This window comes from Triticum aestivum, chromosome 6A (genome assembly GCF_018294505.1).
Source record: "Triticum aestivum cultivar Chinese Spring chromosome 6A, IWGSC CS RefSeq v2.1, whole genome shotgun sequence".
NCBI lineage: Eukaryota > Viridiplantae > Streptophyta > Magnoliopsida > Poales > Poaceae > Triticum > Triticum aestivum.
The window spans coordinates 13,006,590-13,078,678 of NC_057809.1; the positions used below are offsets into that span (position 1 = coordinate 13,006,590).

Genomic DNA, 72,089 nt, shown 5'->3' on the forward strand with positions numbered 1-72,089 from the left:
CTCCAATCTATCCAGCAAAATAACTGGTAATGGTATATAATGCCGACGCGGGAGATGGGGGCCGGCAGCCATGATTGACACTCGTTTTAGGTGTACCGCGGACATCCAATAATTCCCATTTGTTTATGCAGGAGATGTTTACCTAAATTATCTGCGATGATTGCTCACCGATAATACACTATTCTAAACTAGTTAGCTGGCAGGTATGTGTGTGATCTTATTGTGCCCTGTCTCTAGTGCAACTGCAAGCTAGCAGGTAAAGCTAGAAATCATGTGTAAGGAAGCAGCTCGGGACAGAATGAAATTTAATAAATTAGCCACCGCTAAGAAGAAGCCAAAGACGTGGAGGAGCCAGTGTATAAGCAGCTACTGATAGGGTCTACTACTCCCTCCACTTGTCGCAGCTCTTGTACTAAAGCTGCAACAAGTAATATGAATAGGAGAGAGTATCTCTCTCTCTCTCTCTACTACGTGGTTTTTAACTATGTTTTTCAGCGTTTGCTGCATTTCTGGATCGCGCTTAAAACCTTGTGTGGAACCCCTTAAGCTGTTTGCGACTTTCATTTTCTTCTTTGAACTCTACCTTTGTGATGGTTCCAGTTTAAAATTCCTGTTCCAGTTTAAAAGTGAATCCCTAATGATCTTCAACAAAAATAAATATCTCCTAGCTCCAACTCCAACTAGTGGATCTCGATTCTCAATACATCATTGATTGATGCAGAAACATAAAAGACTGTAACTGAACATTGCATGTGGATTAAGAACATAAACTGTTGGCTTTTTATGGTTTTTTAGGGGTCATAAATGGGTGCTAATTTTTTTTGAACACTGTACAAACGCAAGCGCTTATATACACGCGCATACGCTCACCCCTATGAACACACACGCACACCCTACCCCTATGAGTACCTACAGACCTATAGTAGCATGCTTGCTTTCAAGTCGGGTTTTATTTCTATCAAAAATAATAATTTCACATATTCTTTTCATAGAAAGTAAGTTTAAACAATAGGGAAAAAATTCAAAATATAAAAATTATACAAATTCGTATGTATCAATATTCATCGTTTATATTAAAAAAATCACACCGCACTTAACGGAAATTGTCTGCATTTAAGAAAAAACTATATCATGTATTATATTTAAAGTACTCATCACATATTTCAAGGATGTTCATGGCGTATTTGAAAATTGTTCAACCTGTATTAAAAAATGTTCACCTTCTATAAAAATATGATTGCTATTTAAAAATCAAAACATTTCGACCATAAGAAAATCTTCAAATTTTAAAAAATGTTCAAGAATTAAAAAATCAGTAACTTAAAATTGGTGAAAAATTCTAAGAAAGAATTTGAATTATAAAAAAACCATAGTATTCTATAAGTGTTCATGAGTTTTAATAAATTGTGAATGTAATAATATAAACCAAAAATATACAAAGAGATAATCAAATTGAAGAACAAACAACGGAAACTGGTTGAAAAGTCAAATCACTTTGTGTATTTTAAAACCATACCAAAAATAAAAAGAACCGAACCATTTTTTTATGGTTTGGAATTTTGGTTATTCGGTATATACTAAAACTGAATGGTTAACTAAATTAATCGAAGTGAAAAATATATTTATAATCTTGAGCGGACAACTATTCAAGCAGTCGATCACGAGTGCGCATAGCTTGTCTGACTTGCATTGTTCGACATTCACACGCTCAAACACATTCTTATATAGACCTGACATCTAGTCTTCATCGGATCACTAAGCGAGGTGGTACTGAAGTTGTTGCCATCGTTGTTATACACTGACTGGCTGATGTCCTCACTGTATAAGATATTGAAAGGAGCTGCCAACTGATCGCTCAGGCCCATGAAAAAGTTAATGGGCAGACCAAAAGCCCAAAAGAGCTTGTAGCGTAGTCAGGTTTCTTGTACAAGAGTCAGATTTTCAGCTAAGCACATCCATTTTGTCTTGCAACGTAGTGATTTTCCTTCAAAAAGTGGTAAGCAAGTCCATAAAGAAACTAAGGTGCATGCACGACAAGCCATCAAGTGATTAATCCATGCATGTATATATACTTATATAAAGTCATACACATATTGTATAAAAAAGTAACTTTGGTTGTTATTGTATATACTGGAACCATATCGAAATAATTTGATATATACCGAGACTCAAACATATTTTTAACTTCATATCATATTTATTGAAGTATCAATACCATACAAACCAAAAAAATCCTATAAACCAAACCATATGAACCGAATAAATTGAATGTGCAGAGTTAAGAAAAAGCCAAACAAATGAAAAATAAACAAACAAAAGAGACAAAGCCCCTAACAATAAAAGAACCCTCCCCCCCTAGGCGACCTGGCCGAATATATCAACCGGGGGGACGAGCGGGGTCCCTATACAGAGTCAGTGTTATGTACCTCTCTCGAGACCTTTCTCTTTGGCGCCTTGTGCACTAGTTAATGAAATCAGCGCTCACACCCGCCCCTTTGCGGGCCGGCCGGAAGACGATGCAGCATGCTAGATCCAACGAACATGTCACTCGTTCATTTGATAAAAAATGGATGACTAGTTTACTATTAACTGGCTGACCGTTAACCAAATGGCATTAACCATGGTGTCGACCATCAATTTTCTCAGAAAATAAAAATATCACGAACTAGAAAACTTTGCGAAAAAAGTTCACCAATTCTAACAAGTTCATGAATTTGGGAGAAGTTCGCGAATTTGAATAAAAATTCTAAAAAACTGAAAAATCTTCATAAATTTGTTAAAATTTTACAATCTAACAATAACTTTGCGGCTGTTGAAAAAGTTAGTGGATTTAGAGAAACTACATGAATTTGAAAGAAATTCTCAAAATTTGAAACCGCGAATTTGAAAAAGTTCATAAATTCTTCAAAAAAACCAGATTTTGAAAAACATAATGTATTTTTATATAATTTCACAAAATTTCAAAAAAAATCATGAATTTGAAAAAGGTTCGTGTATTTAAAAAAGTTTCATGGATTTTAAAAAGCTCAAGAATTTGAAAATAGTTTTTCAATTACAAACATTTACGCATTCCATAATTCATTGAATTTGATTTTTTTTTTTGCACATTTGAGCAATTCATGAATTTGAAAAAAAAGATTATGAAACGAATAAAAGGAAAATGTAAAAGACAAATACCCAGATGGAAAAGTGAAAGGCCAGGGTGGAAGCTTCGCAAAACTAGCAGTGGATGTTTATGGGGAAAAGTGCTCATTTCACAGCTGATGCATGCCCTGTCGAGAATAAAGAAGTAATATAATGGGCCGAGCCCAAGGTGGAGGGGTATGTGTGTGCTGATTGGCCACAATGCCTATAACTGGCGTTAAAGGGGCAAACAGTATTCGGGATCGCTCTCGATGACTAAAGGAAGGGTGCTCGCCCACAACACCCAAACATGGGTCGGGCTTAGTAGCTTCAATCTCTAAATGTTTAACCGAGAGATCAAAGTAGTTAGCTGGATTCGACATTTCCTCGTTTTTACATTTGTTTTTTGTTTTGTTTTCTTATTTAATTTTCATTTTACTTTTTTGAATGAATAATGCTTTTATGATAAATCAATTCTTTATGTGTGGAAAATTAAAATTGTTTGTGCACATGTAAAAAAATTGATCGGAGTTTTAAAAAATATTTGTCAGATATTTGTAAAACATTCATCATGTATTATAAAATGTTCGTCCTTGTTTGAAAACTCCTCGACATGTATTTAAAAAATATTCATTGTGTCTATATAAAATGTTCAAATGCTTATTAGAAGTAATTTGTGGCTGGTTATTTAAAATTTATTCATCATGTATTTGAAAACACTTCACTGTGTATGTAATTTTTCTATCCCCAATATAAGACATTATTTTTAACATGAAAAGGAAAAAATAAGTGGAAGAAAATTAAAAAAAATATATAAATATGATAAAACATAAACAAATAGGGTAAAATTAAAAGGGAAGTATGATAGACTAAATAATAAGAATACTGAAAAAAAGAAAGGAAAAGGAATAAATGTAAAAAAACAGAAGGAGAAGATTAAGAATGATAAAAGAACAATCGGAAAATGACAAAAATATCGGCCTTCAAAGGTCCTTGTGAACGAAAACTATGCGGAAAAAATATGAACAAAGTTGGCGGTCGGTTGGGCAGGAGGTGAAAAAAAAAAGGCTCCTAATGGGTTTGCCCATTTAGGCTATGTTGTGTGTGATTGGCCCTTAGGGTGCTATGAGCGATATACAGTTTGCATCTGTCAAGTGTGTTACGCATGGAATAGGATTCGGCATACGAACCTAATGATAATGAAAATATGTCCGGTGCAGGTATTGGGCCGTGGACTTACTCGATGAGACATTATTATTTACTAAATAATTAAATTTATTCATAAAATAATGAAAAAGGAAACAAGAAATGTGAAAAAAAGAAAAGCAGAAAGGAATTAAATTTACAGAAAATAACTAGGGCAAACTGAAAAATGAAATATATTTTTAAAATAAAATGAAAGAAAAAAGAAGTCAAAAGTAATAAAGAAAGTACAGACACAGAGAAACAAAACAAGTTGTCGACTAGGCAGGAGAGAGAAAATGCTACTAGTGGGCTGGCCCACTGGAGCGCTACTTTGGGCGATCCGCCCATATGAGCGACACATAGTATTTGTAACTATGAAGTGTGTTACGTGTGGATAGGATCCAGTACGGTGCATGGGCCACTAGGTCGACACCATTCATATTTGGTCGAGGCCTTTCTCAATGAGAGTCGAGTGGGTTGGAGGTGTGAGTTGGTACTCAGCTTAATAATAATAATAATAATAATAATAATAATAATAATAATAATAATTTTCTCTCAAAAAATAAATAAGAATAAGAATACTGGTGGTGAAATAAAAATCTTAAGAGAAGTTTCATGGGCACCTTGACGAATTTCAAGCTGGAACATAAGCCTCCTAAAATGTCAGCTTATTGAGTTTTCTCCTCTTAATGTCAACTTTGAAATTTTACATGGCTAGTCCTCTTTCAATAACTCAGACTCCAAGCATGACACTGCCACTTTTTTCTTGCATTCTTTTTTCTACCTTTTTTCTTTATCACACAATGCCCCAACACAACATGGTAACATTTCTCATGCTATCTATCTGAAGGAGGGTGGATGAGCTTACTACATACATGGACCTCGTATATGTACATCTGGGCAAAGGAAATACAAACCACAAAGCACATTCCAGACGGCCTAACAAGTGACAGTAGCCAGCACATGGTGGAACAATGAGCGTGTATAAAACTGGCATTGGAATAAACACCACCCAAGCTTACTTACAATCGACACATAACAACTGACAACATTCATAATCATACCACACCAAACACCACCACACACACAAACGCACAAATCATCACCATCACCATTCTTGCCAATAATTTCATAATGTAACAAACAGCACACAGAAACAATGAGGCTCATGAGCTCATGCATGTTGAGTAGTTGAATGCCCACTCTATGATTTATTTCTCATTTTCTCGAGAACTCTGGGCAAAGATGATCAAACCAAATCAGATCGAATTGGAGGCTACACCAAGGCGATGCATATGTAGAGAACACCCCAAACCAACCAAGCATGAAGCAGGGCAAGCAGCGGACACACGGTGGGAGAAGCCTTAGTTATGCAAGTCTACATAAGTTGACCGCACACTTTGCTTTATTCCTTAATTGCCCGAGAACTTGAGCAAGGATGATGAAACCCAACCAAATCAAACTAGAAGTCACATCACCAATCAAGGTAATGCAGATGTAGAGAGAACACCAAAAACAAATCAAGCGAGAAACAGGGAGAGTAATGCACACAGTCACACAACAGGAAAGCTTTAGTTATGTAGGAGGTAGCACTGCATACTTGATGATTATCACTACCGGAATCTCCCCCTATGCCGAGGCCAGGGCCGTCGGCTTAGCCCTGAGTCCCGTCGGGATAGGCCTACGCCGACGGCCCCCGTCGGCACAGGGCCGTTGGCAACATATGCGTCGGCACAGCCAGGGAGGCCGTCGGCATATATGCTACGCCGATGGGGGCCGTACATCTATGCCGACGGCCACAGCCGTCGGCAACTATCGCGCCTAACGGCAACCGCCGTCAGGTTTGGCCAACGACAGGCCGCCACGTGGCACACCTATGCCATCGGCCTAGCCGTCGGCTTAGTCAAAACTTACGTCGACGGCCTAGCCGTCGGCATAGGTGTGCCACGTGGCGGCCTGTCGTTGGGCATGGACCAGGGCTATGCCGACGGCTAGGCTGTCGGCCTAGTTTGAAACTATGCCGACGGTCTAGCCGTCGGCATAGCCCTTCATACAGAGTTCCCAGCAGCTGACGCGTGGCACATATGCTGACGACATAGCCGTCGTCATAGCTTTTAAACTATGCTGACGGCTATGCCGTCGGCATAGGTGCCACGTGTCAGCTACTGGGGACTCACGCCAGCCCTATGCTGACGGCATAGCCGTCGGCATAGTTTGCTTTTGAATTTTTTTTCTTTTTCTGTTTGTTTTGAAATCAGTTCAATTCAAATAACAGCACATATATAACAGCACATATCAGCAGCACATATCAACGAACGTAAGCATAAGCATCATCACAACAATAATTGCATAAGCATCATCACACACAAGTCTCTAAATGACCATCATCACAACCAACATAAGCATAAGCATATAGAAAAGCACACAAGTCATCTAAATGATCATCACCACACACAAGTCATCTCAAGCATCATCATCACATCTCAAGTATCATCGAGCACCGCGGAGGTCGTCACCGCCAAGAGCGTCGAAGCCCAGGTCGTCACTGCTAGCGGCAGCGCTACCGCCAAGACCGCCTCCACCTTCGCCTCCGCCTCCGTGGATCGGAGTGGTCGGGCTCCGTGTCTCCGGAGTGCTGCGAAGACTACCGCCAACGGTAGATCCACCTGTTCCCTGGATGTTGAAAAGACATATTAATGGGATATATGACTGTGTTGAAAGTCATGACATGCTTTGGGTGAATAGATTGGGGATGGACTAATCGGCGAGAGGCCAGCGTTCTGTGCCACAAACTCCTCAAAGCTCAGCAGCACTGGTTGTGCTGGAGGGCATTGTGCTGGAGGGAACCGAGGACACCTTCCAGCCGCCATTTCCTGAAAAGCCTGCTGCATCTGGCTATCCCTCTACACTTGGTGTTCATAAAGTCTCTGATGCCACGCCATGGTCTCCTGGCGTGTGTACTCCAGGTAGGCCTACGGTATGACATGATGGAACTCATAAAACTACTAAATGCGGAAAATAAAGTGAGCAATGAAGATAACAGGGAAAATACTTACAGATTGTTGCTCCTAAAAGAGGGACTGTGCACTGGTCACTGGCTGGCTCGTGCGCTGGCTCAGGCTCGGGTCGATCCGACGAAGCTGTGTGTAGGAGATACTAGGAGTGATCACAGCATCGAGAACCGCCTCCCGACCGTGCTCCTTGGGCCGCATGATCACCACCGCCCTCTCGTCCAGAGGCGCCGCAATGGGGTCAGGTGTGTCAGGATGTAACTTCAGATACGCTGCGGAGTAGGCCTTCTTCCTCCCCGCGGTCTTCTTGCCGTAGTACTTGGGCTCGCCAGACTTGGAGTCCTTCCGTGTATGGGCGATCCCCCACGCCTGCATGTCTGAGAGCGGCCTCTTCAGTTTCTCCTCCTGCACCACCAAACAGAGGTTAGTCATACATAAGAAAGTGATGGTAAATAGAAGAAGAAGAATGTTTAATGGGGTTAGTCATACATTAACTGTCTTGTGGAGATAGTGGTTTTGGTTTCCCTGAGCATGTACTCCCTCCGTCCCTCGGTTAGCCTTATTTTTGGTTCTCATAGCCGCCCAAGCTCCAGCCTCATCACACCAAAGATCCACCAATGCCGCCCAGGACTCGTCTTTTCCATAACACCAATTTGGACACACCTACATAATAAAAGCATAATGGCATGTAGGTGTGTCCAAATTGGTGTTATGGAAGCATAAAGCATAAAGCATAGTGTACCACAAGGTAATGAAAGCATAATATATGAAAGCATAATGAAAAATCTTTTATACTTACCGCCAAGAACTCGGGCCTCTCCAAGGTAATGCCCATCCTCCGCGCTTCTTCCTTTGTCATCTTCACACCAAGATAGTTGTGGTAGTATGTCGAGATGGCCACATAGCGCACCTTGTACTGCATCTGGCGGGCCTTCTTCTTGCATTGGCACAACACGATCTGGTCCGCTCTGGCCCTGTGCTCTGGATGAACTCGATAGAATGTCTACAATCATGCATGAAACAAGAATGGAAGAAGCCATGAGTTAAATCATTCATGAAACTAGAATGGACTTGTGCTTCTGAAGAGAACTCACCCAAAAAGTAGTGATCACGGCCTTGGCATGGGTCTCATGGTCCGCGTGGAGGGCCGCTTCCCAGTGGTCCCAGCTCATGGCCAAAACCCGATGGTCCGGCTGCCTGACTGGATCCGGACAGTACAACCCCGGCCAGTATAACTTCAGCAAGACGGTGATGAGGCCGTTGGGAATACGGACTCCTTTAGAATATATCCACTTGCTGCAAAAGAATGAACTATTAGCATGTGACAAGCAAAATAAATAACAACCGGAATAAGCATGTGACAAGCAAAATAATGAACCACTTACTCTTTTCCCGTGGGCTCAATGAGCCACTTCTGCTCCTTAGTAGCAGGAACCTGCTTTGGTAGCTTTGCGTTACCACGCAGCCACCCCTTGTTGTCAACCCCCTTCCCGTCACCACCATCATCCCCGCCACCACCCTCCTTCTCCCCTGCCTCCCCCTCCCCAACCTCCTTCTCCTCCTCCTCCTCGCATGCCTCATCCTCCACCTCCTCCTCGTCCCCCTCCTTCTCCTCCTCATTCTCCTCCTCCTCCCTAGAGTGTACCTCACTAGAGGAGGGTACCTCACTAAAGGAGGGCCTCGAAGACAACACCCGTAAGTCGGTGAGGGTGCGCTCTTTCTGGCCGCGACCCCCTGTAGTGGCTCTCCCCCTAGCACCTCGTCCTCTAGAGGCTCCCCCCGCCCCTCCTCCTCTAGGGGCACCTCTCCCTCGACCTCCCGGTGAGGAGTCATCGTCAAGTAGCCGAGGGGGATGATTACGTGCTCGGCCACTCCGACTAGGAAGGCCGACGACCTTGCGTAGGAAACCCATGCCGTCGGCCTTCCCCTTGCCCATGTTCCACGAACCTGCATTAAAAAGAGAAAAATCAATTAGTAAATTAATGAAATGAAGGAAAAGGCATGATAATAAACACATTAATAAAAATGCATAAAAAGGCATATTCCTAAACTATAGAAAAAAAAGACTTGAAACATACTGCTAGAACCCATATGAATCATCACTGTTGTAACCTCTTTCTCGGTCCGTCTCATCATCACTATCAATCATATCATCTTCATTGTCCGACGGAGGTGGAGGCTCTTTCTCGTCGTCAGCGTCTTCGTTTAACTTTTCTAGCATAAGTATGTCATTTTCATTGACAATGGTCTCACCATCATTCCGTGCATCGTCGATATTTGGGTCCACATCATCATCACCCAATGGTCTAGCGTCATCGTTTCTAACCACATCATCATCATAATCAGGTTGCTCTTGATAGAACACTCCCTCGTATGTCATGGGGTTAATGTTGTAGTAATCGTCTTCATTCGGGTCTGGTAGCTTACCATGTGGCGACACCTTGAACACAACTTCCCAACCCATTAGATACACTTTATGGCATGGGTAAGGCAGATAATATACTTGTGTAGCTTGGGTAGCCGCAATGAAGAGATCGGCTCCGCCATAGACGGTTGATGGTTTAACTTTGACCAAACAAATGGAAGGCGTATGTTTTACCCCCTCCCGCGGATCAAACCATCGGCATTTGAACACAGGCAGACTTAGGGTCTCACACCCCTGGCGGAATTTAACCTCGTATATATTTTGTACCCTTCCATAGTAGTCTACTGAATTTTGACCGGGGGTGTACACTCCAGTATTTATAGTTTTGGGATCGGGCGGCTGTTTTGGTGCTCCTCTGTATGGAAGCGATACCCATTCACATCATACTTTTTACATGTCATGACGGCAGGGTCAAAACCCATGGAAACCCATCTCAAGTCATCATCCATAGATATGTTCGGATCTTTTCCCTACAAGTATAATGGAAATTGTTGCGTGCATTAGTTCAGTTAACTAATAAATGTTGAAGTAGGTATTTAATAGGGGAGTGTGGAAAATTACTTTCTCCATGAACCAAGCAACAAAATTTTTACGTCCAGGGTTTCCATGACGGAGAAGAGTAAGTGCCTCCGCCTTAGTAGGAGGATTCACTCCCGTCCATTCCTCTTGAACAAAATCACTAAAAAAAGATAAGCGATGTTAGACCGGGACTAAGTGAATATGAAACATGATGATGTGGAAGACATAAAGGAATGGTGTAGTGGTATTACCTCATCCACACTTCCTCAACTTCCTTGATGTTGTGCAAGATATAGAACATGAGGTCCTCCCACTCTTGTCGTGGCATGTTATAAGATTTCGAGGCCCCAGCCCTCCCACCTTGCGCGTTGAATAGATCGAGCCTGGGTTGATACTTGGGCTCTTCTATATTGTATCGAGGCACCTTGTTATGCAGATGGGGAACATGGTCTGGATAGTATGATGTCCTGAGGTCTGACACCTCCTCTAGGATAACTGCCTCAGCTATGGAAGCTTCAATCTTAGCTTTGTTTCCACATTTCCGTCGGAGATGCTTGTTCTGCCTCTCAGGGCCGTACTGCCAGCGATTTTGCACAGGGCCCCCCAACAATACCTCGTTCACGAGGTGCAGAATGAGATGTGTCATCGGAGTAAAGAAGCCTGGCGGAAAGATCTTCTCTAGCTTGACTATCAACTCCAGTGCCTTCTTATGCAATTTTTCAATCACCTCTTTACTTACTTCTTTAGCACAGAGCGTGCGAAAGAAAGGCTAAGCTCGGCAAGCACTCGCCAGACATGCTCGGGGACATAGCCTCGAACCATCACCGGCATTATCCGCTCAATCCATACATGGTAGTCATGACTCTTCAGGCCGGTCACTTTGCCCGTTGAAAGATTGACTCCCTTACTTATATTCGATGCATAACCATCGGTGAACTTCAAAATTTGTTTCAGCCAGATAAGTACTTCTTTTTTTCTGGCGGTTTAAGGACAAAGTCAGCATCTGGCTTGAACCAGTTTTTTCGACTACCTGTGGGAGGCTTCATGTTCAGGCGTGGTCTATCACAAATTCTCTATTGATCGGCTCTAGCTTTTACGTTATCCTTCGTCTTATCAGGAATGTTGAGGATCGTGTGGAAAAGGGACTCTGCCACAATCTTTTCGGTGTGCATCACATCAATATTGTAAGGAAGTTTAAGGTCCTTGAAATAGGGAAGCTGCGAGAAGGGGGTAATGTGAGTCCAGTTGTGCGTCTCACCATATCCCTCGAAGCCTTTGGCTTTGGCTTTGGCTTTGCCTTTGACTTTAGGTTTGAGAGATTTTAGCTGAGCAAGAACATCTGCCCCCGAAAATGTTGGAATCTCGGTTACTTCATGAACAACCCGGCCTTTCATGAAGTTCTTCTTGTCTTTCCTGTCTGGATGGTCTGGAGGGAGCAACTGTCGATGCAGGTGAAAGGCTACATACTTGCCACCCTTACTCAACCAAATCATTCGCAGAGCCTGCATGCACACTGGGCATGGCATCTTCCCACTTGTACACCATCCGCAAAATAGAGCATAGCCGGGAAAGTCATGCATGCAATAGTGCAACCAAACTTTCATCAAGAAATTTCTCTGCAGATCCCGGTCGTATGTCAACCTCGGAAAGTACCAAGAATGGTGCAAAGCATCCACAAGCGGCTGCATAAACACACCCAATTGCTTCCCCGGGTATTCAGGCCCCGGAATGATGAGCGACAAGAACATGGTCTTCCGTTGCATTAGGGCACCGGGAGGAAGATTGAGCGGAATTACAAACACAGGCCAGCAACTGTATGGATTGGACGACATACCATATGGATTCAACCCATCACCTGATATGGCTATTCTGACATTCCCAGCCTCGGCTGCTTCCTCGGTGTATTCTTCATCGAATGACTTCCATGCTTCCCCTCCCGATGGATGTACGAATTTTTTTGGATTGTACCTTATACCTTCGTTGTGCCACTTCATCACTTTGGCAGACTCCTTCGTGATGAAAAGGCGCTGCAGTCTTTTTATAAAATCAAGATACCGAAGAACATTAACGGGGATGGTTAGCTGCTTTTTCTCACCATCCTCACCGACCACCTCAATGTACCGAGACGAACCGCACTTCCTACAATACTTGTCATCCGCATACTCGTGCCTAAACAAAAGGCAATTCTTCGGGCAAACATCTATTTTCTCATAATCCATAGAGAGTGCCTTCATGATTTTCTTTGTATCGTACATGCTTTTCGGCAGTTCATGACCCTCAGGGAGGCTGTTAGCCCATACTCCCAGGAATGCTTCAAAGCATTTCTGGCTACAGCCGTACTCAGCCTTGACTGCAATCAGTTGCGAGATGGCATCCAGCTGAGATATTTTCGCACCTGCATAAAGAGGTTTCTTTGACGAGGCCAAGACCTCCAAGAAGGCCTTTGCGGTTGCCTCCGGCTCCTCCGGTTCATTCTCTGAAGGTGTCGCATTTTCCGTTTCTGCAACAATGACATCATCTAGCATGTCCCTGACCCCGTCGTCCTCATATCCATCAATGCGTTGTCGCGTCACCTCCTCTCTACCACGGTCCTGCTCGGCTATGTTTATCGGCGGCATGTCAAAGTTTGGCATATATCCGTGCGTGCGAAGGTGCTCACTCATGTCCGTATGATTTCTACAGTGACGTCTGGCACATCTCGCACAGGGGCATGGTGGGATAATTCTCATTGGACGATAGAATATCTCCTTCAAATACACATCAGTTTTCGCGATCCACTCTGATGTTACTCGATTCCGACGGATAAAACCACTGTACATCCACTGATTATCTGCCATCCTCTGCTTTTTTGCAAGCCACACAACATAATTAAGGATTCACTTAAATTAATCACATCAAATTTTCAGTTTCTACCGCGTTTAATCCACCTACATCTCTAATAGGTAAAGATGGGTCCTAATCCCACCCGAGGATGTGTAGATTGAGTACGTTCTCCATTCTACCCCATTCCGAGACAAAATTTCGGCAGCACCTCCCGCTGTTCTCCAGATACACGTCTCGGCAAATAGCCGAGAGAATGTGCTCCGGAGAACAATGGGGAGGCGCCGCCGAAATCCTGTCTCAGAATGGGGTAGAACATGGAGAACATACCCAATCTACACATCCTCGGGCTGTCCATGGAAAACGCTGGACAATCCGAAAGAGCTGCGGTGATAAATATGCAATTGAATGCATATTTATCGATGCAACCCTTTCGGACGGGAGACGCCTAGGTTACGTCAGTTGACTTGAGAATGAAATCTAGTGATATGAAAAATTGGAGGAGATGGACTTGTAGCTCACCCTCGGCTGTAGAGGAAGTAGTCGAACAGTAGAGGGATGCTCAGGGGGACCAACGCGTCGGACAACGGTCACTCCAATGAAATGCGAAACCACAAAGCCTGCAAATTCCATCGCGACAAAAAATTAGAACATCACAACTCATAGAGCATATTTAAAACATTTAAACATGCATTCATTTATTTTTGCATCATGTAGGCAAAAAAACTAACAACATTACCAATATATTCATCATCATCATTATCACCTATTCGTCTAACCTAATTTTTTTACTACCGACATTCATCATCGTCACCAATTTTTTTTCAAGATATGCAACATATAGCATCTCACCTAACCAATTTTTTTACTACCTATAACTATCTATCTAACTATCTACCTATCTAACTATCTATCTAACTATGTATCTAACTATCTAAATACCTATCTAAATACCTACCTAAATACCTATCTAACTATCTATCTAACTAGCTACAAAATTACTAAAAACACTAAAAAATACAAAAAAAATCACCTTCGAGAGGGCCGCCCGGAGTTGGGGCGGGGAGGCGCGGGGTCGGGGCGAGGCGGCCGGAGTTGGGGCGGGGAGGCGCGGGGTAGGGGCGGGGCGGCCGGCGCGGGGTCGGGGTGGGGCGACCGACACGAGGTCGGGGCTGGGCGGCCGGAGTTGGGGCGGGGAGGCGCGGGGTCGTGGCGGGGCGGCCGGAGTTGGAGCGGGGAGGCGCGGGGTCGGGGCGCCCGGAGTCGGGGCGGGGCGGCGCGGGGTCGGTGCGGGCGACCGGCGCAGAGTCGGGGAGGAGCGGCGCGGGGTCGGGGCGGGGCGGCGCGGGCGGCGGCGGGCTTGGGGCGGGGCGGCGTGGGGTCGGGGTGGGGCGGCGCGGGCGGCGGCGGGCTTGGGGCGGGGCAGCGCGGGGTCGGGGCGGGGAGGCGCGGGCGGCGGCGAGCTCGGGGCGGGGCGGCGCTAGGTTGGTGCGGCGCGGGCGGTGGCATCGGAGGTGGTGGACGGCGGGTTTGGGGTCGGGGTGAGAGACAGAGAGGGAATGGGTGGAGAAGGATGAGCGAGTGGATAAGGTCACCCCTATGCCGACGGCCTGGCCGTCGGCATAGGATGGGTGCACAAGTCAGTGAGCGGGAGGAGTGGATAAGGTGAGCCTATGCCGACGGCCTGGCCGTCGGCATATTTTTATTTTTATTTTTCTTATTTTATATAATTTTTTAATGTTTTCTTATAGTTATATCTAACCTTTTTTATTTCATATAGATTTTTCATTTTTTATAGTTATATTTTTCCTTTTTTATTTTTTATGTATTATAATTACATGTAGATTTTTTATTTTTTTAAACCGCTCGGCCCTCTCCTCTCCCGAAACCACACACAGGGGAGGGGAGGGGAGGCGCCGAACTCGAGCAGCTTCGTTCGCCAAGGCCGTGGACTGGTCGCGGGTATGGGAGCGAGACATGGCGGTAGCGACGCCCTTGAGGGGGGCACACCCCGAAGCCGCGTGTCGGGTGCCTGAGCGTGCCCCCATGCTTCCACAAGCATAGGAGGGCCCACTGCAACACCTAGTGGCATTGCTACCCCCCCCTCCGGTACCCCGTCCCGTCTAACCCTGACACAGACGACCGCCGGATCTAGCTCTTTGACTTCCGCCGGAATGGGTCTGACCGGTGGACCTTTTCACCTGGTTGTCGTAGCCTAACCCATAGCTGCACCCCCCAACACCATCCCGTCCCAACCCACCCAAAGATACACTCCGTGTCAGCCCAACGTGGCCATGCACCTAGAGGGAGGAAACAGACGCGTCGGGTCTACACGGCGGGGATCTTGCTGTGGGTCCGGCCCGGATGTTGCTCCAAAGTGTTCCTATGGGCTGACCTAACACAACCGGGTGGAGAGGTCCACTGCTCAAAGCCCGTCCGTGTAAAGTCAAAGGGCTAGATCCCGTGGTCAAACGCTATAGGGTTAGGCGGGACGGGGGCCCTGGGGGTAGCAATGCCACCAGAGCATCGCACCGGGACATCATACATGCGGGGTGGTGTGGTGGCATGTCCGAAGAGGCGGCACGCGTCTCAGGGGTGTGCCCCCCTCACGGACGGTGATGACACGGTAGTAGACGTTCTGCGGTAACGATGCGGCGTGAATATTATTAAATACTCGGAGCGCGATAAAATCATGAGTTTTTTACACGACGTGGGCACATGTGCTATAGGACTGATGGTAATTTTTCATAATTTTTCATGATGAAGAAGTATCTGAACACTTCCCTCTACGCGGATTGCTCTTCGCGTGTCTACGATTGTGGCCGGCGGCCTCCGGGGGCTAGCATGGCGCCAAATCTTGTGTAGGCGGCCTCTCACAAGTCTGGAAGTGTTGTGGCGGGTGCAAACGCCTGGCACACATCTCCGGGGTGTGCCCCCCCTCACGGACGGCGCCGCCGCCGGCACCTGGAGGGGGGAAACGGACGCGTCGGGTCTACACGGAGGGGATCTTGCTGTGGGTCTGGCCCGGATGTTGCTCCAAAGTGTTCCTATGGGCTGACCTAACACAACCGGGTGGAGAGGTCCACTGCTCAAAGCCCGTCCGTGCAAAGTCAAAGGGCTAGATCCCGTGGTCAAACGCTACAGGTTTAGGCAGGACGGGGGCCCTGGGGTAGCAATGGCACCGGAGCGTCGCTCTGGGACCTCAACCGTGAGGGGGGCACTCCCCGGAGCCGCGTGATGGGTGTCTGCGCCTGCCACCATGCTTCCAGAACCATAGGAGGGCCCACCGCAACGCCTGGCGGCATTGCTACCCCCTGGTACCCCGTCCTGTCTAACCCTGACACAGACGACCGCTAGGTCTAGCCCTTTGACTTTCGCCGGACGGGGTTTGACCGGTGGAACTTTTCACCTGGTTGTCATAGCCCAGCCCATAGCTAGACCCCCCAACACCGTCCCGGCCCAACCCACCGCAAGATTCCCTCCGTGTCGGCTCGACGTGGCCGTTTCCCCCCTCCGTGACACGGTGGCAGCGTCGCCCGTGAGGGGGGCACACCCAGGAGCCACGTGTCGGGTGCCTGAGCCTGCCACTACGCTTCCACAACCATAGGAGGGCCCACTGCGACACCTCGCGGCATTGCTACCCCCCAGGTACACCGTCCCGTCTAACCCTAACACAGACGACCGCCGGGTCTAGCCCTTTGACTTTCACCGCACGGGGTTTGACCCACTACAAGAAATGTGTTAATCCATGACGGATACAAACTGTCACATATGTGCGCAAAACCGTCAAGGTAGGTCGTCTGTGACGGACCTGAAATCCGTCATGTATATCGCGTCATAATTTAACCACCATGCACTCCATGACGGATCGTCTGTACCGTCATGGATCCTTGAAGGTTCTTGACCGTCACAGTTTACTGTCAAGTAACGGGGTTAATCATGTACTCCACGTCATCATCTGACATGGCTGCCAACATGGATCTCACATGGCGGCCCATGTGGTAGTCGGCCCATTTAGGATTTTGGCCCACCAAATTTCATCCCGTCAAGACCATCGGCCCATGTTTCGATCAGCCTTGTAAGATTTTAGCCCATTAAATTTCAGATCAGTCAAAGGCCCACTAATCGCAATTGAGAGATAGCCCATGACTTCCTTTCTTTTGGTCCATGGAAAATTAAGTCAATAAAAAAATTCTGATTAAATATGCTCATTGCCTTATAGAAAAAAGGAGTTTGCATATATATATATATATATACCATATACATAACTTCTTTATCAAAAAAGGAAGAAATACACAGCAAAAAATGGAAGTACATATTTTTTTCCATATCTGGCCTACTACTCTACCCGGAGCTATACTATTCTGCATCCACCACATCAAGCGCCGCCGAGCGCTCGCGGGTCATCAATCAGACTTCATCGCCATGGCTTTTCTCTGGCCACTGATCGGGCAAACTTCTTTAAAATAAAGTTAAAATAAAGACGACGCTGGAGACGCCCTTGTCGAGGTGTTCGCTGCCGCTGCTCGGATTGGAGGCGCCAGCGTGGGGGGGGGGTCACATCCAGGCGAGGAGGAGGCCAGCCATCGGTAGCGCTAGATCCCGTGACGAAGATGACGACATTGGAGTGGCCGACAAACCAGGCGAGGCAGGGAGGTCGGGAATGGGCCGCCGGCATCCGGATCCGTCCGGATCAGGCCGGATCCCGACGAATTTGAAGGAGAACGGTGGCTGGAAGGTGTCCTCGGGTGACGCCATGGGCGCTCGGCCTCCATTGCTGCAAGGAGAGGCAGAGAGAGAGATGAGATAGGAGAGCAACCGAAAGAGAGGCAGCGCGAGGCGGGGCTCACCGGCGTGCTGCGGTGGGAGGCGCAGGCGACGACCCGTCGCGCAGCCGGCGACGGTCAGCGGCGGAGAGCCTAGAAGGTACTCGAGTGCGCTGCTGGTATGGTGCTCGTGTTCATGTGAGAGGATAAGGTACCAACGAAAGCACAAATAGATAGTAGAAGGAGTAGGGACCGTTGGATCGAGTAAGAATGAACGGTGGAGAGGCGTGATCCGTGGGAGGCCTGGTTCCACCAATCAGAACGCAGCAGGCTAAAAAAATTCTCCGGCTAGTATAACAGAGTACGGTGTGTTTATTAGACTAGATCGCAGCTTAGTACAAGTGGTTTGTTCGCACTAGTAATGTAGAGAGGTCCTCGTTCCAAAACCCATAAGTTACTTTTTTTATTTGATTCTTTGCTTATTTTCTTAGTTTTATTTTTTAAATTTAATTTTTTCTTGGACATGGATAAATGAAATGGTATCTATTTTTTCTATTTTATTTGGAGGCAAATATATGAACATATTTTCCAACGTGGATTTTCATGCTTTGCGGTGTTCGTTTGCGTTTTTTTGAAATTAAAAAACAAAAAACTCCATGATCAGGGTCAAGTCTTGGCACCCTCATGTTTGGAATCTTTTCGTTTTCTTGTATACGTTTTCTTGTATAAGGCCTAAACATAGACTCAAGAACACAAATATAATTTTTCATACCTTTTAAACCACTTGCCGTTCGAATTAGAATTATATGCGTTAAATATCTAGAAATGCACTTGATAGCTTAAATATAGCAAACAGATTCTGAAAGATGCCAAATTTTGACATGGCTCATGTAATCGTGTATCTTGAGTGTAGAAAAACTTTCAATGCCAACGGATGAAGCATCGGTTGCTTCGCCCTCAAAGTTGACCCGTTTTCTCTCGAAACCGTGTTTCTTCTCGGGGATGGTTCGATTTGGAAGCAATGTACATCATAACTTTGGCGAAACATTCTCAAATTTTTACCATGCCCTACAGGAATCATCTGATCACAACATGCCAATTTTCATGCTTTTCAGAGTTTGTAATTATTCTTTGGAACTAAGAAAAACAAAAAAAACTCCATGTTTGGGGTCGCGTTTTGGCACAATCATGTTTGGTGTTCCTTTCGTTTTCTTGTATAACACTTAAACAAAGACTCAATGACACAAATACGATGTTTCAACCCAATTTCGCCAACCTTTTCAACCACTTGCATTTCAAATTTAAATTATATCAGTTAAATGTCTAGAAATGCGTTTAATGGCTTAAATATAGCAAACGGGCTCCGAAACATGCCACGTTTTTCCATGAATCATGTAGGGATGTATCTTTAGTGTAGGATTTTTTTTATGCAAATGGATGTAGCATCGGTCGCTTCACCTTCAAACTAGAACAGTTCTCTCTTGAAACCATTACTTTTTTCTTGCACATGGATAAATGAAATGGTATCTATTTTTTTTCTACTTTATTTGGAGGCAAATATATGAACTTATTTTCCAATGTGAATTTTCATGCTTTGCGGTGTTCGTTTGCATTTTTTTGAAATTAAAAAACAAAAAACTCTATGATCAGGTTCATGTCTTGGCACCCTCATGTTTGGAATCCTTTCGTTTTCTTGTATACGTTTTCTTGTATAAGACCTAAACATAGTCTCAAGAACACAAATATAATTTTTCAATCCAATTTTTCCTACCTTTTAAACCACTTGCTGTTTGAATTAGAATTATATGCGTTAAATATCTAGAAATGCACTTGATAGCTTAAATATAGCAAACAGATTTCGAAAGATGCCAAATTTTGGCATGGATCATGTAATCGTGTATCTTGAGGGTAGAAAAACTTTCAATGCGAACGGATGAAGCATCGGTTGCTTCGCCCTCAAAGTAGACCTGTTTTCTCTCGAAACCGTGTTTCTTCTCGGGGATGGTTCAATTTGTAAGCAACGTACATCATAACTTTGGCGAAACATTCTCAAATTTTTACCATGCCCTGCAGGAATCATATGAGCACAACATGCCAATTTTCATGCTTTTCAGAGTTCGTATTCATTCTTTGGAACTAAAAAAAAACCAAAAAACTCCATGTTTGGGGTCGCATTTTGGCACAATCCTGTTTGGTGTTCCTTTCGTTTTCTTGTATAACACTTAAACAGAGACTCAAGGACACAAATACGATGTTTCAACCCAATTTTGCCAACCTTTTCAACCACTTGCATTTCAAATTTAAATTATATCAGTTAAATGTCTATAAATGCATTTAATGGCTTAAATATAGCAAACGGGCTCCGAAAAATGCAATATTTTTACATGAATCATGTAATGATGTATCTTCAGTGTAAAAAAATCAATGCAAACGGGCTCCGAAAAACCCAAGTTCATCGAAAGGAACATCAAAAGAACCCTTGCTTCCTGTCCGTGCCGCCATCCTTGTCCTGCCCTAGGAGATGTTGAATATTTCTTAAGATACACGCTAAAATTTGTAAAATACCTGGTAAAAATGTTTGAACACATTTTTTTTTTCAAAATATGTCAACCATGCTATAAATGCACGGTGGTCATTTTTTAAACACGTTGAACATTTTGTAATAGATACATTGAAGTTTTTTAGATACATCATGTTTGAATTACACTATGAACAGTTTTGAGTGCCCGACAATTAAGTTTTTAAATACATGATGCACATTTTATAAATATGCGATGATTTTGTTTAAGACGACAAACATTTTTAACGTACATATACTTTTTTTCCAAAGACACATGAACCTTTTTTTAATATGCACGAATATTTATTTGGTGTATGTGAACATTTTATAAATTTGTAGCGCGTGTTTTTACCAAAAGTAATACAAAAAAATGTAAAGAAAACGGGAAAAGAAAAGAAAATAATAATGATAGAGGGTCCGGTCAACAAGCATTTTTTACTAAGTGCGTTGTAACTTTTTCTATTTTTCGCGGGAGTATGTAGGTAGCATTTTTCTGCTCACAAAATAGCAACGCCCACCAAATAGCCGTTTCTGTTAAGACAAATGCTATTCTACGCCTTTAGCGCCTCGTCACGTTGGGCCGGCCCAGTTTTGACTTCTTCTTTTTGTTTCCTAGACTGCAAACACTTCACGCGAGATGGGTTTTGAACCGCGGCGAGTGAATTCAGAGTCCGACGCGACAACCACCTAACCAATTCACTTGCTGTGGTTACGTGTATGTTTTTTTATTTTATTTTCTTCTTCTTCTTCTTCTTCTTCTTCTTCTTCTTCTTCTGCTTCTTTTCTTTTGTCTTTCCTTTTTCAAATTCGTGAAACTTTCTTTCTTAATGACTTTTGTTCTGCAAAATCAATGTACTTTTTCTTGAATTTAATGAACCTGTTAAAATTTTAAGAACTATTTTTCAAATTCGATTAACCTTTTTAACTTTCGATGAACTTTTTTAAAATTCAATGAACTTTTTTTTCAAACTCGATGATTTTTTTCAAATTTGATGTTTTATTTTAAATTCAATTAACTTTTTTCAAATTCGATGATTTTTTTTTCAAATTACATAAACTTTTTTTCAAAATCGATAATTTTTTTGCCACGAACAAGAGTACTTATGTAGCAAACTGGTTTGTCTTTTTCTTCCAAGAAAAACGGCACATACTATAACAAAAATTTTAGCAAACAAAAAAAAAGTGATCGAGTGATTGAACGACAACTAACTTGCGAGCGGCTGTAGCCTGCGAGCGTTGCCCTGGCCAGGCCCATGCAAGCGATGCGGGCGCTGGGTTTGCTAACGGGCGCTGACGGCGCCAAGGAGGAGGTCTCCTTTGTTAACACACCCGCTCACGCCGTTGTTTCCTAATACAGGCCCACACCTGTATGTATGCCTCTTCCGCTGTGCAAATTCATCTGACCAGTAAATTCCACCTTCATTATCGCGTTGTTCCATCCGTCCACTTAGCAGGAGTAGGCGAGCTCATCTGACCTTTCGCCGCTCTCAAAACTATTGTTGTCTTTTCATAAAAAGACACATTATTGCCTACGCACGAAAATTACAAAAATAATTAGGCTCAAGTATGTTTGGTCTGCCCACTGTAGCCTACCTGGCAACGAACGTAGAGGTTAGTGCTATGTGGTTTGAATCCCCGTTCAATTTTTTTAAAACTAAAAAACTCCGCTTGTTATATTAAGCACTTAGAAACCCCTATATCTGAAACATGGACTCTGCCAAGCGGCAACGACCCAATCACATGAGCGTGAGGTCCCTGTTATGATCCGCTTGCACCACATCACTTGTTTTCTTTTTTTTACATATGTTTACAACAAACGATACGACGCAGCAGCAGCAGCATCATGCTCTTAGTTTTTCTTTTGACGGACATCATGCTCTTAGTTGATTTGAGCAAATACGTACGGATATCATCATCGTGTACACGTACGTGTACCTTTTTACGTGCGAGGTACATTAGTACATGAAAGATGTACAGATACCTGGATACATATAGGTGTACACATCGATGGACATATGCATACGGCCGGCCCGGGAGAGCAAATTGCTGTCGTCCGTATGTATGATTTTCCTTAAAAAAAACAACAAAAAGCTGTCCATAACGATTCAACAACTTGAAAAAAGAAAACAAAACCTGATATGTGTGGATCAAACACGCATGACACGTCAGCATGAGCCATCCATGACGGTCTGTGGGGTATGCAGTTGGTAGATACGTGACGGTATCCATGACGGTCCATCGTAAGGGCGCCATTGTTGTTGGGCTTGTTCTCATCTCACTGACCTGTGACGGATTTCATGACGAATAAGAGAAATCTGTCATAGATCATGACGATTTCTTAGAACGTCACCATAAATCCGTCATGGAATAACAGTTTTCTTGTAGTGACCGGTGGGCCTTTTCACCTGGTTGTTATAGCCCAACCCATAGCTACACCCCCAACACAGTCCCGGCCCAACCCACCCCAAGATTCCCTCCGTGTCGGCCCGACATTGCCATTTCTCCCCTCCAGGACACGGCGGCAGCGACGCCCGTGAGGGGAGGGGCACACCCCGGAGCCGCGTGTCGGGTGCCTGAGCCTGCCACTACGCTTCCACAACCGTAGGAGGGCCCACTGCGACACCTCGCGGCATTGCTACCCCCCAGGTACACCGTCCCATCTAACCCTGACACAGACGACCGCCGGGTCTAGCCCTTTGACTTTCACCGCACGGGGTTTGACCGGTGGACCTTTTCACCTGGTTGTCATAGCCCAGCCCATAGCTACACCCCCAACATAGTCCCGACCCAACCCACCCCAAGATTCCCTTCCTGTCGGCCCGGCGTTGCCATTTCCCCCCTCCGGGACACGGCGGCAGCGACGCCCGTGAGGGGAGGGGCACACCCCGGAGCCGCGTGCCGGGTGCCTGCGCCTGCGACCATGCTTCCACAACTGTAGGAGGGCCGACTGCAACACCTGGCGGCATTGCTACCCCCCCCCCCCAGGTACCCCGTCCCGTCTCCCCTCTCCGTAACACGACGGAAGCGACGCCCGAGAGGGGGCAATCTATATATATATATATATATATATATATATATATATATATATATATATATATATATATATATAATCGAGATATGTTTTCTGTACATAAGGCACATTTAAGTTAATCTAATTATTTTGGCAAAAAAATAAAAAGGAAAAAGAGAAAACAAATAAAATATGAAAAAAATATTAGAAATATATGCCTACGGCTATGCCGTCGGCATAGCTACAGCCACAGAAGGGTAGAGCCATGGATTGATGACGTGGCGTATGGCACGGATCGATGACATGGCACCGTCCATGGGCCAAGCCTATGCCGACGGCAAGGCTGTCGGCATAGATATGCCACCCCACGGACTGGTGAGCGTTTCGGATCATTGACGTGGCAGATCACGCGGATCGATGACGTGGCAGATATGCCGACGGCCACCGTTAGCCCTCGTCGGCGTAGGCTTCACGCCGTCAAAGGATGTCGCTGCCCGGGCAGTCGGGCCCACAGATATGCCGAAGGCATCCTCTATGCCGACGGCCGCCGTAGGCATATTTATTGGGATGCCGACGGCCGTTCTGTGCCGACGGCCCCCGTCGGCATAGGTGGATGTATGCCGACGGCTTTCCTATGCCGACGGCCTGGCCTGGGCTGTCGGGATAGATCCGTCGATGCCGACAGGGGCCGTCGGCATAGATTTGGCCGTCGGCAATTGGGTAAATTCTGGTAGTGTATGCATATTGTGTTGAAAGAATCTCAAGATCAATCCACTGAAGAGATGGATTACCTGCAACATATAAACCAACACTGGTGCAGACGAGTAACCAGCATACTATGTTGATCTTTTATGCCAAAAATAGAGTGGTAACAAAGTTCAACACAAAGAGCTTATTAGCACAATGTACATACCGAGGAACATATGCATAGATGAGATGGGACTAGATGTAAACCTCACCTTAGTACGGTGCCTCTAGGCAGATGGGCCTTGTAGTACAATGAGTGGCTTGGCTTGTAGAGGGACAGATGGTGGTTCTCCTCCAACCTGCTTCACTCCAGGTTGTCCCACCATTCCTTCTAGCAACCACCTTGGATGACTTGGTGTTGCGTCCGATGACAGGAAGATGCCTCAGGCACCAGCAGCCCGTGATCTTGATGGTATCGAGTCTAGGGGCATATATCGTGTGCCCACAAATACAGTACAACATGGGGAGCTAATACAGGTGGATGCGCCTTAGCTTTGAAAAATCTGTAATTTTATCCTGCTCTTGAATCTCAGAGCCCAAAGAGAATACCTCCCCGAGGTCACCAAAGTACACTATCGTGAGGGTTTGCTGTCCACACAGTGAGTCTCTCCCCCATATGGATAAGGGGAGCACATGTACGAGCAGGGGACAGTGGTCTAGGTGCAAGAAACGGAAGTTTTCAACTGGTTTGTCCCAAATGTAGCATTCAAATAGGATATGGGCAGAATGTGTCCATGCAATAAAAGATGTTCACGTCACGGCTCTCGAGAAGACTGCTGACTCTATGTAACTTGGGACACCTCTCCACCCGGCACCAAAATAGACTATTCCATCCTGATTACAAAACCTCTGCCAACCAAGTATAATTCTTCTACTTTCATAATCAGACTCATTTTAATGAGTCACTCATTCTCATTTTAACGAGTGAAACATATGAGTTCTTAATATAGTCGGCCTCAACATTGGCATATTCATCGTGTATTTTCAAAAAGTATCCATGCATCTCAACATGTTAAAACTGTATGGCCTTAACATTTTGAAAAGCATGAACATGAAAATAAATCATCATATGTATTAAAACAACATTCATCACATATTAAAAAATTGTAGTGTTTTATAACAAAGTTCCATCCTGCATTAAAAGGATCATCATGTTTTTCAGAAAGGTTCATCGCACATTTAAACTTGTTTGTCGCATTTTCCGAAAATGTTCTATCTATATTAAATTAATGTACGCTGTACATTAAAAGATTGTTCATCATATATTTAAGAAATGTTAGTCGTGTATTAAAAAAGTGTTCATCGTATATAAAAGTTCTTCATCATTGTTTAAAAAAAGTTTCATCAGGTACTAAAATGTGTGTATTACAAGGTTCTTGGTGATTTTAAACTAACAGTGTGTACTGATAAATGTTCGTCACATATTAAAAGCGGCCCGTCATGTTATAGAAAAGGTACATCATGTATTATAAAATGTTCATTTCTTATTAAAAGCTGTTCACCAAGTTTACTGCAAAGGCCCATTAGGCCATTATCTATTCATTAAATATCCATCGCCTATTGAAGAATTGTTCATTATATATTCAATAAATATTTGTTGTGTATTTCAAAATGTCCATTGCATAACTATTTATCATCTACTTTAAAAATGGTTACATAATAAAATAAGTGTTCATGCATTTAAATATGTTCATGTAAATTATAAAATGTTATCACATACTTTTTATCAAATATTTATGTTTTTGAGAAGTGATCATTCATTTAAAAAAACGTTGGTGTATTTTTCAAATAGATAATCAGAAATAAAAAGAAGAAGAAAAGAAAATGTAAAAGAGGTTCCCATTTTATAATCCTTTCACGTGTATATTGAAGGGTTTTATAAGGAGGCGCATGCAAAATTCCACTAATAACATTCCATGTCTGAACCTCGATGCTGCATTGCCTGGGGACGTACATGGAACCAGCGAACAAGAATACTACAAGCAAAGACTCAGCAAAAGGCTTCTAGATTGGAGTGATCTGTATTTATACTCAGGTAAGAATGAAATTATGATAAAGTCTGTCGTGCAGGCAATACCCACATATGTCATGGGTGTTTACATATTACCAGCTTCTGTGTGATGACTTAACACATATGATGAGACATTATTGGTGGGGTCTGGAGAGTGGGAAGAAAAAGATGGCTTGGCCCAATTGGGAAAAGAAGTAGTTACCCAAAGCAATGGGCGACATGGGGTTTAGGGACATGAGAGCTTTTCACCAGGCCCTGTTAGCTAAATAGGCCTGGCGTATGTTGGATACCCTTGATAGCCTTTGTGCCCGACTACTGACAGCAAAGTATTACCCAAACGGGAATTTGTTGTACACTGTATTTCCAACTAGCTGGTCACTATATGGAAAGGGATTGTGCATGGGCATGATCTTCTAAAACAAGGAATTATATGGCGGGTCGGAGATGGCTCCTTAATTTGGCGGCATCCATGGATACCGTATGATCATAATCTCCGGCCTGCCATGCCGAAGCAGAATTGCAGATATAACTGGGTTGCGGATTTTTTTTGGATGAGCATGGAGCTTGGAACGTGCAGAGGCTGAGAGAGCACTTTGGGAGTTGGATTTTCATGAAACTATAAAAGTTTGAACTTCTCCTAGAAGGGGACATGATTTTGTTGCATGGTTCCCAGGAAAGAATGGGATATTCTCAGTAAGCGGTGCGTATCGGTTAGCAACTATGGAACAAAACATGACGGTCGCTAGGGGTTCTTCGAACTCACACCCGACCGGAGAAAGATTGTGTTAGAGTTGTGTCGAATATTATTGTACAAAGTTAGGTTATAGTTGGACTTGGAGTCATATGGTGTGTAGACAAGATACGGAGTCGTGTCCAAGTAGGACACTTGTATCCTAGACCTCTCATATATATCGGGGGTAGACACACAATGTAACCTATGCCAACATAATAGCACATGCACGCGAGGGAAACTGTAGCGTGTGCTGGCGCCCGAGCGGCCGGGGTGCGGTATTGTAGCGGTGTCATGGGAGGAGCGCATGTAGTCAGGCCCCGGGGATGTAGTCATGATGGTGAACCTCGTTAACAAATCTCGGTGTTGCGCTCGTGTGATTGCTTGGTCTTCGGTAGATCGACGAAGCACCTCGGATTTATTCTAACAGACCGGTATAACCGTGTATTTGGGAATCGCAAGTTCCTCTAAAGATGCGTATTTTGGATTTGAAAGTGGCCTCTGGTGCGTTCACAACAAACATGTGCAAAAAGTTTAGACATATATTTCAAAAAGAGAGACATGACCGTTATGTGGAGAGAGAGAGAGAGAGCAATGAAAACTGGTCACATGCGATCATGTGTGCCTACTTTGGGATGCATGCATCAGGTCTGGTTGCTACCTGATCGGGAGTCTCTAGTTTGATACGGGTTCAGACTGGCTGCTGAATGTACTGGCCAACTTTCGAGAAGATATGCGGGATCGCGTCATCATGTTGATTTGGAGGATATGGTCATTGCAGTCAACGTTAGCACATGGGAAGGATGTTCCATCTCCCACTGCCCCGACAGATTATCTCCAAAGTTATTTGAGGTCACTTGATTTATCTATAGGAGGTACAGTACAGAAGATATCATTAAGGGGAAGATGCCGATGAAGGAGGAAGGTCTAGTCATATATGAGAGTGGGGTAACCTTGGCTTTGCCATGGCCACCACCACCGGCGATCAGGGCCACCTTATCCGTGGATGGGGCATTCTCCACGGCGGATGGAACAATGGAGGCCGGCATGGTTCTGAGGAGGCACAATGAAAGCATCATTTTTGCTGCATACCTTTGCACTTGAAGCAGAATTGCATGCAATCACGTAAGGTATGGCATTGGCGGTCCAACGCTGCAATGATCCTATTATAGTCCAATCGGACTCTTCAGACTCTTGGGAGGCATTGACGGCGATGACCGGGGACAATTTAACCCGGTTGACATATGGGCATTTGGTGGCTGATATGAAGCATCTTACGGTAGGTCAAAAGTTTATTCCCACAAAAATTAAGCGTGGGCAAAATATGGTAGCAGGTCGGTTGGCTTTATATAGTCGTATTGAGCCGTCGGCATAGCCCTGATTGGCCATCGGGACAGGCCTATGCCGACAGCCGGCAACATATCCGTCGGCGTAGCCCGGGAGGCCGTCGGCATAGAAAGGCCGTCGGCATAGGCCCTATCCTGACGGTGTCCGTACATCTATGCCGACGGCCCTGGCCGTCGGCAACGTTACCGCCTAACAGCGGCCGCCGTCAAGTGCTGATCAACGGCTGCTCACCACATGGCGCATCTATGTCGACGGCCAGGCCGTCGGCTTAGTTTCAAACTATGCCGACGGCTAGACTGTCGGCAAAGATGCGCCATGTGGCAAGCAGGCGTTACTCCTGGAAGCAGGGCTATGCCGACGGCCTAGCCATCGGCTTAGTTTGAAACTACGCCGACGGCTAGGCCGTCGGCATAGCCCTGCCTAGGAGTGCCTACTTGCTGACACGTGGTAGCTATGCCGACGGCCTAGCTGTCGGCCTAGCTTGAAACTACGCCGATGGCTAGGCCGTCGGCATAGCTGCCACGTGTCAGCAACTGGGCACTCGTGCCAGCTCTATGCCGACGGACTAGCCGTCGGCATAGTTTGCATTTGATTTTTTTTTCTTTTTTCCGTTTCTTTTCAGATCAATTCAATTCAAATATGCAACAGATATATGATGGAAATGCACATATAGAACACATAGGTATCATCCGGCACTGTCACAACAATATATGCATAAGCATCATCACAAAGGACCATCAAAAGTAACCGAAAGGATCATCATCACCACACACAAGTCATCTAAAGGATCATCATCACCACATACAAGTCATCTAAAGAAACATAAGCATAAGCACACAAGTAACCGAAAGGCTTAAGCGCCAGGACGTCGAGCACCGCGGAGGTCGTCACCCCCAAGACCGCCGAAGCCCAGGTCGTCACTGCTAGCGGCAGCGCTACCACCAACACCGCCTCCGCCTCCGTGGATCCGAGTGGTCGGGCTCCGTGACTCGGGAGTGCTGCGAAGACCGCCGCCAACGGTTGATCCACCGGTTCCCTGGATGTTGAAAAGACATATTAACGGGATATATGACTGTGTTGAAAGGCATGATATGCTTTGGGTGAATAGATTGGGGATGAACTAACCGGCGAGGGGCCAGCGTTCTGTGCCACAAACTCCTCAAAGGTTAGCAGCCTTGGTTGTGCTGGAGGACCTTGTGCTGGTTGCAATTGAGGACACCTGCCGGCTGCCATTTCCTGAAAAGCATGCTGCATCTGGCGATCCCTCTGCTCATGGTATGCATGAAGGCTCTCGTGCCACGCCATGGTCTCCTGGCGTGTGTACTCCAGGTACACTACTAGGAAAAGGCATGCTAGTGGCGCACTAGTTTTGCCTACTAATGGCGCACTACTGGTGTGCCACTAGCACCACGCCATTAGAATTAAATACTAATGGCGCACCATGCCGTGCGCCATTAGTATAGCCCACGGTATGCCATTATTATGCCTCCCAGGGGGGCATATTTACCCATGTGCTTAGGCATACTAATGGCGCACTGGTGGATGATGCGCCATTAGTGTGCTCTGGCTTACTAATGGCGCACTATGTGGTGGTGCGCCACTAGTATGAATATTAGGGATTTTTTTCTTTTGTGATATTTTCACAGGTTACAAAATATATTATTGGACAGAATATAGCTAGCACCACACAGCAACAGCAGATTCATCGAATACAATAGAAGATTAGTCTCCGAATACAATTCATCATATTAGTCTCCGAATTCAAAAGACCGAACAAAGATAGAACATTACAAGTCTCGAGACCGCGAGTAGCGAGTTTGTCGGAAGTAATACTAATCCTAACAAGTCCTACTAATCATCATCATACAACTTCTACTCGTTATTAATAACAAGTCATACGATCATCATCTTGATAGTCATCAAACCAACCCTACTTAATTGTTCTTAGCACATGATCATCAGTATTAGGCAGGACCTAAATACCCTATTTAAGGTAAAATAGCATAAAAAATATAGACCCTGACTCTCCATTATGGAGAATGGAGATCATGCTGTCTCCAATTCTTGCGCTTCGCTTCCTTTTGCTTCCAAGAACCTCCTTACGACTGTCCATACATTTTTTCCATCCTTTGATTTGCATGTCTCCACTTCTTTTAGAAATCTGGTATGGACAATTGAGATTCGTAAGATGACCTGGCTGTATGTTCAAAACATTAAGGCCACCTTTCTGATACATCAAATGAGGCACACAATTCTCTGGGATTATCTGTTGAAAAACATAGTAATAACTTCATAGTTAGCAATGATGTACTAGTTTTAGAAGTATGCAAAAGATGCACGGATGTCGTAATAGTAAAAAATCTTACCACGGTATCTCCATGGTAGTTACCGTAGTTGAACACATGCACTAGTGGCACGTATTGACCATAATGTTGAGGAGTTTGATTATAGATATTGTAATTCTCAATGTTAGTACAAAATCCGACCAGATGTTTTTCTCCTTGTAAGTTAATTCGGAGCCATCGGTGTAGTAGGTTTTGTCTACCATCTCCCGCACATTCTTTGAAGAATGAAAATAAGCTATCAATGGAAATAAGCTGTCAACTATTTTGAAATGAACAATATAAATTAGTTAATAATTAACTATGTTTGAGAAACTCACATAGCGGTAGAACTGGAGGCGTATCAACAAGGACCCAAATGTCCATATTGTCTTGGTCGATGTCAGGATCACCAAGATCCATGGTGACAAGCATACCCTCATCAAAACCATACATCTTGCAAAATACTTCCCAATTTTTGCAACCAAAATGGGTTATGCTCCCAGAATTATACAGATTTACTTCAAAATCCACATCGTGATGAGTCCTTAGGTGAATTTTCTTTGTTTCAGAAATTTCATGGTCTTCAAAATCCATCCTCTCCAAGACATAGCGTCTTGCATGGCATGGGATAAGCTATACTCGAATTGTAAAAGATGAAAATTACACATTGAAATAGTTGAAGTCATGCTTAATTATGAAAATAACACTTGTCGTCGTTGTGTACCTTTTCAACTTCGAAGGTCTCCTCGTGCTTAATGCTGAAGTGCCGATCATCGTCCAGGTGAGGCATGTCGCACAGACCTCGATCGTCGTGGCACTAGTCGCACTCCCCCGGGAGACTTTCGTCGTCCGATGACGACATATCCTACATTCATAATTCAAAACTACATCATCTCTTGCGTTGGGTCCAATAAGATAATCCACAGTGTGGTGAAAACACGCCCTTCGAACTGGTTTGAGCTATTGGTGAATGGAGATGGTCTAAGATGAGTGGTTCCTCTTTCCTGTTTAGCTTTACAGTAGAATATTGTTAGTCATGCACACTTGTGCATTTTCAGCCAGGCCCAGTGGAGTTGGCCTAAAAACATTTCTTTCTTTAAGCCTGCTACATCCATCTCAAGTATTTATGGTCAAGGGTTAGCAGGGCCATCCAAATAGAATATGTATAACACAAGAGGCAGTTGATCCTAGTTAATTAAGTACTAAGATACCCCGGCCCATGCATTAGTCGCAAGTACCCCATATGTCCTATTTTTAGCAAAGTCATGCTAAAATTCACGGAAAATTTCAGCATGATCTTTGCTGAAAATAGGACATATGGAGTACCCGAATTTGCCGGAACGGAAGTTAATCGACATTCCGGCAAACTCAAGGGCCTCTCGGGGTACCTGCAAAATCATTATCCCCGCGTAATGAAGTCGCCAATGGGTCATTTCAGAAGATCACAAGTAGCATCATCACAAGTACAACATCATCACAAGTACAGCAGCAGCAGCAGTGAACACAGGCATAACAGCAGCAGCAGCAGGTTTATTCTTCTTCTTCATAAACATTAATTGGTGTGGGTGACTCTATCTGCCCTCTAAGGACTCACTCAACTTAACAGGACAACCCACAAGCATTGTTTTGATTCCAACAGCTGCTGTGAAATACATCCAGCAAAGGTGCTCTAAAATCAGAAATACTACCCCCCAAATCTTTAGCTCAATTCTGAAAATACATGGTCTTCTAGTTACAATACTACCCCCAACAATTAAGATCCCAGGTGAGTAACACACTTTGGTCTTCTAGTTACAAAACAAAACTAACATAATTCTAGATGCCATAATCAGATCAAAATTTCAAAACACACACTTACTTTCAACTATAAACAAAATTGACTTGTTGTTAATGACCAGTGGCTAAAGATATATAAAACTCCATTGCAAATGTGCCATGTCAATAAAACAACTCATGGAAGTAACTACTAGCAGCATGTCATTATCATGGCAGTCCACTATATATTTTTATGACAAAATACATCAGTGCTCCGAAGCCATAACAAAAAGAGTAAATTGAACACTGCCTAGTGGGCTGCACAAACGCTACAGATTCTTCTCTTGCAAACCCCCAACCCTAGCTACTTAATTCTCCAACCCCCTTTCCTTGTCCAAAATTCTCCAACCCCCAGCCCTAGAACACACCAGAAGGAAATCAAGAGGGGGAAGAGGGGGAAGCGGCTCGGGTGCTCACTGGGGAGGTCGAGGGTGACTCGGGGTAGCCGGAGCTAGTCGAGGCGTCGAGCGGTGGCGATGGTGGCTGAGGCGGAGGAAATCGGCGGGCATCGAAGGGATGGATCGAGGGCGTCCGAGATCGTCCGGGTCCTCGTAGTCGAAGAGGAAGACGGCGGCGGTCCTCCTGGGAAGGCCGCGCGGTGTTGGACGGCGAGCACGAGGTTGACGCAGGCGGGGCCGCGGGGGGAGGGGCGCTTGGGCAGGAGGACGTCGAGGGCGCGGGCGCGGGCAGAGGGGGGACGGCGAGGGAGGCAGCGCTCGGCTCGGGGAGGGGGCGTTGGGGGCGGTGGTGGCCAGGTGCGGCGGGGGTAGCGAGCACGGCCGGGGACGGCGAGCACGGGGGCGGTGGTGGTCGGTGGTGGTCGGGCACGAGTGAGATGAGGCAGGGAGGGATTAGAGGGAAACGTGAGAGATTGGGGATTTTAGTGTGGGGGAGGCTTTGCAATGGCGCACCACCTAGCGGTGCGCCATTAGAATGTTTTTTAGATAGCAATGGCGCACTGCACGAGCGGTGCGCCATTAGAATGTTTTTTTAGATAGCAATGGCGCACCCCTGAGCGGTGCGCCATTAGTATGTTTATTATTATTATTATTATTATTTGTTTCTATTTTTTAATAATTTTTTTTATAAAAACAGTAATATTTTTTTTACAAAAACAGTAATAATTTTTTATGAATATTAAAAAATATTATCAAATTTGTTATTTGAAAATATCATCAAATGGGGGTGCTCGGCGGCGGTGGAGTGAGGGAGGGTGCAGGGGGTTCTCGGCGGCGGCGGGTCGTCGGTGGCGGTGGAGCGGGGGAGGGTGCGGGGGGTGCTCGGTGGTGGTGGAGCGGGTCGGGGAGGGTGCGGTGGGTCGGCGGCGGCGGTGGAGCGGGGGAGGGTGCGGTGGGTCGTCGTCGGCGGTGGAGCTAGCGGGGAGGGTGCGGGGGATCGAGATCGAGATGGAGGGGGATAGTGATCGAGATGGAGGGGGATAGAGATCAAATTTGAAAAAATATTCATGAATTCAAAAAGTGCCCATGAAATTTAAAAATATTCATGAGTTCAAAAAGTGTCCATGTAATACAATCGAGAAATGAAGACTACGATTTAAATACAATCGATCTTAGCTAGCTATCTGTCCCAGGTTACTAATGGCGCACCAGAGACAAACGCACCATTAGTAACCCTTGTTACTAATGGTGCACCAGCTTGAGATGCACCATTAGTAGTTCTGCAAAAAAATAGTAATGGCGCACTGTGTAGGAGGTGCGCCATTACTAGTTAAACTAGTAATGGCGCACTAGTCCCTGGTGCGCCATTAGAATTTTTGGAAAAATAAAAAAATTGTTACTAATGGCGCCACCGACTCATGGTGCGCCATTACTATATAGTAGTGGATGCGCCATTAGTGGCCATATCATCTATAGCCCTTTTCCTAGTAGTGGTAGGCCTACGGTATGACATGATGGAACTCACAAAACTACTAAATGCGGAAAATAAAGTGAGCAATGAAGATAAGAGGGAAAATACTTACAGATTGTCGCTCCTGGAAGAGGGACTGTGACTGTGCACTGGTCATTGGTCATTGGTATGCTCATGCGCTGGCTCAGGCTCGGGTCGATCCGACGGAGCTGTGTGTAGGAGATAGTAGGAGTGATCACAACATCAAGAACCGCCTCCCGACCGTGCTCCTTGGGCCCCATGCCGACTACCACCCTATCGTCCAGATTCGCCGCAATGGGGTCAGGTGTGTCAAGATGTAACCTCAGATACCCATCGGAGTAGGCCTTCTTCCTCTGTGCGGTCTTCTTGCCGTGTTACTTGGGCTCGCCAGGCTTGGAGTCCTTCCGCATATGGGCGATCTCCCACACCTCCATGTGTGAGAGCGGCCGCTTCAGTTTCTCCTCCTGCACCACCAAACAGAGGTTAGTCATACATAAGAAAGTGACGGTAAATAGAAGAAGAAGAATGTTTAATGGGGTTAGTCATACATTAAGTGTCTTGTGGAGAAAGTGGTTTCGGTATCCCTGAGCATGTACTCCCTCCTTCCCTCGGTTAGCCTTGTTTCTGTTTCTCGTAGCTGCCCAGGCTCCAGCCTCATCACACCAAAGATCCACCAATGCCGCCCAGGACTCTTCTTTTCCATAACACCAATTTGTACACACCTACAAAATGAAAGCATGATGGCATGTCAACACAGAACGGTGAAATGTACCACAAACATCGGAATGAAAAATCTTTTATACTTATCGCCAAGTACTCAGGCCTCTCCAAGGTAATGCCCATCCCCTGCGCTTCTTCCTTGGTCATCTTCACACCAAAAGCGTCGTGATAGTATGTCAAGATGGCCACATAGCGCACCTCGTACTACATCTGGCGGGCCTTCTTCTTGCATTGGCGCAGCACGATCTAGTCGGCTCTGGGCCTGTGCTCCAGAAGAACTCGACAGAATTTCTACAATCATGCATGAAACAAGAATGGAAGAAGCCATGAGTTAAGTCATTCATGAAACTAGAATGGACTTGTGCTTCTGAAGAGAACTCACCCAGAAAGTAGTGATCACGGCATTGGCATGGGTCCCATGGTCCGCATGGAGGGCCGCTTCCCAGTGGTCCCAGCTCGTGGCCAAAACCCGATGGTCCGGGTGCCTCACTGGATCCGGGCAATACAACCCCGACCAGTGTAATTTCATCAAGATGGTGATGAGGCCATTGGGAATACAGACCCCTTTAGAATATATCCAGTTGCTGCAAAAGAATGAACAATTAGCATGTGACAAGCAAAATAAATAACAACCGGAATGAACATGTGACAAGCAAAATAATGAAATTATTATAAAGTGCCACTTACTCTTTCCCCGTGGGCTCAATGAGCCACTTCTGCTCCTCAGTAGCAGGAATTTGCTTTGGTAGCTTTGCATTACCACGCAGCCACCCCATATTGCCAACCCCCTCCCCGCCACCACCATCATCCCCGCCACCACAATCATCCCCGCCACCACCCTCCTCCTCGCCTGCCTCCCCTTCCCCAACCTCCTCCTCCTCTCCCTCCTCCTCCTCCACCTCCTCCTCCTCCTCCTCCTCCTCCTCGCCAGAGGGTACCTCACTAGAGGAGGGCCTCGAAGAAAACACCCCTATGTCGGAGTGCGCTCTTTCTGGCCGCGACCCCCTGTAGTGGCTCTCCCCCACCACCTCGCCCTCTAGGGGCTCTCCCCCCGCCCCCTCCTCCTCTAGGGGCACCTCTCCCTCGACCGCCCTGTGAGGAGTTGTCGTCAAGTAGCCGGGGGGAGAATTACATGCTCGACCACTCCGACTAGGCAGGCCAACGACCTTGCGTAGGAAACCCACGCCGTCGGCCTTCCCCTTGCCCATGTTCCACGAACCTGCATTAAAAAAAGAATAAGCAATTAGTAAATTAATGAAATAAAGGAAAAGGCATAATAATAAGGAATAATAAACACATTAATAAAAATGCACATGCAAAAAAAAAGACTTGAAACGTACATCTGCTAGAACCCATACGAATCATCACTGTTGTAACCTCTTTCTCGGTCGGTCTCATCATCACTATCAATCATATCATCTTCATTGTCTGACGGAGGTGGAGGCTCTTGTCGGGGAACGTAGTAATTTCAAAAATTTCCTACGCACACGCAAGATCATGGTGATGCATAGCAACAAGAGGGGAGAGTGTTGTCTACGTACCCTCGTAGACTGGAAGTGGAAGCGTTAGCACAACGCGGTTGATGTAGTCGTACGTCTTCACGGCCCGACCGATCAAGCACCGAAACTACGGCACCTCTGAGTTCTAGCACACGTTCAGCTCGATGACGATCCCTGGACTCCGATCCAGCAAAGTGTCGGGGAAGAGTTCCATCGGCACGACGGCGTGGTGACGATCTTGATGTTCTACCGTCGCAGGGCTTCGCCTAAGCACCACTACAATATTATCGAGGAGTATGGTGGAGGGGGGCACCGCACACGGCTAAGAGAACGATCACGAAGACCAACTTGTGTGTCTATGGGGTGCCCCCTGCCCCCGTATATAAAGCAGTGGAGGAGGGGAGGGCCGGCCCTCTCTATGGCGCGCCCTAGGGGAGTCCTACTCCCACCGGGAGTAGGATTCCCCCTTTCCTAGTCCAACTAGGAGTCCTTCCAAGTAGTAGGAGTAGGAGACAAGGAAGGGGAAGAGGGAAGAGAAGGAAGGAGGGGTGCAGCCCCTCCCCCTAGTCCAATTCGGACTAGGCCTTGGGGGGCGCGCGGCCTGCCTCTCCCTCTCCCCTAAAGCCCAATAAGGCCCATATACTTCTTCCCCCGTATTCCCGTAACTCCCCGGTACTCCGAAAAATACCCGAACCACTCGGAACCTTTCCGATGTCCGAATATAGTCATCCAATATATCGATCTTTACGCCTCGACCATTTCGAGACTCCTCGTCATGTCCCCAATCTTATCCGGGACTCCAAACTCCTTCGGTACATCAAAACTCATAAACTCATAATATAACTGTCATCGAAACCTTAAGCGTGCGGACCCTACGGGTTCGAGAACAATGTAGACATGACCGAGACACGTCTCCGATCAATAACCAATAGCGGAACCTGGATGCTCATATTGGCTCCTACATATTCTACGAAGATCTTTATCGGTCAGACCGCGTAACAACATACATTGTTCCCTTTGTCATCGGTATGTTACTTGCCCGAGATTCGATCGTCGGTATCTCAATACCTAGTTCAATATCGTTACCGGCAAGTCTCTTTACTCGTTTCGTAATACATCATCTCGCAACTAACTCATTAGTTGCAATGCTTGCAAGGCTTATGTGATGTGCATTACCGAGAGGGCCAGAGATACCTCTCCGACAATCGGAGTGACAAATCCTAATATCGAAATACGCCAACCCAACATGTACCTTTGGAGACACCTGTAGAGCTCCTTTATAATCACCCAGTTACGTTGTGACGTTTGGTAGCACACAAAGTGTTGCTCCGACAAACGGGAGTTGCATAATCTCATAGTCATAGGAACATGTATAAGTCAGGAAGAAAGCAATAGCAACATACTAAATGATCGGGTGCTAAGCTAATGGAATGGGTCATGTCAATCACATCATTCTCCTAATGATGTGATCCCGTTAATCAAATGACAACACATGTCTATGGTTAGGAAACATAACCATCTTCGATCAACGAGCTAGTCAAGTAGAGGCATACTAGTGACGTTTAGTTTGTCTATGTATTCACACATGTATTATGTTTCCGGTTAATACAATTCTAGCATGAATAATAAACATTTATCATGATATAAGGAAATAAATAATAACTTTATTATTGCCTCTAGGGCATATTTCCTTCAGTCTCCCACTTGCACTAGAGTCAATAATCTAGTTCACATTGCCATGTGATTCAGCACTAATAGTTCACATCACCATGTGATTAACACCCATAGTTCACATCGTCATGTGACCTACACCCAAGGGTTTACTAGAGTCAGTAATCTAGTTCACATCGCTTATGTGATTAACACCTAATGAGTACTAAGGTGTGATCATGTTTTGCTTGTGAGATAATTTTAGCCAACGGGTCTATCACATACAGATCCGTAAGTATTTTGCGAATTTCTATGTCTACAATGCTCTGCACGGAGCTACTCTAGCTAATTGTTCCCACTTTCAATATGTATCTAGATCGAGACTTAGAGTCATCCAGATCTGTGTCAAAACTTGCATCGACGTAACTTTTTACGACGTACCTTTTGTCACCTCCATAATCGAGAAATATTTCCTTATTCCACTAAGGATAATTTTGACCGCTGTCCAGTGATCTACTCTTAGATCACTATTGTACTCCCTTGCTTAACACAGTGTAGGGTATACAATAGATCTGGTACACAGCATGGCATACTTTATAGAACCTATGGCTGAGGCATAGGGAATGACTTTCATTCTCTTTCTATCTTCTGCCATGGTCGGGCTTTGAGTCTTACTCAATTTCACACGTTGTAACATAGGCAAGAATTCTTTCTTTGACAGTTCCATTTTGAACTAATTCAAAATCTTGTCAAGGTATGTACTCATTGAAAAAAACATATCAAGCGTTTTGATCTATCTCTATAGATCTTGATGCTTAATATGTAAGCAGCTTCACCGAGGTCTTTCTTTAAAAAAAACTCCTTTCAAACACTCCTTTATACTTTGCAGAATAATTCTACATTATTCCCGATCAACAATATGTCATTCACATATATTTATCAGAAATGTTGTAGTGCTCCCACTCACTTTCTTGTAAATACAGGCTTCACCGCAAGTCTATATAAAACTATATGCTTTGATCAACTCATCAAAGCGTATATTCCAACTCTAAGATGCTTGCACCAGTCCATAGATGGATCGCTGGAGCTTGCACATTTTGTTAACACCTTTAGGATTGACAAAACCTTCTGGTTGCATCATATACAATAAATCCATTAAGGAATGCAGTTTTGTTTATCCATTTGCCAGATTTCATAAAATGCGGCAATTGCTAACATGATTCAGACAGACTTAAGCATAGATACAAGTGAGAAACTCTCATCGTAGTCAACACCTTGAACTTGTTGAAAACCTTTTGCGACAATTCTAGCTTTGTAGATAGTAACACTACTATCAGCATCCTTCTTCCTCTTGAAGATCCATTTAATCTCAATGGCTTTGCCGAACATCGGGCAAGTCAACCAAAGTCCATACTTTGTTTACATACATGGATCCCATCTCAGATTTCATGGCTTCAAGCCATTTTGCGGAATCTGGGCTCACCATCGCTTCTTCATAGTTCGTAGGTTCATCATGATCTAGTAGCATGATTTCCAGAACAGGATTACCGTACCACTCTGGTGCGGATCTTACTCTGGTTGATCTACGAGGTTCAGTAATAACTTGATCTGAAGTTTCATGATCATCATCATTAGCTTCCTCACTAATTGGTGTAGTAGTCACAGGAACAGATTTCTGTGATGAACTACTTTCCAATAAGGGAGAAGGTACAATTACCATATCAAGTTCTACTTTCCTCCCACTCACTTCTTTCGAGAGAAACTCCTTCTCTAGAAAGGATCCATTCCCAGCAACGAATAGCTTGCCTTCGGATCTGTGATAGAAAGTGTACCCAACATTTTTCTTTTTCTTTTTGGGTATCCTATGAAGATGCACTTCTCCGATTTGGGTTTGAGCTTATCAGGTTGAAACTTTTTCACATAAGCATCACAATCCCAAACATTAAGAAACGACAACTTCGGTTTCTTGCCAAACCATAGTTCAGATTCTGTCATCTCAACGGACTTAGATGGTGCCCCTTTTTAACGTGAATGCAGATGTCTCTAATGCATGATCCCAAAACGATATTGGTAAATCGGTAAGAAACATCATAGATCATACTATATCCAATAAAGTACGGTTATGACGTTCGGACACACCATTATGTTGTGGTGTTCCACGTGGCATGAGATTGTGAAACTATTCCACATTGTTTTAATTGAAGACCAAACTCGTAACTCAAATATTCGTCTCTGCGATCAGATCGTAGAAACTTTATTTTCTTGTCACGATGATTTTCCACTTCACTCTGAAATACTTTGAAATTTTTAGACTTTGTTTCATCAAGTAGATATACTCATATCTGCTTAAATCATCTATGAAGGTCAGAAAATAATGATACTTGTCGCGAGCTTTAAAATTCATCGGACCACATACATCAGTATGTATGATTTCCAACAAACCTGTTGCTCGCTCCATTGTTCCGGAGAACGGAGTCTTTAGTCATCTTGCCCATAAGGCATGGTTCGCAAGCACCAAGTGATTCATAATCAAGTGATTCCAAAATCCCATCAGCATGGAGTTTCTTCATGCGCTTTACACCAATATGACCTAAACGGCAGTGCTACAAATAAGTTGCACTATCATTATTAACTTTGCATCTTTTGGCTTCAATATTATGAATATGTGTATCACTACGATCGAGATCCAATGAACCATTTTCATTGGGTGTGTAACCATATAAGGTTTTATTCATGTAAACAGAACAACAATTTATTCTCTTACTTAAATGAATAACCGCATTACAATAAACATGATCAAATCATATTCATGCTCAACGCAAACACCAAATAACACTTATTTAGGTTCAACACTAATCCCGAAAGTATAGGGAGTGTGCGATGATGATCATATCAATCTTGGAACCACTTCCAACACACATCATTACTTCACCCTTAACTAGTCTCTGTTTATTCCGCAACTCCCGTTTTGAGTTACTAATCTTAGCAACTAAACTAGTATCTAATACTGAGGGGTTGCTATAAACACTAGTAAAGTACACATCAATAACATGTATATCAAATATACTTATGTTCACTTTGCCATCCTTCTTATCCGCCAATCACTTGGGGTAGTTCCGCTTCCAGTGACCAGTCCCTTTGCAGTAGAAGCACTTAGTCTCAGGCTTAGGACTAGACTTGGGCTTCTTCACTAGAGCAGCAACTTGCTTGCTGTTTTTCTTGGAATTCCCCTTTTTCCCTTCGCCCTTTTCTTGAAACTAGTGATCTTGTCAACCATCAACACTTGATGCTCTTTCTTGATTTCTACCTTCATCGATTTCATCATCATGAAAAGCTCGGGAGTCGTTTTCGTCATCCCTTGCATACTATAGTTCATCACGAAGTTTTACTAACTTGGTGATGGTGACTAGAGAATTCTGTCAATCACTATCTTATCTGGAAGATTAACTCCCACTTGATTCAAGTGATTGTAGTACCCAGACAATCTGAGCACATGCTCACTAGTTGAGCGATTCTCCTCCATCTTTTAGCTATAGAACTTGTTGGAGACTTCATATCTCTCAACTCGGGTATTTGCTTGAAATATTAACTTCAACTCCTGGAACATCTCATATGGTCCATGACGTTCAAAACGTCTTTGAAGTCCCGATTCTAAGACGTTAAGCATGGTGCACTAACTATCATGTAGTCATCATATTTAGCTAGCCAAACGTTCATAATGTCTGAATCTGCTCCTGCAATAGGTCTGTCACCTAGCGGCGTATCAAGGACATAATTATTCTGTGCAGCAATGAGGATAAACCTCAGATCACAGATCCAATCCGTATCATTGCTACTAACATCTTTCAACACAATTTTCTCTAGGAACATATCAAAATAAACACAGGGAAGCAACAACGCGAGATATTGATCTACAACATGATTTGCAAAATACTATCAGTACTAAGTTCATGATAAATTTAAGGTCAATTAATCATATTACTTAAGAACTCCCACTTAGATAGACATCCCTCTAATCCCCTAAGTGATCATGTGATCCAAATCAACTAAACCATGTCCGATCATCACGTGAGATGGAGTAGTTTCATTGGTGAACATCACTATGTTGATCATATCTACTATATGATTCACGCTCGACCTTTTGGTCTCCGTGTTCCGAGGCCATATCTGTATATGCTTGGCTCGTCAAGTATAACCTGAGTATTCCGCATGTGCAACTGTTTTGCACCCGTTGTATTTGAACATAGAGCCTATCACACCCGATCATCACGTGGTATCTCGGCACGAAGAACTTTCACAATGGTGCATACTCAGGGAGAACACTTCTTGATAATTAGTGAGAGATCATCTTAAAATGCTACCGTCAAACTAAGCAAAATAAGATGTATAAAAGATAAACATCATATGCAATCAAAATATGTGACATGATATGGCCATCATCATCTTGCACCTTTGATCTCCATCTCCAAAGTACTATCATGATCTCTATCATCACCGGCATGACACCATGATCTCCATCATCTTGATCTATATCAATGTGTCGTCACGTGGTCGTCTCGCCAACAATTTCTCTTGCAACTATTGCTATCGCATAGCAATAAAGTAAAGCAATTATTGGGCGCTTGCATCTTATGCAATAGAGGGACAGCCATAAGGATTTTGCCAGTTGCCGATAACTTTAAACAACATGATCATCTCATACAACAACTTATATCTCATCACGTCTTGACCATATCACATCACAACATGCCCTGCAAAAACAAGTTAGACGTCCTCTACTTTGTTTGTTACAAGTTTTACGTGGCTGCTACGGGCTTAAGCAAGAACCAATCTTACCTATGCATCAAAAACCACAACAATAGTTTGTCAAGTTGGTGTTGTTTTAACCTGCGCAAGGACCGGGCGTAGCCACACTCGGTTCAACTAAAGTTGGAGAAACTGACACCCGCCAGCCACCTGTGTGCAAAGCACGTCAGTAGAACCAGTCTCGCGTAAGCGTACGCGTAATGTCGGTCCGGGCCGCTTCATCCAACAATACCGCCGAACCAAAGTATGACATGCTGGTAAGCAGTATGACTTATATCGCCCACAACTCACTTGTGTTCTACTCATGCATATAACATCAACGCATAAAACCTAGGCTCTGATACTACTGTTGGGGAAGATAGTAATTTCAAAAATTTCCTACGCACACGCAAGATCATGGTGATGCATAGCACCGAGAGGGAAGAGTGTTGTCTACGTACCCTCGTAGACCGGAAGCGGAAGCGTTAGCACAATGCGGTTAATGTAGTCGTATGTCTTCACGGCCCGACCGATCAAGCACCGAAACTACCGCACCTCTGAGTTCTAGCACATGTTCAGCTCGACGACGATCCCCGGACTCCAATCCAGCAAAGTGTCGGGGAAGAGTTCTGTCGGCACGACCGCGTGGTGACAATCTTGATGTTCTACCGTCGCAGGGCTTCGCCTAAGCACCGCTACAATATTATCGAGGAGTATGGTGGAGGGGGGCACCGCACACGGCTAAGAGAACGATAACGAAGATCAACTTGTGTGTCTATGGGGTGCCCCCTGCCCCCGTATATAAAGGAGTGGAGGAGGGGAGGGCCGACCCTCTCTATGGCGCGCCCTAGGGGAGTCCTACTCCAATCGGGAGTAGGATTCCCCCTTTCCTAGTCCAACTAGGAGTCCTTCCAAGTAGTAGGAGTAGGAGACAAGGAAGGGGAAGAGGGAAGAGAAGGAAGGAGGGGGCTCAGCCCCTCCCCCTAGTGCAATTCGGACTAGGCCTTGGGGGGCGCGCGGCCTATCTCTCCCTCTCCCCTAAAGCTCAATAAGGCCCATATACTTCTTCCCCCGTATTCCCGTAACTCCCCGGTACTCCGAAAAATACCCGAACCACTCGGAACCTTTTCGATGTCCGAATATAGTCGTCCAATATATCGATCTTTACGTCTCGACCATTTCGAGACTCCTCGTCATGTCCCCGATCTTATCCGGGACTCCGAACTCCTTCGGTACATCAAAACTCATAAACTCATAATATAACTGTCATCGAAACCTTAAGCGTGCGGACCCTACGGGTTCAAGAACAATGTAGACATGACCGAGACACGTCTCCGTTCAATAACCAATAGCGGAACCTGGATGCTCATATTGGCTCCTACATATTCTACGAAGATCTTTATCGGTCAGACCGCATAACAACATACGTTGTTCCCTTTGTCATCGGTATGTTATTTGCCCGAGATTCGATCGTCGGTATCTCAATACCTAGTTCAATCTCGTTACCGGCAAGTCTCTTTACTTGTTTCGTAATACATCATCTCGCAACTAACTCATTAGTTGCAATGCTTGCAAGGCTTATGTGATGTGCATTACCGAGAGGGCCCAAAGATACCTCTCCGACAATCGGAGTGACAAATCCTAATCTCGAAATACGCCAACCCAACATGTACCTTTGGAGACACCTTAGAGCTCCTTTATAGTCACCCAGTTATGTTGTGACGTTTGGTAGCACACAAAGTGTTCCTCCGGCAAACGGGAGTTGCATAATCTCATAGTCATAGGAACATGTATAAGTCATGAAGAAAGCAATAGCAACATACTAAACGATCGGGTGCTAAGCTAATGGAATGGGTCATGTCAATCACATCATTCTCCTAATGATGTGATCCTGTTAATCAAATGACAACACATGTCTATGGTTAGGAAACATAACCATCTTCGATCAACGAGCTAGTCAAGTAGAGGCATACTAGTGACGTTTAGTTTGTCTATGTATTCACACATGTATTATGTTTTCGGTTAATACAATTCTAGCATGAATAATAAACATTTATCATGATATAAGGAAATAAATAATAACTTTATTATTGCCTCTAGGGCATATTTCCTTCAGCTCTTCCTCGTCGTCAGCGTCTTCGTTTAACTTTTCTAGCATAAGTATGTCATTTTCATTGACAATGATCTCACCATCATTCTGTGCATCATCGTCGTTTGGATCCACATCATCATCACCCAATGGTCTAGCGTCATCGTTTCTAACCACATCATCATCATCAGGTTGCTCTTGATAGAACACTCCCTCACATGTCATGGGGTTAATGTTGTAGTAATCGTCTTCATTCGGGTCCGGTAGCTTACCATGTGGCGACATCTTGAACACAACTTCCCAAACCTTTAGGTACTCTTTCTTGCATGGGTAAGGCAGATAATATACTTGTGTAGCTTGTGTAGCCGCAATGAAGACATTGGCTCCGGCATAGACGGTTGATGGTTTAACTTCGACCAAACCAATGGAAGGCGTATATTTAACCCCCTCCCGCGGATCGAACCAACGGCATTTGAACACAGGCAGACTTAGGGTCTCGCGCCCCTTGTGGAATTTAATCTCGTATATATTTTGAACCCTTCTGTAGTAGTCTACTGAATTTTGACCAGGGGTGTACACTCCGGTATTTATAGTTTTGGGATCGGGCCGGCTGTTCTGGTGCTCCTCTGTATGGAAGCGATACCCATTCACGTCATACTTTTTACATGTCATGACAACAGGGTCAAAACCCATGGAAACCCATCTCAATTCGTCATCCATAGATATGTTCGGATTTTTTTTCCTACAAGTATAATTGAAATTGTTGCGTGCATTAGTTTGGTTAACTAATAAATGTTGAATTAGGTATTTAATAGGGGAGTGTGAAAAATTACTTTCTTTATGAACCAAGCAACAAAATTTTTACGTTCAGGGTTTCCATGACGGAGAAGAGTAAGTGCCTCCGCCTCAGTAGGAGGATTCATTCCCGTCCATTCCTCCTAAACGAAATCACTAAAAAAAAGAAAAGCGGTGTTAGACGGGGGCCGGCGGCATAGATTTGGCCGTCGGCAATGCAAGTTTTTTCTGTTAGTGAGTACTACTGTATGGCTAGGTAGAGGTTCACCGTGTGTGAAGGAACTTGTGCCTCTTTGATTGTAACCCTATTCACGTAGAATAAAACTCTATTATCCTCGCAAAAAAAAGTTGAAACGTGCAAACACGAAAGAAAAACAAAAGGAGGATATCCGAGATGTTCATTGTCCGGGCTTTGGAAATTGGGCTGGGCCGCACGCACGACAGATGAGTTGCGATTCTCTTGACGCGACGGAGTGAGTTGCCTGCCTGCGGAGGGTTTTCAGATGGATTTCCGATCGAGGCGTCGCCTCAGGCGCTCGCCGCCGCCGCCGCGTGGTCCGGGCGGAGATGACTTCATCAGCCCGCTTCCCGATGACATGCTGCTCCAGATCCTCTTGTGCCTGTGCTGCACCCGCGCCGCCGCGCGCACCGGCGTCCTCTCGCGCCGGTGGCGCGGCCTCTGGGCCCGCCTCCCCGGTCTCACCTTCCGCGACGTCCCGACCGGCGTGGTCAAAGCGGCGCTCGGCTGCGTCCCTCGCCGTACATCCATGTCCCTTCTCGACGTCCGTCTCACGAGGAGTGTGTCCAAGGCATCGCGCAAGCTCGACGACGCCCACGCCAAGATGCTGCTGCGCGCTGCCGAGCGGCTCTCACCCGAGGAGCTGGTCTTCATCCTTCCGCGGGAAATCGTGTTCAAGCCAGGCCCTCCCGCCAGCATCGTCATGCCTTGCTTTCGCCGAGCCACCTCCATTGAGTTGGACACGGGTTTCCTTTGTGTCAAGCCGCCGCAGTCGGGCGGCAAGCTCCCTGCGCTCGAGAGGCTGTCTCTCTCCGGCAACATTGTCGACATTGGCGCCTTCCTCGACCGCTGCCCGCGGTTGCACCTGCTCAGCGTCACCTTCCGTGCGGTCGAGGCCAGATCGCTCCAAGCCGCGCTTGCCATACTCGAGTCTGCTATGGCGCTCGGCCTCACGGTGTCCCTTCTTGGCCTCGGATGCAACCAAATTAATAATTGGAGGCACAGTGTTAATGGCGTTAGCGTTGCCTCCCTTCTCTGCGCCGCAGCGAGGCTCTCTCCGCAGGAACTCATCTTCACTAACAACTCCTTCGAACACATTTTTGCGAACCTTCCCTCATTCCACTGTGCCATGTCGGCAGAGATGGAGTTGCGCACCTTCCGTTTCACACAACTACCGGCCAAAGAATTCTCAGCTCTCGAGAGGTTGTGCCTCAGGGGATGCACCATCGTAAACCTTGTCACAATGCTCGCCCTCTGTCCGCGCCTGCGCGTGCTCAAGGTGATGGCAGATAGGTCTGCGCGTGATGTTAAAATCAACTCGGAGTCACTGCAGGAGCTTGATCTTAGTGTCTACGGAGTAGTCAAATGTCAAGGCCTCCAAATCATGGACGCGGCTACTTAAGCAACTGAATCTCAAAGTTTGTTCCAACCCAGACCTTAGGGTGTCCATCTCAACCCCAATGGTGGAGAAGGTCTCATGGTTGCTTACATATAATACTTAGTCGTCGCTTATTTTTGGGTTTTGGTCGCTTCAGAGCATGAAATTAGAGACGATAGAGAGCTATAAATACAATGATGGGGTGAGCAGCAACCAAGAGGAAGATGCATGTTTGCGCCCCCACGCTGCAATGTCCTCTCTTTGCACATATCTGCCTATCCCTATGTATGTTTCTTGTCTACCAACTTTTTAAAAGATTTGCTTGCTAAACTAACTCTAAAGACTCCATGCTACACATCAGGCTAAATAATTATGTTGTTTTGTAGAATCGTTTGGGTGCAGCGGTGGACTTTGCACTGGAGATGGAGAAACTTCTGGTTACGAATTTTACTGTGTTGGAGCTATATCTCAACGCAAGGGGACATGTTTTAGGAGAAATTGTGCGGCATCTCCTTATGATACATCACATCCAGACTAATACACAAAGGCTTAAGGTTTTCCTATGGGACAGGTGTTGGGTAATTCTCCATGCTGCTTATATATTTTACTCATAAGTAATTTGTTCAAAATACAATGTAATGTTTTACATGTTTCAGGCAAAATGTCTTGAAAATTGTCCTTGTGACGAGCCCAAGAACTGGAGGAGCCAAAGTATCTCCTTGACTCATCTTGAAGAAGTGAAAATCAACAACTTCAAAGGAGGGGACCATGGTGGACTGGTTTAGCATACGTGCACACAGTTACAGTGCTCCTGGATGCAAGGGATGTCATGACAGAGTGGTTACGGGCATGATTAAAATTACATGAGCTTTCTTTGCTTCCAAAAATGAAACGGACCTAAATGCAGCGCTAATCTTTTCCGTGAGGGGGTCTCGTTGTATACCAAGTCTCGGTCATGTTTAATATTTCGAACGTGTAATATTCCAATTGATGTTTTCTGTATGGGAGATGCTACTACTTGTGATTACCTCTATATATACTCGGTCTTGCCTCATGCTTAATGCTTTGAACATCTTTGTTTTGAAACTTGTATAGTTTTTTTCGTGCCTTTCATATTTTGTAAATCTGGAGGCTGGTTAAGATGTACTGTTTAATTGTTAACATGCCAACTATCAATTCCGCTCTTACTTCGTTTGCTAGTTGATCATGCAAAGTATAGTATGTAAAAAGAATACACATACATGATGCAATTTACATTAAATAATGATAATGAAACTGCAAAAGTTTACTACAATTGATGTGTAGAAAATGGAATTAATGGTTATTGGTACATGTAAAAACTAGATGACAACCGGCGCATTGCTGCGAGACTCATTTGCAGACACCCTAAAACTATAGTGAAGAAATATATGTGGTCATATATTGGAAACAGATAAATTGATAGACAAATTGATGGAGTACACTTGTGATGATAACCGACAACACCAAGGTATTAGTTAGAAAATTTATCACATATACCGACGGATAAAAAAACTCTATGCAATGACATAATATGAATGTTTATGAAGACACTAAGAAAATGATCCAGGATATGCCGTGTCATCCTTGTGTCATGTCAAGCATTTGTAGATGGGCCTTTTCCTTGATATAACTGCCAGGGAAAAAATTAAGAAGGATGTACAATTAGTAAAATGAAATGTCCCATATATATGCAATTATGATGTTGTGTTTCTCTTTCGTCTTACTCATATCAGTTCATCTCTGTATAGTAAAATCTAAGTTAAATATAGCAAATATAAATCACCTGATGAAACTTGATGGCGATCAAGATGAAATTTACTGTCACAACAACAACAACTATATCATGGTCTATTTATAAAATCCATGCTTGACGGGCTGATAGCAAATAAATATAGTATATTTAGTGTGATGTTTTGATGTTTCTCAGACCTAAAGAAGAGAGAAATTGAGTTTAAGAAAAGAGCAGAAACCTTCTATTTGGACGTCAACAGTGACTATCATTGACATCGGTTAAATTTGGTGATAGCACCTGAAGTTGAAACTTCAGAACACAAAAAATATCCGAGCTGCAAACGCAATGATAAGCATCAGAAAGAATTGATGGTTGCAAAGAAAAATATCAATTGGTATGAATATATAGATGTGGGATAAATATACGATTTGATCCAAAACTGCATCAACATAGGCAGACATATAACTCGAAAATCAGCATACATATTATCTCAATTTGTCATGCAAAAACATACCACTTCATAATCATAAGAAAAGAGAGGCAGATAGTCCAACAAAGCATATCAGGCACCAGATTCAACATTTATGTCGCTCATTTCCTTGGACAGATAGTGGCAGATGCGCAACCTGTATAAGTGGTTGAGGAGATAAGATATCTTGTTGATGTAGATAAGAAAATTCTGCAGAAACAAATGGAGCTGCAAACTGCTTGGACTTTGATAAGATAATACCACGGTGACATGGATTAGAAATTCATGCAGAACCAAACATGGGAAGGTAGAAGGTTAAAGTTGGTTGACGACTGCAACATGGCAGGTTGTAGTACCTGCTGCATAAACAAAAAAGAATATATTTAACCTTCTAATGGAAGTACATACTAAAACCTCACCCAACAAAAGCATCAGGAGGCCGTGGACATTCAACAAATATTGGGAGGCGGTAGAGATTAGGGAGTGGTTAGATAGAGGAAGATGATACCTGTGAGGAGGATAGAGTTGTACTTCCAAGCGAGGAAAGAGACATGAGCTTGAGTGATTGATGAGAAGACATGCATGGGCGCATGATTGCATGACCACCAGGAGATGAACAGCAGAATCGGCGGATGGCAGATGCACAGTACGATGCCAAGTTGGATAAAAGCACTAAGCATCTGGCGATTAGGCGCAACCTCGCTGATGATCTAGATATACAGGGACCATGGAAAGGAGGGGATTGAAAACAGGTGATGCGACCGTTGACAGAAAAACAATGGCGCGAATAATTATCCCAATCTTTCACGGTACAATGTCACCCGGAACGACGTGGCGCTCGCGATCTTTTAGATGCAATCACCACAGAAACAACACACACACCTTGATGAAGAAGTACGTGGACGATCCTCCAAGAATCAGCAGCAAATTAGAGACCGCGTCTCCAATCTCTCGCCCAAACACAAAGCAATAATAGAAGCTTCTCAACCAGTACGCACGAAATAACTTGCCAAAGGAAGATACCCCGGCTTGTAGTCTCTGTTCGTCAACCAAAAAATAAGCTAAATCCTCATCTCCTAACGATCGATCCAAAAGGTATATAAGACACCGGCAAGCCAGCGGCCAAACCGTACCAGACTAGTACTCTAAATCATGGTTTTGGTAACCGAGCGAAATTCCGAGCTTCCGCGCGGTTACCGTGTTTACCGACCCCCCTCGAGAAACACTCATATCGAGCAAAAGATCTTGAATAATTTGAAAATTTTGAATTCAAACTCTGAAAGTATAGTTAAATACAGGCCATCTCTTTCCTGCCAAGTGCCAACACAACAGGTTGTGGTGGCCTGGTGGTGAAGCGAACCATCCATCTGCTGGCAGATCACCTTTTTACTTTTTCGAGTTTGCAAAACTGAAAAAATATTGCCAATTTGTTGGAGCGACCAGGGCTCGAACTCACGACGAGCGAGCAAGTGCAGCTGCTGTCGAGTAGCCACAAGCCAGGGCAACGTAGCTGATAATAAGGAGTTAAATAACTTTCTATATCGATTTCAAAAAAATTTGAATTCAAAATTTGATTATAAATTCCGTCCGAAATTTTTCCGGAATTTCATGGTTACCATGGTAACCGCAAATTCCAATGCCCCTCGAGAAAAAATATCCACTTGGGATCCAAAACCTTGCTCTAAATAGAATATCCTAACCAAATCCCTACACTTATTTAATTAATGATTAACAACCGACCACTAGGCACGGCAATCAGGCACGTAGGCCTTTAACCTCCTAACAAATACGTGTATCTCCTGGAGTCTTTGCTTGTAGTAGTACTAGTCGAATACCCGTGCGTTGCCACGGAACAATAAACTTAGACATGAAACATTGCTAAAAATAAATCAAATATAATTTCATAACTATATGTTTGAGCGGTGATACGCGCCGGCGCGCTGACCCAAATTTGGGTCAGTCAGCCTCCAGCCAGCCGATCCAGCTGGCAGGAGCCATCTGTTCCGCCTTCCCCCATGTCATCGTCTTCTTCCCCCTCTCCCCCGCGCACGCGTCTTGGTTCAGATCCGCCTGTGACATGTCCCTGCCCCAGCCACCGCGAGTGTGCTCCGGCGAGACGTAAAAGCATCCGTGTCCTTTCCCTCACTGTTACCGCTCGTCGCAGCACCGAGCTGCTCGTTGTCGCAACCTCTCTTGGATCGCCGATGTCACGTTTTTCTGCTCCAACGATGGTAGCAAAAGAAATCGTCGGTTCCAGCTTTCCCGAACAACGTTTCCAGCTTTTCTGGTCGTAGCATCAGCGGCGACAACTTCAGCATCGCCGCTTGCAGCATATACGGCTGCGAGTCGTAGCTTTTTCTGTTGCCGGTTGTAGCATTTTCTCCCATGGGATGCATTTTCTCCCATGGGATGCATCTTCCTTGGTCGCCAGTAGCAGTCGTCTACCTCACAGGCCATGCAACAAAAATTGGCCGCTGGTTGTAGCTTTTTCTAGGGCGGTTGCATCTCTAGCGCCTGAGGTTGCAGCTTCCACAGGCCACAGCCCATCGTTGCAGCTCCGATGCTCACGTTCGTTGTCCGCATCTTCACTTCGCCGCTTGCAGCAAAATGGTCAACGAGTTGTAGATTTTCTTTTGCCAGTTGAGATTTTTCTTCCGCGGGATGCATCTTCATGGTGGCATGTAGCAAACAAGGACGCCGGTTGTAGCTCGCAGCTCCGATGATGTCCTCACCCATCCCATTTCCATGTCAGGTGCACCCCATCGTCGCAGCTTCTCGTGCCTTGGGTGTACCTCGCCATCACAGTTATGCAACTGGAGATGGTGAGGTGGGAGAATCGGTGGCCGTGCGGAGAGGAACTGGAGATGGTGAGCTGGGAGAATCGCCGGCCATGCTGTGACGCCCGGGTAATCATGCTACAGTAACCTCAACTAATGATGCCACGTCACCAAGGTCACTGTTGTTAATCTCGCGTTAATTCAGATCCCGTTCAAATTCAAATTTAAAATAAAGGCAAACATCAAAAGTTTTCAAATGTTAAAACTAAAATGTTCAAAATGCGACAAATAAATCCTAAGTCATTATGGTGGAGGAACCACATTTTTGTAAAAGGTTTAAATACGCTAAAATGATTCAAACAGTAGCAAAAACAACTATTTAAACGCCTTTGGTATTTTATAAAATACTAAACTATTTTATATCGGGCCAACACTTTTTACACCAGTGGATTGTTCTGAAACGTTATTTTAGGGGCTATAGTCATGTTTTACTAAACTAGACTTAATATGTAACTAAAATTAAACAAAAAATATATATAACAAAAAGTAAAACTAAAACAAACAAAAAAAAGAAGAAGAAAAAGACCAAACCCTCCCCCGGGGCCAACCGGCCCAGCCGGCCAGCCCACTGGCCAGACCGGCCCAACCCCTCCCCCCTTAACCCCACTCCCTCCCGAAACCCTAACCGGTCCGCCCCAATCCCACCCACTCCCCCGCGATCCCCCCACGCCCCTCTCCCCTTCCCCGATCGGATCGGGGCCGCGCCCCGCTGGCCACCTCACCCGAGCCGCCTCGCCGGACCTTCCCCTCCTCGCCGGCCGTCCTCGACGTCCTCACCTCACTGACCGCCCCGCTGCTCGACATCGCCGGCACCAACCCGTCGTCCCCTGCGCCCCATCGCCGGCGCCGCTCGTCGCCCATCGACCTCGACGCCCACGACGCCGCGGCCACCGTCGCCTTCCTCTCCCTCGCGGGATCTCCTCCTCGCCGGCGGCGTGTCCCCGTCTTCCTCCCTGAGCACCGCTCCCTAGACCCCACAACCCCGTGGTGAGGCCCCGGCATCTCCTCCCTCTCCCCTGCTCCGGCCACTTCGGCCATGGCCTCGCTCACTGGCGCCCGCACGCGCGCCGGCCACCTCTACCGCGTCCCGCTGCCCTGCTCTACTGCTGCTGCTAACTGCCTCTGTTGCTGCTGCTAACTGCTCCGGTATCGCCGCCGCCGCTTCGCTCTACTGCTGCTGGTGCCGTTGCTTGCTGCCGCCCTGCTCGACCCCGCTCGCCACCGCTGCGAGTCCTGCTGGCCTCAACCGCCTGCAACGAGCGCCGCCCTGTGGTGGCCTCGCCACTGCCGCCTCAGGCGGGCGGCCTCGCCGTGGCCGTGGTCGCCCCCCTTTCGATCCGGGCGAATGCCCAATCGGGCTGGGCGCCCGTGCCCGTAACCCGCACGCCCTTCGCCCGTTACGCACGACCCGCAAGGCCCCTGTGCCACTGACCTGGGGGCCCCACGCCCAGAACGATTTAGAAAAGAGAGAGAAAAGAGAATTTAGAAAATAAATAAATATATTAATTAATCAATCAATTAATTAAAATTAATTAACTTCATTAATGGTGTTTAATAAACCCAATTGAGTAACTAACCTAACTAATCCGTTAATTAATCTAATTAACTTGGTTAATTAGTTAACAGACAATGACAGTGGGACCCACATGTCAGTTTGACTAGGTCAACTCACTATTTGACTGCTGACATCACCCTGACATCATGCTGATGTCATAATTACATTTTCTTATTAAATTAATTCTGTTAATTCTAAAAATGAATTAAATCTTTAAAAATTAATATAAAATAATCCGTAACTCAAATGAAAAAACTTTGTATATGAAAGTTGCTCAGAACGAGAAGACGAATCCGGACACGTAGCCCGTTCGTCCGCCACACATCCCTAGCATAGAGAACACGCAACTTTCCCCCTCCGATTCATCTGTTCGAAAACACGAATCACCAGGGATATTTTCCCAGATGTTTCCCCCTTCACCGGTATTACCTCATACCGCGTTAGGGCACCCCTAGCACTGCTACTTGTCATGTCATGCATCGATATGCATCTGTTTGCATTGTATTCATTGTTTCTTCCCCCTCTTCTCTCCGGTAGACTACGAGACTGACGCCGCTGGTGGTGCCCCGATCGACTACGTTGTTGACGACCACCCTACTTGTCAGAGCAACCAGGCAAGCCCCCCCTTTGATCACCAGATATCGCCTATTCTTCTCTCTACTGCTTACATTAGAGTAGTGTAACATGTTACTGCTTTCCGTTAATCCTATTCTGATGCATAGCCTGTCATTGTTGCTCCAGCTGTTGATACCTTACCTGCAATCCTAATGCTTAGTATAGGATGCTAGTTTATCATCAGTGGCTCTATATTCTTGTCTGTCTGCCATGCTATACTATCAGGCCGTGATCACTCGGGAGGTGATCACGGGCATATACTATATACTTTACACTGTTACATTACCAGTGATACTGTTTGGAGATGGGGGCTGAAGGGGCAGGTGGCTCCATCCAGGTAGTGGTGGGCCTGAGTTCCCGACGGCCCCCGACTGTTACTTTGAGGCGGAGCGACAGGGCAGGTTGAGACCACCTAGGAGAGAGGTGGGCCTGGCCCTGGTCGGCGTTCGCAGTTACTTCAAAATAACACGCTTAACGAGATCTGGGTATTTGATCTGAGTCTGGCTACTGGCCTATATGCACTAACCATCTACGCGGGGACAGTTATGGGCACTCGACGTCGTGGTATCAGCCGAAGCCTTCGTGACGTCAGCGACTGAGCGACGCGCGCCGGGTTGGACCGCGTAACGCAAGTTCCTTCGTAGTGGAGGTTGCTAGGTCTGCTCACCGGCCGCGTACTCAACATGCAAGTGTGCAATGGGCGATGGGCCCAGACCCCTGCGCCATAGGATTTAGACCGGCGTGCTGACCTATCTGTTGTGCCTAGGTAGGGCTGCGACGTGTTGATCTTCCGAGGCTGGGCATGACCCAGAAAAGTGTGTCCAGACAAAGGGGATTGAGCGTGTTGGGAAATGTGGTGCACCCCTGCAGGGAAGTTGATCTATTCGAATAGCCGCGTCCCTCGGTAAAAGGATGACCCGGAGTTGTACCTTGACCTTATGACAACTAGAACCGGATACTTAATAAAACACACCCTTCCAAGTTCCAGATACAACCGGTGGTCGCTCTCTCACAGGGCGACGAAGGGAGGATCATCGGTTAGGATTATGCTATACGATGCTACTTGAGGCTACTTGGTGAACTTACCATCTACTCTCTCCTACATGTTGCAAGATGGAGGTGGCCAGAAGCGTAGCCTTCGATAAGGACTAGCTATCCCCCTCTTATTCCAACATTCTGCAGTTCAGTCCACATATGATACCCTCATTCCATTTGATACCAATGCATACATATGTAGTGTAGCTCCTTGCTTGCGAGTATTTTGGATGAGTACTCACGGTTGCTTGCTCCCCCTTTTCCCCCTTTCTATACCCGTTTGTTGCGACCAGACAATGGAGCCCAGGAGCCAAACGCCACTGTCGATGACGACTACTACTACTCGGGAGGTGCCTACTACTACGTGCAGCCCGCTGACGGCGACCAGGAGTAGTTTAGGAGGATCCCAGGCAGGAGGCCTGCGCCTCTTTCGATCTGTACCCCAGTTTGTGCTTGCCTTCTTAAGGAAAACTTGTTTAACTTATGTCTGTACTCAGATATTGTTGCTTCCGCTGACTCATCTATGATCGAGCTCTTGTATTCGAGCCTTCGAGGCCCCTTGCTTGTAATATGATGCTTGTATGACTTATTTTATTTGTAGAGTTGTGTTGTGATATCTTCCTGTGAGTCCCTGATCTTGATCGTACCCGTTTGCGTGTATGATTAGTGTACTGTCAAATCGGGGGCGTCGCAAGTTGGTATCAGAGTCGACTGCCTGTAGGAATCCCCCTTCCACACTCCTTGGCCGAAGTTGAGTCTAGTCGATGAAAACTGTTTTACTAACATGGCTGTGTGGCCCATAGGCCCACGTCGCCATTTGGGTGGTATTAGGATCTTTTACTCCTCGATCTATGCTCTGGGAATCTGATCTCTCTACTATTCGGGTTAAATGATTTTGCTAAAATCTAACTTTAGGATCTCGCGATCACATCCACCCAAAGATCCCCTTCATTCCAGATGATCGACTGCTTCCCTAGAAGATATTGAAGATACTCTTCGATCATTCCCGAGACCCTTGTGCCCTCTGATTTTTCAATTCCCTAATACCGATATATCCATATGGATAACGACATACACTTGTTGTTCATGCAATTACTCCGAATTGATCTTGTTATTACAAGATACCCCCATATTCTCTGTATTGCTCTGGAAAAAAAACTTGTGCCTACTGCCTTGCAGTTCTAAGCCACCTGAATACCCCTACGGATAATTCTTGCACTTACTGAGTATCCATTCATCCCCAATTGTTCATATGTTTCACCAAAGTCTTCCAAATACTATTTGATCTTCCGAAAACCCTCAGCAGCTTATTGCTCTTGAAATTCTTGCTTGCTTGCATTATGGTTAATCCCATAAGTATAGTAATCTTATTGGCATCCTTTGCCACTATCATTTTGAGCCCATTGATTCAATAAGTGCGAATGCTCGCAATCCTCAACCAGATGCTATTTATCCTTCCGACTCAGACACCATTTTAAACATGAGCTGGATCTCAACCAATCAATTTGCCATCGATTGTACCGCAAAGGTATACAACTTATCCATCCCTAATCAGAGCATTGCTTCTCATCCCTTGTCTTGGAATTCGTAATTCCTGTGCAATTGAGCTTTGAGTTACTCAGTTGTTTCTATCATATGACCCCTTTGCATTCTTTCTTCTTTTGGTAGAGTACCGATACTCACATCAGCTCCGTTGTGGATCGTCAGATCCATTGTTGGATTTCATCTGACATCGTCCTTAATATTCAATAACCTTATGAGCCTTTCCACAGGTATATAATGCCTTTGGAAAATGGTATCCTCTGCCTTGTCAACCATGCTCTACTTTCGAGCTTGTGTTATTTACTCCTGAAGTTTGTGATATCTGTTCCAAAGATGCCCCTATGGGTTGAACCTATGCCTTCCCCTAATCCGTGTGAACCGAAGGTTTACACAAGTCATACGCTTCTGGTGTTTTATTAGATATTTTTCTACCATACAAAATTCTTCGTAAACGAGAAGTGAATGAAAGGTTATGCATTGTAGAAGTGGGAGTCGACCTTGAACTTTGTGTTCATGCCCATGGACACGATGTAGATCTTATCATTAAAGCTTCTGTTAAATTAATTATTCCCTCAGTATAAGTTCATTTTATATCTGGGATCTGGCCTTTTGCAATCATGGTTCCGACCATGTTCTCCTTTAAATACCATTTCCTATACAAGTTTAAGCACTTGTCTTCTGCAGAGCAATACCCCAGCCCAACCTCTATTTGATCGGTTGTCGAGTATTACCCCCTGGTATCTCGAGATTATCACGGAACTGCATAACATCTTATGAGTTCTTCATCAAGTACTACATCCTCATTGATCCCAATTTTCACGGGCTCCGAGATTTTAAACATTCAAGGACACCGAGAACTGAAACGAGCCTGTATTACGATTCAACAACTATAAGTAATCTTCCTTACTTATGAGTTTGTACCCGATCATGTCATTCCTAGCCTATTTGGCTATATCAGTATCGTGCCAATTTTAACTGTGCTACCTGATCCTTATTCCTGGAGCACCACTTTCGGCGATGAGCTAAGCTTACGTCGATCTTCCTTGTCTTATCATTTCACCTTGAACAACAAGCTTGATTTCGAGTTGTGTCGTACCCATGGTTCCAATAACCTTTCGCTTCATCATTCCTTTGACTTGATGTCATCGCCGATCGATTAAATCTTCGTGGAGCCTCTCGACAAAATATGTCGTGGTCGTCAAACAACATTTTGATTCCTTCCAGAATATCAACCAAATGGATGATGACAAGTAACCATCCTTGACCCTCGATGATTTGTGTTATCACCGACAACATTATTGCTTTCCCTCCAACACAAACTTGTTCGTGTTTTGTGTTATACCTGGAGACCCGTGTTATCTAGCAATTATTCTTCGTTACCTTGGAGTATTAGCATCTTTTATGTCAAGAATGTCGTGAGAATTTCACCACCTCCCGAGAATTCTTGATACAGGTAATACTTATCACCATCACCTTTCTTTCTTGGTCCCCGTGTTGGATCTAACCGGGATACCAACAGGTGCACGGTGCTGTTTGGATTCTGCCCTTCTAGCAACCCTATTGCTTTGAAGTTAATGGTCGAACGTTCATTCTTAGACTATTGATCACTGAATCACCATTGTAACATTGATCATGCAACACAAACCATATTCCGGGTGCACCTATCAACCAATGTTTAATCTTGGATGTTTTCCTCGGACATACATCATTATATCATTCAATCTGACAAATATTATCTCCTTGTTCACATAATTGTGGAAATCGATCTTTTGCAAATCTCGATGAATTGTCGCTGAGTTCATCAGCCACCTCCTCATTCTCTCCTTGGTTTAATGATGAACTTTTGTATCGGAACTTGCTTCCATAGTTCGTTTCCCGAGAATCTTATAATGTCTTCTCGTCAAATTGCGTTGCACCTTTCTTCTCAGGCATCCTGAGTCTGAGGTATCCTGATCCCAATCAGATCTAAAAACTCGGTCAAATATGATGGTTGGAACATATTACCAAGAGTTATAACACTGGTATTTATATGACCCAGTAAGATGATGTCATGCCTAGCACACCTGGCCGGAGGACCTATTGTTGTCAGTTTCCTATTTAGCAAGGTTAACCATTCTTCCATGAGGAAATCGTAAGACTTATTCTATATGTTGTCCCTAATGAATCCTTTGTGTATCCAAGTTCGATCTTTGATTGAAGACCATGTCAATGCTATCTTGAAGCATGTCTATGGTACTCCGACTTTCAACAGGAACATTTGAAGCCCAATGCTAAATGTTTCCTGCTCAATTATCCAAACACCGTTGTATGGGTAATGTCATGAAATACCCCCGCCCCCTTACCTAAAGGGTTTTCTACATTATATCCTGTCAAGGAAATCATGCTTTGCTTGTCCTTGGGAAGAATATACCCTTGAAATATGTGTTTAAACACAATTTTCCTTTCCATTGTTCTGTTTAATCGGATGATCACATTTTCCTTTCCATTGGTTCGATTGACCTTTCTTGTGATCTATATAATCTAAGCGGTACTAATTCACTGCTTATGTAAACACCTCGTGTACAACTTTGTCAGTGAGACCTTGTTTCTACTGTTGATGACATTTCGGTAACCGCCGATGGACGAGAACTTTGCCTATTGGTCCGCCTCGTTCAACGAGCAGGAAAATGGTTCTCTTCGTCCCTCGCCCTTGGTACCAACCTTGTTGCCAACATAACTGACAGGCTAATCTCTAACCTACTTCGCTATCACGACCGTGTAAGATGTCATCGCTCTTTCTACTTTTAACACATGGTGGGCCCATAACCCACAGTTCCACAGGATCGAAACCTGATTATTCTGTACACCCCTGATCCTAAGGTTGTTCCTTGCGTGTGGCATTGTATGTAAATTCATGAGCCACTTCTAAGAGATCATCAATTCGGGTATCAAACACGATACCTGTTCCTGTTGCCTTGAACCCCTTTCATGCCCTAGTTCGGGCATCGAACTATAGCCTGCCCGCTCGAAACTTCCATTTTGCACCTTCTTACTTTGCTCTCAATGATTTCTTAAGTTTCAATTCGAGAGTTACTTCCGCCACCTTTCCTGCTTTGATCTACCAGATAAGCAACATTGTAGCGGTCCGTTTTCCGAAGTTACCCCTTGTTGTACGTACGATGGAGTTCCCGAAGAAAGGATGCCGACTTCATCATGATGACCTGAAGCACAGAAATGAAGACATCAATGTAATGAATCGACCTCTTTGAGAAGAGCAACTAGCAACGAGTACCCTCGCTAGGATTTCTTAACCAGAGTGCCCCCCCTTACACCTTTTAAATCTCGGGACGAGATTTCTTGTAGTGGAGGAGAATTGTGACGCCCGACTAATCATGCTAGAGTAACCTCTACTAATGATGCCACGTCACCGAGGTCACTGTTGTTAATCTCGCGTTAATTCAAATCCCGTTCAAATTCAAATTTAAAATAACGGCAAACATCAAATGTTTTCAAATGTTAAAACTAAAATGTTCAAAATGCGACAAATAAATCCTAAGTCATTATGGTGGAGGAACCACATTTTTGTAAAAGGTTTAAATACGCTAAAATGATTCAAACAGTAGCAAAAACAACTATTTAAACGCCTTTGGTATTTTATAAAATACTAAACTATTTTATATCGGGCCAACACTTTTTACAGTAGTGGATTGTTCTGAAACGTTATTTTAGGGGCTATAGTCATGTTTTACTAAACTAGACCTAATATGTAACTAAAATAAAACAAAAAAATATACAACAAAAAGTAAAACTAAAACAAAAAAAGAAGAAGAAAAAGACCAAACCCTCCCCCGGGGCCAACCGGCCCAGCCATCCAGCCCACTGGCCAGACCGGCCCACCCCCTCCCCCCTTAACCCCACTCCCTCCCGAAACCCTAACCGGTCTGCCCCAATCCCACCCACTCCCCCGCAATCCCCCCACGCCCCTCTCCCCTTCCCCCGATCGGATCGGGGCCGCGCCCCGCTGGCCACCTCACCCGAGCCGCCTCGCCGGACCTTCCCCTCCTCGCCGGTCGTCCTCGACGTCCTCACCTCACTGACCGCCCCACCGCTCGACGTCGCCGACACCAACCCGTCGTCCCCTACGCCCCATCGTCGGTGCCGCTCGTCGCCCATCGACCTCGACGCCCACGACGCCACGGCCACCGTCGCCTTCCTCTCCCTCACGAGATCTCCTCCTCGCCGGTGTTGCGTCCCCGTCTTCCTCCCCGAGCACCGCTCCCTAGACCCCACGGCCCCGTGGTGAGGCCCCGGCATCTCCTCCCCCTCCCCTGCTTTGGCCACTTCGGCCATGGCCTCGCTCACCGGCGCCCGCACACGCGCCGGCCGCCTCTGCCGCGTCCCGCTCCCCTTCTCTACTGTTGCTGCTAACTGCCTCTGTTGCCGCTGCTAACTGCTCCGGTGTCGCCGCCGCTGCTTCGCTCTACTGCTGCTACTGCTGCTGGCCTCTACTGCCGCCTCAGGCGGGCGGCCTCGCCGTACCCGTGGTCGCCCCCCTTTCGATCCGGGCGAATGCCCAATCGGGCTGGGCGCCCGTGCCCGTAACCCGCACGCCCTTCGCCTGTTACGCCCGACCCGCAAGGCCCCTGTGCCACTGACCTGGGGGCCCCACGCCCCAGAACGATTTAGAAAAGAGAGAGAAATGAGAATTTAGAAAATAAATAAATATATTAATCAATCAATTAATTAATTAAAATTAATTAACTTCATTAATGGTGTTTAATAAACCCAATTGAGTAACTAACCTAACTAATCCGTTAATTAATCTAATTAACTTGGTTAATTAGTTAACTGACAATGACAGTGGGACCCACATGTCAGTTTGACTAGGTCAACTGACTATTTGACTGCTGACAACGCCATGACATCATGCTGACATCATAATTGCATTTTCTAATTAAATTAATTCTGTTAATTTTAAAAAAGAATTAAATCTTTAAAAATTAATATAAAATAATCCGTAACTCAGATGAAAAAACTTTGTACATGAAAGTTGCTCAGAACAACGAGACGAATCCGGACACGCAGCCCATTCGTCTGCCACGCATCCCTAGCATAGTGAACACGCAACTTTCCCCCTCCGATTCATCTGTCCGAAAACATGAATCACCGGGGATATTTTCCCGGATGTTTCCCCCCTTCACCGGTATCACCTCATACCGTGTTAGGGCACCCCTAGCACCGCTACTTGTCATGTCATGCATCGATATGCATCTGTTTGCATTGTATTGATTATTTCTTCCCCCTCTTCTCTCCAGTAGACTACAAGACTGACGCCGCTGTTGGTGCCCCGATCGACTACGTTGTTGACGACCCCCCTACTTGTCAGAGCAACCAGGCAAGCCCCCCCTTTGATCAGCAGATATCGCCTATTCTTCTCTCTACTGCTTGCATTAGAGTAGTGTAGCATGTTACTGCTTTCCGTTAATCCTATTCTGATGCATAGCCTATCATTGTTGCTCCAGCTGTTGATACCTTACCTGCAATCCTAATGCTTAGTATAGGATGCTAGTTTATCATCAGTGGCCCTACATTCTTGTCCGTCTGCCATGCTATACTATCGGGCCGTGATCACTCGGGAGGTGATCACGGGCATATACTATATACTTTACACTGTTACATTACCAGTGATACTGTTTGGAGGTGGGGGCTGAAGGGGCAGGTGGCTCCATCCAGGTAGTGGTGGGCCTGAGTTCCCGACGGCCCCCGACTGTTACTTTGAGGCGGAGCGATAGGGCAGGTTGAGACCACCTAGGAGAGAGGTGGGCCTGGCCCTGGTCGGCGTTCATGACTACTTAAAAATAACACGCTTAACGAGATCTAGGTATTTGATCTGAGTCTGGCTACTGGCCTATATGCACTAACCATCTACGCGGGGACAGTTATGGGCACTCGACATCGTGGTATCAGCCGAAGCCTTCGTGACGTCAGCGATTGAGCGGCGCGCGCCGGGTTGGACCGCGTAACGCAACTTCCTTTGTAATGGAGGTTGCTAGGTCTGCTCACCGGTCGCGTACGCAACGTGCAGGTGTGCAATGGGCGATGGGCTCAGACCCCTGCGCCATAGGATTTAGGCCGGCGTGCTGACCTCTCTGTTGTGCCTAGATAGGGCTGCGATGTGTTGATCTTCCGAGGCCGGGCATGACCCAGAAAAGTGTGTCCGGACAAAGAGAATCGAGCGTGCTGGGAAATGTGGTGCACCCCTGCAGGGAAGTTGATCTATTCGAATAGTCGTGTCCCTCGGTAAAAGGACGACCCGGAGTTGTAAACTATCTAAGGAGTTCTTCAAGTTCAAGTTACAGCCTGCATGATATTTTCCTACACAATGCTTGTTGTAAATAATTACTTAAAGTAAACACTTTTTTTATCTTAGCTTACTTACAACAGAATGCCTATCTTTCTGGTTTTCTAATTCCTTTTGTTTCATTTTCAACATTGCTCTATTTGTAATTAATAGCACTGTTCAAGAAATCTGTATATGCATATTATCTGAATTTTTCTGGGTTTGTATCATTGCATGATGTGATAAAAATGTTCAAGTAATAGGAACTTTAGTATACACTCAAAGGATTAAACAAGATTAATCGTCTATTTCTACGTGGAGCTGAATACAGTTCACAACCACAGAAAATTATACTGGCATAAAATAGACTACGACCACAACCATACAAACGAAAACAATCAATATTTTTGTCCTTACCTCGATACCTCAGTAGCAAAATTTCTATTTCATTGCCAACCACAACCTATACATCGAATCACATTACTGCTACAGTTGGTGAGATATTGTCAAGCTTACTGAAAAAAACCAAAAAAAATCATAATGTACCATCCCTTTAGCTGGTGACCTCTTGGAGTTAAGTATATATGATTTCCAAATAAAGAAGTGAGATGTTGTATCCGGGCCTCACCCAAACACACTTCTGTTCATTCTCTTGTTGTTTATGTTCAATAACCAACAATAGAAAATGGTGTAAAGAAAGACCAACATAATAAAATGGGTTTCAACATATAGTCAATAACCTCTAGCTAGGTGCATGCCATATTTCTTTTATGAAAATCAGAACAAAGTTATTTATGTGCATCTCTAGTTAGAAACCAACTGACAATTAATAAAATCTCTGAGGTGAAAACGCATAAAAACTAATGGACTAAGAAATAGCAGGATTGAGCACCACATCCTAGGGGTTGCATGTTGGATAGGGTAATCGTTAAGACTAAGGTCGATCCATGATGAACGAAAGCCTGCACAAATGGTCAAATTCTGTTTAAAAAAACAACAAACAAAGAATATTCAGAGGACTGTCAACTAAGGGCATCTCCAGCCGCGCCCCCAGGAAGGCCTCCCCAGGCGATTTTTTCGCGCCGGCGCCGAAAAAACGGCCCAGTCGCGCCCCCAGGAGCCCGATTTTCGCCGGCTTGGGCCGAAAACAGCGCCGGCGGACCCAGGCCGAACCCGGCACGCTGGGGGGCGACCGGGGGGCGCCGGGGCAAGCTGTTTTGGCGCGAAAAAGCCGCGGGCCAGCCGTGTCAGCGACTCGGCGCCTCGTCTTCCCCCAACGGCCTCGGTTCCCGCGGGGAATCAATGGCAAGGCTGCCGCCGGTCAGCCTTGCCATTGATTCCTCACGGGCGGCGCGTCACGGGACGGCGCGCCGATGCCTCCCCTCCCTCGCACGCGCACACACGGGCGCGCTGCGGCTATAAAATTCGGTGGCCTCCACTCGCCTGTGCCCACACCAGCCCCGCCCCTCGCCGCCGTCCAGCCCCTCCCTCTCCCTACCTCTTCCGAGCGCCGCCGCCCAGCCCCTCCCTCTACCTCTCCCGAGCCCGCCCAGCCCCGCTGTCGCCATGGCAGAATGCTTCCCCGGAGACGAGGCGGCGGCCAACGGCTTCAGCCGCCGTTCGCTCCGCGAACAGGAGTCCTGGCTCCTATTCCAGGCGAACATCCCGGCGCCGCCGGACATGCGCGCCGGGCCGATGGGGTGGAGACTCAGCGCCGGGGGAGTGCCCATTCCCCCGTTGCCCGACGCTGCGGCGAAACCGAAGTACTTCACCGAGGAAGTCGAGGTCGTGCGCGCCTCCCTCACCGACGCGCAACTCTCCCTCCCCCAGTACGCCACCGACAACCACGCGGCATGGGCTGCGTATTTCAAGCGCCGCCAGCAGCAGCGCTTGGCGTCCACCAACGGCGCGCCGGTGGTCGGCGGCCGGCAGAACAGCGAGAGGCGCCACCCTTGGTGGGGCGTCCCCGGCCGCACAGTCGAGGGCGTGCTCACGTACCTCGAGGGTGGCAATGACTCGCCGTTGGCGTACCCCCCGGCGAGGGTGGCCGCCCCGGCGCAGCACCGACTCGCCGGGCCGTGGGCGCCAAGGAGGTTCGGGTCCTCCTCCTCCTCTTCTTCCTCCCGATCCTCGTCGCACTCCTCCGGCACTCCGGCCCTGCTCGGCGTCAAGGCCGAGCCCGCGGCGGAGACGCCGCTCGGCCGGCGCACTCGCAGCGCCAGCATCGTCATGAACGAGGGCGGCCGGCGCGCCTCCCCCTCGTCGGCTCCTCCGCGCTTCGTCAAGCCAAAGACGGAGCCGGGGCTGGCGCCGGTGAAGGCGGAGTTCGAGGACGACGACGCGGCCCTAGAATGGGTGCGCCAGGACTCCATTGCGATGGAGAAGGCGCGCCTTGAGAAGGAGAAGGAGCGCCAGTGCGCCGCCCTACGCCGCTTCGAGGAGCGCCGACGCGGCCGCGATGAAGGCGGGGTCGTCGTCTTATGCGACAGCGACGACGACGACGATGCGCCGCCGCCAGTCTGCCATGGCGACGCCGGGCAGGGGTCCAGCAGGGGCACCCGCGTCAAGGAGGAGAAGGCCGACGACGACGATGGCGGCGACGGCAGCGACGACTTCAGCCCCTTTCTTTTTTTAGATTAGGTTAATGTAATGAAAATGCGCGAATTTCGCCGAAATTTGCCATGTTTGGCCAAAATTTAACTATTTTTTATCATAACTTCGCCGAACGGTCCTTCTTTTTTTTAATACGCGCCTGGGGGCGGCCCTGGGGGCCGACGGCTGGGGACCGACTCGCCCCCAGGGCCATTTTTTGCGCCGGCTCACCCCCAGGCGGCGCTTTTTGACGCCCCCTGGGGGGCCAACGGCTGGAGATGCCCTAACACCTCAGGGAGCATTTTGAAGCAGGCAAATATCATGATTAACATGATTCTCAACAAGTTAAGAATTGTACCTTAAGCTTGACCTCCTATATGAAGTATCTTATAGTACAACATAGCAAGGTAGCCTATATGAAAGAACAAATGGGACAATAAAAACAATTAGTACTCAAGCTGACCGATCAAAACCTAATTGAAACATGCGATTTCAGAATCCGCTCCATTCGCAAAAAATGGAAAAGCACCAAACATGAACTATATCAATAAATCTAGTAATAGACTAATAGTTAGGTTAGATGATAGCTTAGCACTACTTAAATTAGCACAATGAGTCTAGAACTCTAGATAAAATGGTGAAATCAGCAGCTTGCTAGTTCTCTATGTACGTATAGATCTCACATGCATATAGCGAGTTCACCAACGATTGCTTGTCCAAAGTAATATAGAAATCCTAATCTCTACTTAGACAGGTGATACATGTAGCTCCTAGGTTTTATCACCGTGAGTTGAAGTATAAACAATAAATACGTCACATGCGTGTGTTGCTAGTCGATCAATATAATCCACCTGCTAGCTAGCTACATTGTTAGCTGATTTAGCCCCTTAAGGCAAGCCAGGCACCAGTCAGGCGGAATACTGGTTTGATAGGAACGGAGACAATCAGACAACGGCGTCGAAGGAAAGGATCAAGATCTACGCACCTGTGACACTGGCCTTGACGGAGGCAAAGGGCGTCAAGTTCGAGCTGTTGGCCTTCTACGCGTCCTCGTACACCATCCGCTCCGCCACACGGTCCTCGCCGTAGCCGCCTGCGATGAAGACGACCCGTCGGATTCTAGGACGCACACCCTCCTCGCATGGTTCACGGCTGCCACAAACCCAAATCGCCGAAGCTGCCGGCCGCGGAAGACAAGGATGGAGGGCAGAGACGGAGCAAGACTCAACGGAGAGAGGGCGAGCCGTCACCCCTCGTCGCCACGACCGTGTCCACTGAAGTTTCTCGAAAGAGATGAGATTGGAATCGATGGGGTTGGAGGAGTTGGGGCGACTCCAACGAAGAAAGAAGAGGAGGGGTTGGATAGAGTTGGGGCGTGCGTCGTGGGTGAGTCGGTCGTGGGTGAGCCGAACTGTTTTTTTCTTGGTCGTGGTTTTCTGTGTGTGGGCTGATTTGGAGTTGGATTTTTGGGCTAACGCGGGCATGGCCCTCGCGCGATGGTTGTCGTACGAAAGGGGAGGTGGGGAGGTGGTCGAACCATCACGACGTTCGATCCTCCTTTAGTAGTAGAGATTTTCCTTGGAATTGCACATGGCGTCCTGAAGCATGGTTCCACCTCATGGCGTGGAAAAATCTCAAACGCCATCCTCCCACACTGAAGTAAAGAATTTGTACGCTGGCTTCCAAATTCATTAGATTTGGCACTAACCTCGCTACGAACATTAGTTGTTCGATTCACCCGGACTTTCTGGTGAATATTTTGTCTCACTTTGTTGACGTAATGCCGGAACAATATACTTTGGTGTTTTGTGAGCATCTTGCAAACGATCATTTTGAAAGTTAGGCATAGGCATATCAACAGGTGTTGACATTGTTGGGAAGGAGAAGCGGAAGGGATGGTACCAATTGTAGGAGAAGGGACTGAGGAATGTGCTTGTGGAAGGCGGCAGCCGCTCAGTTAAATCCAGCAGTTTCTACCGTATTTGGAAGGTAATGGAAGGCAAGGAGATGAGCGGGCGATAAATGCTGCTGTTTCGATGTGCCTTCATGGTTGCATTTTTGTCTGGGATTTTGGGAGAGAGTCGGTCGCGGTGGACGGAAGAGATACTGGCGCCCATTGGAGTCGCAGCAGGGAAGACGATGGCCAGCGATTTTTTTTATTAGTTGAATGGCCAGCGACTTTTTGTGATGGTGGGGGGGGGGGGCTACATCGGCGTCGAATAATCATGGGCTACAGCCCACGTACCAAATACTGGCTTGGGCAGCCCAGTTGTAAGAGATCTGAATAGTGCAATGCATCGAGTCCATCCAGGGCGCTGGTGTCGCAGGGAAAAGATGAGGTCGAAACACGAGAGGTCGGTCTGCTAATTGGAACCGAAATGCTGACGTGGCACTTTGATGAGGTGGATAGGCTGCATGTCAAGAGAAATAAGATAGTGAGGATCAACTATTTAGGTATTATAGATATTATAGATCATAGATACCCCAGCTCGCATGATGAATTGGTCAGATCCGCCGCTTTCTAGCCGCTGGATTAATTCCATTTTTCTTTTTTGACGCTGCAACGGCGGGCTTACGCTGGCCTGAACGATATATTAATGAGCGGTAACAATTACAACCAAGCATGGAAGAGGTACATGAGTAGAGGGGTGAGAGAGGAAGAAGAACTTGTTCCATAGGCTACATTCTCGCCGCAAGATGGAACAACATAGTACTCCAGTCGCGGAGCATGGTTTGCTTTTGCTCGATGGTACATCTATTGGACCATAGCAAAAGGTCGTCCGCTTTTGTGTAGATCGTGGTGTTCAGCTCTGAAGACTTTAGCATTTCGTCTCTTCCATATGTTCCATAAGATCGCAATGATGACCATGGATCTGGTTTTGTCAGTCAAATGGCCGCCCCAGCAAGAGATGATGGAGTCAGGCGGCTCATGACAAATGCTGTTGAGTTCGGCCCATACAAGGCTGACCTGACGGCAAGAGAACAGTAGGTGATTGATAGTCTCGGAGGTGTTGCAGAATGGGCATTTATCTGAGGTCGCGATACCCTTCTCAAGCGACGCTCGTTGGTGTAGAGTCTGTCTTTGTGGGCCAGCCATAGGAACAGCCTGCATTTGTTCGGAGCATAGTTCTTCCATATCGCTGCTGCAGTCGGGTCCATCGGATGATTTGCCCATAGTGCACCATACGCTAGGCTCGTGGTTAGCGGCTTGCCCTCGATCCTGCTGATTTTCTTATCAGGTACCTGTTCATTCAAGGAAAACGTGGCAAGCAAAGCTCGTATATTATGCAGATCGCCTTCAGCTGCGTGGGACAATCTCGGGGCAAGGGTTATATTCAGAGAAGGTTGTGGATTAATTCGATTTTAGGCTTAAGATCTACCGTCACACTGCTAGGGAAAAGGCTAGCAGCAGCGTGGGTTTTAGACCTATCAGTAGCGCGGGGTGGTGCGCTACTGATAAGGCGCTACAGCTAACGAATAGCAGTAGCATGCCTCCACCCACGCTACGGCTAAATCGACTTAGTAGCAGCGAGTCCAGGAGGAGCGCTGCTGGTAATTAGTAGTAGCGCTTCTCTCTGCCCGCGCTGCTACTATTATTTCGTATTTTATTTCTTTTTTATTTCATGTTGTATTCGTACACCTTTACACAAATTTTCATACAACAGGAATTTACAAATTGTTTTTACATCATAATGAGTTATTACATCACGGGGTGAAAGAACCGTGTGGACTAGTTTCAAGTGGACGGACATCCACTTGAAACTAATCCGCGGTTCTTTCACCCAATGATATAATAAATATCATCATCATCATATCATTAACAACTTATCATCATCATCATCATATCATTGGTCACTAGTCGTAATCACAAGTACTCCTGACATCTTCAACTCTAACACATTGTATCACATAATAAACATATTGTACCTCATAGGACCTACTACATTCTCTTAGGACCTACTATATTCTCTAAGGTAAAATAGCAAAAAACAAGATAGCCCCTCGCTCTCCATTATGGAGAATGCAGATTATCCTGTCTCCAATTCTTGCCTTTCGCTTAATGTTGCTTCCAAGAACCTCCTTACGAATGTCCAAACATTTTTTCCACTCTTTGATTAGCATGTGTTCACCGGTTTCAGAAATTCGATATGCACAGGTGAGATCCGTAGGATGACCTGGCTGTAGGTTCAGAACTTCAAGGCGACCATTGTAATACATCAGATGAGGCACACAATCCATCGGGATTTTCTGTTGAAAAACATAGTAATAACTTCGTAGTTAGCAATGATGTACTAGTTTTAGAAGTATGCAAAAGATGCACGGATGTCGTAATAGTAAAATATCTTACCAGGGTATCTCCATAGAAGTTATCGTGGTTCAACACGTGCACTAGTGGCACGTATTCACCATAATTTGGAGGAGTTCGATAATAGGTATTGTAATTCTCAAAAAAAGTACAATAAGCAATCAGATGATTTTTCTCCTTATAAGTTAATTCGGAGCCATCAGTGTAGTGGGTTTTGTCTACCATCTTCTGCACATTCTTTGAAGATTCAAAATAAGCTGTCAATGGAAATAAGCTGTCAACTATTTTGAAATAAACAATATAAATTAGTTAATAACTATGTTTGAGAAACTCACATTGCGGTAGAATCGGAAGCGTATCAACAAGGACCCAAATGTCCATATTGTCTTGCTCGATGTCAGGATGACCAAGATCCATGGTGACAATCATACCCTCATAAAAACCATACATTTTGCAAAGTGCTTCCCAATTTTGACAACCAAAATGGGTTACGCTCTGAGAATTATACAGATTTACTTCAAAATCGATATCATGATGGGTCCTTAGGTGTATTTTCTTTGTTTGAAAATTTTCATGGTCTTCAAAACCCATCCTCTCCAAGACATAGCGTCTTGCATGGCATGGGATAAGCTAGTCGAATTGTAAAAGATGAAAATTAGACGTTGAAATAGTTGAAGTCATGCTTAATTACGAAAAAAACACTTGTCGTTGTTGCGTACCGTTTCAACATCGAAGGTCTCCTCGAGCTTAATGCTGAAGCGCCGATCTTCGTCCAGCTCAACGAACCTGTCGCACATACCTCGATCGTCGTGGCACCAGCTGCACTCCCCCGGGAGACTGTCGTCGTCCGAGTACGACATTTCCTACGTTCATAATTCAAAGATTAAACTTGTACAATTAAATATATGTACTAAAAAACCTAAATTAGATCATTATTTTTCAAAGAAAATCCAGGCCACTCGATATTTCCCACATATTCTAGCACAAGTCATGCCAGAATTCACGGAAAAATCCGGCATGACCTTTGCTAAAAAAGGACATATCGAGCGCCTGAAATTTGCCGGAACGGAAATTAATCAACACTCCGGCAAAACATAGGCCACTCGGAGGTGTAACCAAAACATGAAATAATTGCTTAAACTAAAAAATAACACCAAATATGGCATGTTCAACTAGTTCTATTAATTCAACTAGTTCTTACTAAATATAAACTTAGTATAAAAAGAAAAAAACTAGTTCTTTCTAAAAATGAAGTAGTTCAACTAGTTATTAATTTACTTACTATACTAGTTCAACTAAAACTTAACTAGTTCAACTAAAACTAAACTAGTTCTATTAATTCAACTAGTTCTTACTAAATATAAACTTACTATAAATAGAAAGAAACTAGCACATCTACTACTACTAATTAACATCTAACTACTACATCTACTACTAATTAACATGTACTACTGCTAATTATACAACTAGTTTACCATCACTACTAGTAATTAATATCCACTACTTCTAAAAATCATTATCTATGAACCCTAAATTAACATCTACTACTACTAAAATCATCTACTAACTAAGCAAAGAGAGAGGGGGTTGGGGAGGGGTGGGGGGCTTACAGAGGGAGAGACGGTGGCG

At 45.5% G+C, this 72,089-nt stretch overlaps 1 long non-coding RNA gene across 1 annotated transcript; it reads right to left on the reverse strand.

Annotated features, from left to right (window-relative positions):
- Positions 1–17,306: 17,306 nt before the first annotated feature.
- LOC123129978 (uncharacterized) lies at positions 17,307–18,052 on the reverse strand. Its single transcript, XR_006463715.1, has 2 exons — positions 17,934–18,052; positions 17,307–17,860 (listed from the first exon to the last, which is right to left on the reverse strand). It is a non-coding gene; the product is annotated as an uncharacterized lncRNA (long non-coding RNA).
- Between the last annotated feature and the right edge of the window lie 54,037 nt (positions 18,053–72,089).